Source organism: Vigna unguiculata, chromosome 3 (genome assembly GCF_037176805.1).
Source record: "Vigna unguiculata cultivar grain cowpea cultivar isolate G323 ecotype 2 chromosome 3, ASM3717680v1, whole genome shotgun sequence".
In the NCBI taxonomy this organism is placed as follows: domain Eukaryota; kingdom Viridiplantae; phylum Streptophyta; class Magnoliopsida; order Fabales; family Fabaceae; genus Vigna; species Vigna unguiculata.
This window is the reverse complement of record NC_140794.1, coordinates 52,499,124-52,571,212: the sequence shown is the minus strand read 5'-3', so window position 1 is coordinate 52,571,212 and position 72,089 is coordinate 52,499,124. Positions and strand designations below refer to the sequence as shown.

The following is a 72,089-nucleotide window of genomic DNA, read 5'->3' as shown; positions in this document are numbered from 1 at the left end:
CTTCCTATTTCTCGTTAACTTCCAAGGTACGAATACCACCCTTCTTTTCCCTTAAGTCCCCAAAATTTATCTTTCTAACTCTTCGCAATCTAATCTCTTGTTACTCGTACATAGATTCAGCTCATTTTTTGTGATTCTTTTCTCCCTGTTTTCCTCATCGTGTTTTCTCTCCGATTGGGGATTATAAAACACATCAGCACAAAGAATTGGAAATAACATTTGCATGAATGCCAAATTAACGCTTTTTTTCTCGATTTCTTTCCTTGATTCTGAGGCTTCATGACCTGCTGCAGAAATCCACTGCAATCGATCAGGTTGACTCGGTTTCAGGGTGATGATTCCAATTAAAAGAAAAAATTGTTTGCGGCGATTTTTCTTGGCAGTTTCGAAGTAACTTAATGGATAATTCCAGATGATTCAATTTATGGACTAAAAATTGCTCGTGACAATCTCAAAGTAACTTACGAGTTCAGATTACTTCGGCATATGATTAATATGATATTGAATTTTAGTGTTTCTGAGATAAATTAGTTATTCGGTTTAACATTTGATAATCAAGTTTCAATTTCATGCTGTGGCTACTTACCCCACCCTTTTTGTTCAAAATAATTGGATACGTGGTGCTAGGTATATGTTAAGTAAAGAAAAAAACTATTGTTCATGTTCTTTTCTTTGGTTTTTGCTTAGAGTGATGTGACTGAATCATTGTTTCACTTCTTGATGTGACTGAATCAACTGCTTTGCAAAACCTGTATTATGCATATAGTCTAGAGCTCTAAAAACAAAAGTAAGCGCTGTTTAATGCTTACTGGAAGAAATTCACAGGCGAAGTTTTTCTGGTTAAGATAGCTTATATCAACTGTTTCAATGTAAATAGAAAACTTTTGTGCCTCTGAAAGCTAAACTGGATAATTTTAGGAGGTTTCGTTTCTATTTTGTATATGGTGTACCCTTGTTCATAATAAGCTGCGAATTAAGATTTTTTCATATGTATATTAAAATATAAACTTGTTTTTGTATTTTTATACTTTTATTTTAGTTGAATGGGAACATGACTAAATATGGATCACTATTCGCTAATTATTATTGGTAAGGGTACCATAAGAATCTTGCAATAATTCTAAATATTAAAGTATTACAATACATGTTGGAATCTGTTCTTGCTCGTGCGAATCTGAAGAAGTAAGAGCTGTTGGATATGGTTGTAGTTGGCATATAATTTTCTTTCATTCTCCTTTTTCTGTCCCTCTTTTTGGGTAGTAAAATTTGATTGTATTTGATTCATGGACTTTATAGCCTATTTGATTCAAGACTACCGGCAACAAAGGATACCATAAAAAGAGAAAAACATATGCTTGAGTAAAAAGTAGATTCATTTTCTTGTCATAGATTGAGACCAGGCAAAAACTGAAAAGACCTAACTCAAGGAACAGCGGAGGCAAAATGTTAGTGGACCTGTGTAGTTGGATAAGAAATGTTATATTGATTACGAAGATGAAGATGCATATGTTACTGTTATGCAGGGGTGTGCATTGAATATTTTAAAATCTAATCTGTATAATTATATTGATTTAAATCTAAGTTTATATTTTAAGAAAAATAGTTTAACCTTTATTGATTCAAATCTATATAATTGGATTAGATTTTAAATTAAAATTCATATTTTCTCAAATAGTGTTATGAAATTTCTAAAAATTGAGTAATAGAAGAAAGGGGATATTCTATACTGAACCATGTTTGATCTTAGATATCGAATGTTAAGTAGGGGATACATGCCTTTTTGTTTCAGGTGGAATGTCATTCTGAGTACTAGTTGAATTCACTAGATTGATTAGATTAGAAGAACAAATTTAGTGATATTATGTCCATTGAAGAGGTTAACTGGTTAGTCATACCAATCGAATCATCACTGCTACTTTTGGAATGCTGGACTTGCAAAAGACGTTTCTCTCCTAATTTTTCCTGTACTCTTGTGGATTTTGATTCTTTTGGAAACATTTAAAGACAGGTATGGAAGTAGCTATATGCAATTCAAAATATTTTGGTGCTTTGAAAGTTTTTGTTAATTTTTAAGTGAAATCACCAACTGACCTCAAACCTTTGGGCGTGCTTGTGGTGCTGATCTTGTTTGACTGCTTGAGTTCTCTTATTGGCTCATCCTTATAAGTTATGACATTGGTGTTTTAGTTTGCTATGCTTATGAATCCACTTTACGGTGCGAAGACATTAGGTCTTCGTATTTTAAACATGGTAGAAAAATCCGGACAGCACGCCTGATCTGGTGGTTAATTTGAGGTCAAATAAACCTAACAGGTTGAATGGGTTGATCAAGTTTGACCAAAATATCTGATATCACCTGTCAAGTTTGACCTCAAACTCAGTCAAGGATCACCTGCTTTCACAACATAAATTTAAAATATCTGATATCACATCATATATTCAAAATATCTTATCCCTCGGATTGGATGAACTCTGAGAATTTTGGTTTTGAATTGTAGGAAAAAAAGAAAAGTGGTATAGTTATATGGATAACGGATCATTGACCAAGGAGTCCAAAGAGGTGGCACGTGAATCTCTTATTGCTATCTCTAACTCTCTGCCTGAAAAGACTCTGGATTCAAACTCTGTGTCTGAGAGCAAGAAGTCAGATGGGGTTGCAATGCCAAGCCGTGATAAAGATGACAAATTTAGGTCCGAGCTGATTTCGATTTCTTATGCTGAATCACCTGATCTCAAAATCTGATCAGTTTTGATGATAAACTAGCTCGTGTGTAACTCATGGATTATCGTTTTGTTGAATTTTCTGTATGACAATGTTGTGACTGAACCGATTATGTATTGTCTAAACTGTACTACTGCAACCCTATGTAAATATTGTCACCGGCCACATGCTTGGGTCGTTTGTTGTTTTTTGACTCTGGCAATTGTGTTGTCTCAGTATTATGTTACTTCATGTGCGGTTGTAAGTGTAGAACATTTTCTTATGTTAACAATACTGTTTTGACCACTTCTATGCAGTTATGGAATTTGTCATCCTCCTTTTTAAGCAAAGAAGCTTTAAAAAAATTTACATTGTCACACCCATATGAATGGTGATTCTGCTGTAGATTATGTAAGAAAAATAGATGAATGACAGCATGATTTTCGTAGGAAACAAACTGCTTCCTGTAACTCCAATGCAGTCTTGTCTTAGCATATACTTCTCCTTTGCTTGTTTCAGTTTTGAAGTGAATCATACTCATAATGCAAATAATTGAATCTTTGTGAAAATAGATAGAAAAGGATTGGATTATTGGGAGCATGACAATAATCAAGAAAAAGAACTATTCCCTTGTGTTGTGATGAAATCATATGCATTGGTTCAGGATAGACAATTGCTTTTTATTATAATTCTAATTAAGAAAGAAAATGAAATAATCTTATATTAGTTGAATATAGATTAATATAGTTTTACGAATATTTTGGTACAATTAATCTAAAGACGATGGTAGCTGAATTATTTAAAACTATATAATACGCCCTTCAATTGTCCTAATTGGTCTATAGCTGGATTGGGAATTCTTATAAACCATTTCGGCTCAATGGAATTTGTAAAAGGTAAACTGAAATTTTGAAAAAGCTTTAATTCCTAATATGTTCATTCGCAATTTTTTTTTTTATTTTACACCAAAAAACGATTCTTTTTTGATAAAATTTACTTAAAGCAACACAACCCTAAACCCTAAATTTACTATTTCAATGGAAAAGGTGTTATTGCTTGAAGACCAAAAATAAATCCGCTTTCCCTCGTCTTAAACCAAAACTTCTCTTTTTATGTAACACACGAATTGAATATGATGAAAAAGAATAAGACAACATAAGAACTCCAACTTATGCAAAGTAATCATAAGTTTATTGTTTAACATTAAGATACATTCTTTAAAAATAATTAGAAGTAATTGAAGAAATAAAATCATAAAAAAGTTAAGCACTGCAATTTCATAAACATATTTTTATGTAAGTATGAATGAGAAGTTCTCTTTATGAATAAAACTATACACATTTGAATTCAATGAACTAATAAAAAAAATATTTGTGATTCTTAAAAAAAACATTTTAAAAAACGTTTAATTCTCAATTTGGTCCTCTAATTTCTTTCAAATTTTAAAAATAATCAGTAGTTATTAATTTTTCCAATTTAGTCTTTTAATTTAGAAAAAAAAATCAGTGATTTTCTGCTTGACCATGAATGGTAGTCTAAGAAGAATAAACCTAAGAACTTAGTGGATGAAGAAAATAAAGAGCAGATTGTTGATTGAAAATTAAAGGACTAGTGAACAGTCAAAAAATCAAATTAGATGTCTTCAAAGAAAATGAAAGGATTAAATTAGAAAAACCAATAACTAAGGGTCTTTTTAAAAAAAATTAAAGGACTAAAAACCAATAAATAACTAAGGTCTTTTTAAAATTTCGAAATGAAATTAGATAATTATATTAGGAATTAACTTTGTATTTGGATGAAACATTTGAACTATACTAAGAAATTAAAATGTATTGTATATGAATTGCTTGCAATTAAATTCCCTTCATTTTTTAAATAACTTATTTCGATAAAGAAATTAAAATATCTTGTATTTCAATTTCATGTTTGGATAAACAATTGAATTTCATATGAGATAAAATTTAATTTTAACAATATTTATTTTAGACTTAATTATGTTCTGAATTTATGATAAATTTGGAAATGGGCTTGAGGACTCAGATGGTCGGACCAGGCCAACCTGATTACCCAATCGAGCTGGTCTGACCTAACGACTCAGACTGGCCAGGTCGACCGAGAAACCCCGACGAGCTGGACTAGCCCGACAATCCATACAAGCCTGACCAGTTCGACGACACATGCTAGTTGGTCATGCCCGCCAAGTTCATCAATTTGATCAGGCTTTTCGAGTCGACGGGCCAGAAAGGCATGTTAGAGTTGTTACGTCGGTTTATGCGTACCTATCTTGGTCATCCGGCCTGTCTTGGTCATCAGAACTATTTCACTCATCTTGGTCGTCAGAGCCACCCAACCTGTTTGTGTTGTGTCCAACTCGTCTTGGTCGTCGTGCTCATCTGACCTGTCTTGGTCGTCGTGCCTGCTCGGTCTGTCTTGGTCATAAGGCCTACCCAACCCATCTTGGTCTTCAGGCTTGTCTGACTTGTTTGGGTCATCGGTCTCGCCCGATCCGCTTATGTCGTCAGGCCAACCCAATATGTGTGGATCGTCAGGCCTGTCTGGCCTGTGTGGGTCGTCGGACCTGCCCGACCTGTTTCTGTCGTCAAGCCTGTCCAACTTGTCTGCGTCGTCTGGTTTGCCCAATCCATCTTGGTCGTTGGGCCCACCCGGCTCGTCTGGCTCGTCTAGTCGTCAATCCAGCTCGTTGAGTCCATCTATGGACTGGGCTAAATTGACAACTCTACCTGAAATGTCTTGAGTGTGAGATTCAATGAGGAGAAATTAAAATTCCACCTATTTTGAGGGTATTTGAATTTCTATTATTTAACTCATTGAAATATTTTAAAAAAATACTTTTGAATTTCTCTATCTAAACAAAAGATTTCATCACAAAGAAATATAAATTCTTCAAAAGAATTAAATGCTTCGTTAGGGTTTAGGGTAGTGTTGCTTTAAGTAAATTTTATAAAAAAGGAATCGTTTTTCAGTGTAAAATAAATAAAAAATTAATTGCGAATGAAGATATTTTATTTTTCTTATCTCATTGTTATTATTTCAAAAATTATTCTTTTGTTTCATACGTATGTTCTGTAAGGATGAAATTTTCTTTAATTATTTTTATTAATTTCTTAATAAAAAAATTTTGGAAAAAAAAGGAGTTTGACTTAATAATAAGTTAAATTAATTTGTATACTAATTAAAAATAGAAGTTAAAAGCGTTTCTACAAATGAACTTTTACATATTATAATTTTAATTCATATAAAAGTTAATTACATTTTTTCTTTATTTTTTCTGCAAAATTTTTATGAATAGATCACTAAAAATCATTGACAAAAATTATAATTGATAGTAATTAAAAAATATTTATATTTTTTATTTATTTTATGAAATAAAATATTGGATAGATTTCACGAATGGTACTAATCAACGTGAACTTTAGGTAGTTTTGTTTGTATTTGAATGTAAATGCAATATCATATAAGCAGAAGTACAAAAAAGTTACATTTGAATTCAGCTCTAAATTTGTGGTTCGTTGTTAATCTATTATAAATATAAATATAAGAAAAGAGTATATTAAGAATGTGATCCTATTATTCTATTTTACCGATACATCTTACAAATGTTACTTTTTTTTAGTTATTTAAATTATAATTTATTATTTTATTCATATTTATTTCGTTACCATTTATTTGTTGATAATTAATTTTCCTTTTTACTCTTTTGTTTTTTCTAGAATAATTTATTAAAAAACAAAAACATATTTCAACTTTATTATTATTATTGAATAAATAACAATAATAGATTACAAATAATATTTCAATAATATTTAAACTCTAATATAGACCACACTCTTTCTTTTAAATAAATTATCATAATTTAGAGTTATTTTTTAAAAACTTATTAATATTTTACACTTAATTCAAAACTTAATTATAAACTTAAAACTATTTATTATTTTTTTCTCAACTTTAAGATTTTTTAATATATATATATATATATATATATATATATATATTTATGGATTAAATATGTTTTTGTCCTTAACTTTAAGTGAAAATTGAAATTAGTCTCTCTCCAAAATCTTGACTCAATTTAGTCCTCCAATTTTACAAATGTTTGGATTGAGTCTTCTTAACAAAAATTTGTTAAGTTTATTTGATGTTTCAAACTTATTTCAAGACAGTTTCTTAGCTAATATTGAAACAAAAATGTGTCAAGCGGAGTAAACAACTCACATGCTCTCATGAAACGCGTTTAAAATATTAAATAAATTTTATAAAAATTGGTTAAAATGACTGAATCCAAATATTTGTAAAGTTGAAGGACTAAATTAAATCAAGGTTTTAACGAGAAACTAAATCTAATTTTAACTACTAAGAGTTAAGAGACAAAAACATATTTAACCTTTTATTTAATTATAAACATAAAAAACATACAAACCACCGTGGGTAATCACGGTTTAAATCTAGTTTAATATCTGAAACATATAAAAAATTTAAAAGTTTTTCAATAATTTCAATAATCTGTATCAGGTCAGGTAAAATTTCAATAATCTAAAAACAAAAGTGACAATAAATTTGACTGTTTAATTTAAAAGAATGATAAAATAAAATTTATTTATGAATCTCTTTGGGAATGATTTTATTAATGCGTATAAATTAGCTTTAATGGAATTAAATTGAATTTGATTCAAAAGCATTTTCTAATTAATTGGTATCGGTGATGGTAGAGTGGTACATGGTTTGATTCAGAGATGGGCATGGAGGAACAGGAGTTGGAGAAGAAGGTGGAGATCGTCCTCAAAACTATTGGTCCTGCACGCCCCTCTCGCCTCCTCCTTCCTTCCTCCATCAAGGTTTCTCTTCTAACTTCCTCTTTTCCCCTTCAATTCTCAAGTTCTGCGTTTTTCATTTTCAATTCCACCATCTCAATTCACACCGTTTTAATCCACTGTTATTGCCCCCTCTTTCTCTGGGGCGTTGGTAAAACAAAAAAAGAATCAAAATTAATACCCTTTTCGCAGATGACAATGATACTTGGCTAGGGTTAGTTGCAATCGAATCATGGACTATGCCAAGTGTGCCTTCATAGCTCAAACTGCGAACATTTTTATTTTTATTTGTTAATGTTGTGTTCTTCCAAAAAGGGTGTTGTTTGGGAAGGGGGGGTCGAGGTGATCAAGCTATGTTGATTCTGACCCTGCCTTTCTTTGGGGAAGAATGGTTATGGTTTCATTTCTTTTAATTAGTTTGTTTGACGATCCATCTTGTTAACTATAGGTGATATTTTTTCATTTCTTATGCTTCTTTTAAATCGCATATAGGTGCGTGATTTGAGGAGATTAGTTGCTGGGAATGTTAATTTACCAATTGAGAACTTGAGTCTTGTTCTGCGTGGATGTGCTTTGTGTGACATGAAAAATGGAGATGAAGTATCTGTGCAACTCAATGATGGAGGTATAGTTCTAGTCCTAGTTTGGTTATTTGATAAATGCACTATATTGACTTCTTTAAAGAAAAAGAAGAATGTTCTCTCACATTGAGTACAAAAGATGTAAAACACTCAAATTCCATACAGTAACTTGACTCTGCTTACTTAGACTTTAATTCACAATTATACTATTATACTAATTTAACTAAAACATTGCACTGGTTTAACCAAAGTGTTGTGGTCTTGAAAAAAAAATTAGGGATGACATGTGTCTCCATCATAACCATGTGATCATTGAATTTTCATGTTATTACAATATTAGTGATGACTATGGAGGTTTTTAAGAAGGTCTTTTAATGGTTATGTAATGTTTGGATGTGTTACAATTGGCATATTGGTTCAGATATGAAGTTAATCAATAATTATACTAATTTAATCAATACATTGTACTAGTTTATCCAACATGTGAAAGTGTAAAATAGGTGTATCCAAGTTGTAACCGCCTCTGTTGCACCTTCTGTAGTCTTTGATATGGTCACATCGTTCATCCGTTCAACTTTGTTATAGATTTCGGTCAAATTTCTCCTTAAGTACTTTTACGAGAGAAAAACAAGAAAAAATTAAATGAATTTCTTCCTTAGCTAAAATTAGCTCATTTGTGAGTTTATTTGTACAAGTTCTCTCATGTAACTTCTCCAAAATCTTATTTTTAACTTGTGCATGATCTAGCTTTAGCTTATAAAGAAACTCGTTTCATTTTTTTTCTTCTTATTTTTCTCTCCTGGGAGTGTTTATGAAGACACTTATCCAGATAAGCTCTTGACAAGTTTATCTTTTGAAAATAACTTTTGCTTCTGGGACTGCATCAGTGTAACCCATCAGTTGAAACCACTCTCTCCCTAACTTTATTCCTTGGTCTATTATAAAATAAAAAAATACCTGATTAGTTGTTGATTATATTTATTACTTCTCTATCTTTTTTGGGACTCTTACATTTTAAAGGTTTTTTTTTTTATGCATTTGATCAATATTCCAACATCATACAGAGATGTTATTAATTGTTTGTTGATATACTAGATAGCTTGATTGTTGCTGTTAAACCAAAGCCACCCGTGAAGGATGAATATGACAATGATGATGACGATGAAGATCTGGTAAAATCAATTCATTGCTACCTAACAAAGTGACCATAACGTCAATTTGGTATTCATTTGACTCGAATTCATCTTGATTACTTCTTCTGCAGAAGTTTCGGCTTCCTCACTCATCAAGTCGGTGGAAGAAGTGGCTGTACACTTTTCTACACGATAACTTGAAGCTTCCAGGTATGAAGCTGAATAAATGGTATTTGTTTAGGCTTTAGTAAATTACTGTTTTCATCCTTCAAATATGTAATCATTTACTGTAGAATCCATAATGTTCAAATCACCATTTCACTTTATTTCTTGAAGAATCATTCAAATATTCTTACTCCCAAATCTTCGAGTTATACCAATGTGGCCTTTGAAGCATCTGCAGTATGTATCACCATAGTCTGCTTGCTTGCAGACAATTTAAACTGGGTCATTCAGCTGGTGTATGCATTATTCCAGGCATCAATATAGATGTGTGAATCTCTCGTGGGCAATGATGATGATAATAGTTCCCTTTGACATTAACAAGCTTCTAAAAATGCTCATTCTCCATTCACAGATGTTGTTTTGATGGTAATTTTCACTCTGAGTCTGAAGGCGTGGCTTCTCATAACTTTGTGGTTTATCCTTGCTCCTGTCGCCCACAGATGGGATCTCGGACCTTTGTATGTATGTCTCTTTTCTTCCTTCCTATTATTCGGGCTTTTAGTCCACTTACTATCTGTTTTTTATGGGTTCAACTCCACTATATCTTGCCTATGAATAGCTTGGACTAGGGAGGCTGCACCATAAATTCGGTGCACAAATTTGTGTATAATAATTACTTGTGACTGATTTTGAATCTGAATTGCCCCTGAAACGATGTTTGAAAAGAAAAAGAGTCTTTTGTTGTTTGGGAGAAAAGCAATTATGAGCTGATGTTGTGTGAAAGTTCTGTGGCACATTTTACTCTTTTCTTGTCATAATGTCATGGTTAGATCTTCATTTGATATGCTGAGAATTTCCATGCACCATTATGCCCTGAACCCATAAATTCGATTTGACATTGTAGAGATTAAAATAAGATGTCTTCCAAGGGTACTTACTGGTCATTGTATACGATAAAATTTGTGTCATTATGGCGTGTTTCAACTTTCGTGTAGATACTTGCAACTGGCTTTTGTCTCATTCTCTTCAACCTTGGAAAGCGCCAAGCTGGTGACATCAGGTATGACCAGACATTATTTGCTGTGCATTACTAGTATATTGTTCACAACGTTGAACAATGGGAAAGTCAAATCTGATAATTCAAATAAGACCCCTGTATGCTAGTGTGAACTTCATTATTATCAAAACAAGACAAAATGAAGTACAGAAGGCTTAGAAGGAAGTGTGAATAAATTTTGTAACATCCTGGATTAAAAATTCGACATATCTAAGTAATAATAGCACATCAGGAGCTTAAATTATTTTCACGTGCTTTTTTGGATTTTACCTATTTTTTTCCCTTTGGAAAATTCCCAGTATGATGTATAATATTTCTACCTGCTTCATATGTTAACCTTTTCTGATTGCTCAATCCATGAGAAGGATGTCACAAGTTTAGTATTCTAGTTTTATCCATTTCGCTAATATGGAAGTAATACTAGTTTTCTCAAATGGAAAGACAAAAGGGAATATATAGACAATAAAGCTAATGATAAATTTTATGTCTCATCTCTGTCAACTTTTATATGCTTAAAATTTTCATGGTTACATGTCTATCTATAATACATTTATAGGAAGAATTCTGACCCTCTCATATCTGTATTCTTGACCAATTCTAAATGATTGTTGATACCAAATATACTTGTTGCAAACTATTTTGTGATAGTTTTGAAATGTTTTCTGCTTTACAACAAACGTTGCAGTGCATATTCTATCTTCAATGAAGACTTCAGAGAGCTTCCAGGGACGCTTAACGCAGATCGGCTTGATAGAGATATAAGAGCAGGACAGTTTTGAGGCTTGCTGCACTCTTTCCGATTTCCCCGACATTGATGTGAAGTCACATGATGTATATCTGCACAATCACAAGGAGATAATTGACTAGCCAAAGAGTTAACAAGTACAGTACCCATGAAAATGACAAAGTTTTCCATTAGACCTGTGTCCCTTCTGTGTATATATCATGTACGATGTACTGATACGATTGAGATGAACGTTTCATTGTGGATTATTGGGTCTATGTCTCTGCTACCGAGGCTCCTGTTTATGAATTTCAGAGTTCACACTTTCGGTGAAGCGGCCACCTTTGGGCCATATATGCAGAGACTTGTCAGGAATCAAAAATTGAGACTGCTATTTAAATACTGTTAAGACTATAGCTTTCAACTTTTTTTGTTAATCTACAACTTTAGTTAATCTGTAATCTTTTGCTGAAAGTAAAGTTTTGTTAAGAACCGTTGATTTTTAAAAAATCATGTTATGTTCAAAGTCAGCCACTGCCGATTGAAAATCCACAAATCTACTATTCCGAGCTAGTCACTACGCAATAATGAATTTCTGATAGATTTTCGAGAGAATACTTTTTGGTTACAAGCCCTTTTGGCATTTTTTTTATTACATGTTAATGTAAAGATTGTGCTAAGAAATACCCTCTTAGCAAATATTTCTAAAAGAAAAAATGTGTTGCTGTTGGTTCCCAAATAATGCGGATGTGGTACTATTTAATGGCTTCACTCTCTTTCCTTTGCAAAGTCAAACCACAGCCATGCTAGAGAACATTTGATGAAAGACAATCATGGACGGTTGTTAGCACGTACTTTATCTGCTTCATGTAATGTTATTTTACACATTTTGTTTCTGGAGTTATTTCAAAAGGAATATTTTTTCAGTATCCCACTTTTTTTAAAGTTCTTAATGTCCCACTTTTTTCAAAAGTTGTTAGTTTCCCACTTAAATATTTTAACGATTCAAAATTCTATTTTAGCTATTTTAAAAAATATTTGATTTTATTAATTAACTTTTTAAAAGTATACACAGTCTTTATAAGTGTTCCCATTTTAAGTTTAGTATTCTACATTCTAGTTTTTATATAATTTTTTGAAGTGATTTTATTATTAAAACAAATATAGCAGTATCTCAATGCAAGATTCTTTTATGGTGGCATAACATCAAAGATCAAATTTAATTTGTACATATTTACATGACCAGAACTTGTAATTTTTTAAAAACGTAATAAACCCGACCAAATATAAAGTATGGAGGAGTATTAATTTAAATTTTGAATTATTTTGTCATTGGATCTGGTGCATTGTAAGTCTATTTTCAAAGCTATGTCATACACCATCATTCGTTCATTCATCTTGTCTACTTTCTTTTTCGGCAAGCACGTCTTGTCTACTTTGGAACGTCACGGTGATTTGGTTTGGAGCAAAATATTGATTTATTTGAGGTTGCGTTCATACAAATAGAAAAAAAAAAACAACACTGATTTCTGCTAATACCATATTAGACAATTGTAGATATTGTCAAATTAATTCCCTTCTACACCACACAGATTCACAGTGACTTTATGCAGAAACAAATCTCAGTTTGAAATGAAATTAAATAATATGATTTAACAAATACGTTTGGGGGTTGGCGAAAAATCAGTGGTCGATAATATCATAGTTTGGAACACCAATCCTCGACGGCACGTAACCTCACATTGGGGGAACAAAGTCAAACCAGGTAATCTTCTCTTTTTTTTCAACCATGCCATGCACCTTCACATGTTCTAATTTTAATAACTTTTAACTATTTTTTTTTTTCAGTTCGGAGAAACAGTTTTTATCTTATAAATTATAAACATAGGAGACTGCATCTTCTCTTTTTGTTTCAAAACATTGTTCAAATATTTCAAACTTGTCTCAAAGACTCTTACTTTCAAGTGTTTTAAACTAGAAATGGGTTTCAGCTACAACCCTTCTGTTGGTTATTGATAAAACTTTAGAAAGATGCGTAAATGTTAAGAGTTTTTTTTTTTTTTTATTTATTGAAAGATCGTAATAGTTTATTTGGCATAAATGTAGGTACCATAGTGAGAAACAGTGGACCTACAATTCAGAGCTTCTGTCAAATGTCGTTGACTAATATATCTATATTCTATGTCAAGTCCTATTCATTTTTCATGGACCCACCTCTTACAATAACCAGCCACATTGAGTTACTTCAACAACAAAAAAACACTCTTGTACAATCTATTAATGGGGTTTGTTGAGAGATATATGTCAATTTTTGTATGATATTGTGTAGCTTTAAATGAATTAGTCTTCGACCAACAATTACGGAACCCATGAAAAATAGGATATTAACATAAAGTTAGTTAAAAAATTGTGGAAATAAGTTTACCCTATGGGTAAAGATTTATTTATTTATTTCTCATTTGTGGTCGACAATTAAGGATGTGTTTGGTTGTGTTTTTAGCTATAAACGTCAAATCTACTTGTTTATGACTGGGGTGTTTTGTTTTTTCGTTGGAAAAATTATATAATTAAGGAGGATGTACGAATGAGTGTTTTTCTATTAACATCAATGTGCTGAGTTTTTATCTTTAACTTTTGGGAATCATTTCTCTTTCATCTGTGAAGGTTCATAAATCTTTGGATTTGGGTATTATTGAATTTGTAAATCCATTGTTATCTAATTATAGGTTCTTCTTGAATTTGGATTTTTTATTGAATTTCGTTGTGCTGTTTCTTTACTGTGTGTTCATAATACATTAATTATTAGTAATTTTGACGTTTTAAAATATATTAAAAAATTATTTAAAATACTAATATAGTGTATTTTGAATGTTCAGCTGAAAATAACACTAAAAAAATCAGTAGAGAATCTGTACTGATTTCTCTCTTCTGATTTTACATCTTATAAATGTGTGTCTTCATAATACACTGATTACTAGTAATTTTGATGTTTTAAAATATATTAAAAAACTATTTAAAATACCAACACAGTGTATTTTGAATGTTTAGCTGAAAATAACACTAAAAAAATCAGTAGAGAATCTGCACTGATTTCTCTCCTCTGATTTTATATCTTATAAATGTGTTGTAAATTATTATTTGAGTTGCTTTTTGGTTGTGAATATGAGTATAAGTACACAAATTGTTGGGTAGAATTTGCTTTGTTATTTGGGTAAACTTGTATGATGTTTCTTTGATTTCATCCCTTTTAGTTTATATTTGGTAAACACTTGTTAGTTTCAAATTTTTTTTTACGATGACAGTACTTGATTAATCTTGTTTTGCATTTCTACCATTATTTGTGTGAAGAATAGTTTTTCTATGGAAAAAATGACACAACCTATATATTTTAGGGCTGAATGACAATGATTATTCCTTTTTTTTTTGTCTATTTTAAATCTTAAAATTTAATGAGACAACAAATAAATGTTATTTCTTTTATGATAGAGCAAAATGAATAAGCATAATGAAATATTGCATGAGATAACAGGCAATATAAACTTGTTTTAAAGAAGATATACTTATTTTATAAATATTAAAAACATATTTACTATTTTTAAAAGGAATGTATTTAATTTTTTGAAAAAGGCTGAAATACTGATTTGTTACTAATATTGGTTTAGTTTTCTCAATTTAATTCTATTTTTTTTAATTTGGTCATAATATTTGTTAATTTTGTTCAATTTTGTCTTTTTTGTTAATGTTGTTAAAATAATTAACGGATTGTGAACAATGACTACTAGGGATGTCAACTAGGGATGGCAACGGGGCGGGACGGGTACGGGTATCATGATCCCATCCCCATCCCCATAATAAAAATTCATCCCCATCCCCATCCCCAAATCCAACGGGTATACAACTTTTGACCCATCCCCATCCCCACCGGGTAACGGGTATTTTCTTATACCCATACCCATACCCATTTTTTTATTGTTCCATATATCAATTAAATATTTTTTATAAAAAAAATTTAAAAATCACACCAACGGAATCATGATACTATCAAAATATTCAATATTAAAATAACATACTCTTTTTGATTTTCATGATGTCAAATATTAAGAAAAATATTATAATAGTATAAATCTCAAATTAAAGTATCAAATAACAACTAAATAAAATTCAAATAATTATATAAAAGCTAAAAAATTACACATTACTAAAATTTTATAATAACCAAAATATTTATTAATTTTACAAATGATCAGTGGTTTCATTTGCATTCGATCCACCTACACATAGAAAAAAAATGAAAAATTAGATATGATATAATAATTGAAATTGAAAATTTTAATTATTAGAATATAATGTACCTTCTTCATCAGATTCATTTTCACTCATGAGAACATCTTTTCCTTTTAATTTTTTAACACCTACAAACACCAAATGTAGAATATTAGATGAGAATTCACAAAAAATACTAACAAAAAATATTAATAAATTTGAGTAACTTACCTAGATGGTTTGAGTTCCATATCCAACTTCTTGTACACATCAAAGCCTCTATAGTAATATGATGAAGTCGACTACGGTGAGAAGTTAATATCTGACCACCAGTACTAAAAGCAGATTCAGAAACTACAGTTGTTATTGGAATAGCTAAAACATCCCTTGCAATTGCTTGAAGGGTTGGAAACTTTAACCCATTTGTTTTCCACCATGATAGGATATCAAATTCTTGTGTAACCGGCAAATTATCTTCTTCCAAGTAATAATCCAACTCTGTTTTCATAACTGTAGTTCTAGATTTTTTCTTTTTTGCCATAAACTCTAAAAATTCATTCGCATCATTATCAACATCCTTTCCCAACTCCAATGATGTAGCTCTATAAGAAGAAGTTTCATTCTTTTTTGATTGATATTCCAAAACCAAATCATAGCACATTTGACGAATCCTACTAAGTTTCATATCAAAATCATTACCATACAATTTATAAAAATAATATTCTAACATGTTCATCTTGTACCTTGGATCTAAAACTGAAGCAATTGCCAATATATCATGAATAACACTCCAGTAACTTTCAAATTTCTTTAACATTTGTATTGCCATATTTTGAATGGTTATCTCAGGAGATTTAACCCAATCATTTATTGCAATCTTGATCTCACAAATCTTTGGGAAAAAGATGTTGGCAGTTGGGTATTTGGAGCCAGAAATGATTTCTGTGATGTCATTAAATAATTTTAGCCTTCGACAAACATCCTTTGCAAATTCCCACTGCATATCAGTTGGCAAAGAAGTGTATTGAGCTTCACGTTGCTTTAACCTAAAAAACACATCCTTATAACATATGGCAATATCAAGCATCTTGTAAGTAGAATTCCATCTAGTTGGGCAATCCAAACTTAACTTTTTAGTGAAAGAAATTCGCAATTGTCTAGCTGTTTCCTCAAATTTTTCCATTCTTTTAGGAGTTGCTGTCCAATATGCTACACTTTCTCGAATTTTTTCCACCCCTTCTTTTAGGACGGCTAACCCTTCTTTCACAATCAAATTAAGGATATGTGATGAACAACGCATATGAAGCAAAGACCCTTTCTTAATGAGTGTGTCCAACTTCAACTTATCCTTAATTTTTTCAATCATGTTATCATTTGTGCTGCAGTTGTCTAAAGTGATAGTAGACAATTTTGTATCAATATTCCAATCGAACAAACAATCAACTAATACATTGCAAAGTCGATCAGCTGTGTGAGGTGCGGGAACATAAATGAACCTATAAATTAAGCAATATTTTGTAAGACATATAATCTTTCTAGAGGTGCATAAAAAAAATTACTGGAAAATTTATAAATTAAAAAAGGTGTACCTCAAAATTGTATTTTGCAATGTCCAATTGTCATCAATATAGTGAGCTGTGATAGACATATACCCTTTCTTTTGATTGCTTGCAGTCCACATATCCGATGTAATTGCTATTCTTCCTTTATTTGTATCTATCAACTTCATAACAACTTGTTTTTCATGTTCATAGATGCCGAGTATCTCTTTCTTTATCGTATTTCGTGAAGGAAGTTGAAATAATGGTTGAATTGTTGTCACGAATCTAATAAAACCAATATGGTCCACTATTGACAATGGATATTCATGCAATATAATCATTGTTGCAAGTTCCCTCTTGGCATTTTCTTCATTATAAGCTCCACAAGCCAATTCCTTTTTGCCACTTGAAATCTTAGAAAAAAGTGTTTTTTGTCCCCCTTTTCCTTCAACTTTTATCTTTTCAAAGTGTTCCCACACAACACTTTTCAATTTCCCTTTCTCAGGCTCTACTTGTGTTGTTGAATGTATTTCATCATGAACTTCTGAAGGTGTTTGCGTAGATGGATTCAATGGAGATTGACTGTCATTATTGGAACTTTGAAAGGGAGTTGGTTGTTGTGAACACTGTGGTGGACTTGGTACCTGCAAATCTTGATCTCCTGTGCTCATTTTCTCTAGAAACTAACATACGTAACAAAAAAAAATCAAACAAAGTAAAAAGGTTAATTTCTTTTTTAACAAAATATAAAAGGAAAACCAATAATCAAGTTTAAAAATATTTCAAATATTTTTTATACTATTAAAAATTTATATTATACCACTTAAACGAAATAGCACAAATAACAAAATTAAATTAATAATAATTCAAATTTAAACATAGATTCTTCATCTTTTGATCTTGAATTAAATTAAGGATTTATGCAATTGAGCACTTAAAATTGAGAATTAAACATTATCATGAAACAAAAAATAAATAATAAATAAAATTATCATAAAGGAGTAAAGATAATTAAATGTGTGACCCAAATTTGAGAATATCCATTTGAACATAACATAACGGAAAAAAAAATGTATAATTAAGATTATGATAAAAGGAAAAGTACCTTGAAGATCTGCTTAAACCTTAAAGAACAAGCCAAACAATTAAAAGAGAGTAAAAAAGTGTATAACCAAAGTAACAAAAAGAAGAGCTACAAAATAAGAGTCAAACATTTTCATGAAAATAAATAAATAAATAAAGATAATCAAATGTGTAACCTAAACATTATTTCATAGAATGAAATTGAGGAACACCTATTTGAACATAACCATGTACAGAGAGTAAAAATTATGTAATAAGAAGAAGAAAAATTACCTTCAAAATTAAATCTTGAAAAACAAACCAGACAATTGAGAGAGTAAACAAAGTGTATAACAAAAAACAAAGAGAATGAGAAATATGTTATATATATATATATATATATATATATATATATATATATATATTATATTATATTATATTATATATTATATATTATATTACTATGTATATATATATTATATGTGTGGATATCTTATGTTTATATATATATATAATTATTTATATATATTATATTATATTATATATTATATTATTATTACTATGTATATATATTATATGTGTGGATATCTTATGTTTATATATATATATTTTTTATAGATATATATTTATTTTAAGTATATATTATATTATATTATATAATAATATAAATATAATAATATATATTATATTATTATGTATATATATTATATGTATATGCGTAGATATTTTATGCTTTTATATATATATATATATATATATATATATATATATATATATTTCTTTTAAATTTTTATAAATTTGTAATGTTATAAATTTGTTTATAAAAGATCTCACTAGTTAAATGATTAATTTGTTTTATACGTATATATTATATATATTATATTATATTATTATGTATATATATTATATGTATATTATATTACATGTATATGTGTAAATATATATATATATATATATATATATATATATATATATATATATATATATAAGTATATTTTATTTATATGTATATATACTATATTATATTATATTATATTATATTATATTTTATGTGTAAATATATTATTTATTTATATATATTTTTTAGATTATTTAATAAATTATAAATAGTTTAGTAATTTAAGCGGGGACGGGTATTTGGGCGGGTATATATATATCCCCATCCCCATCCCCATCCCCAGTTGAAAATTTCGGGTATTACCCATACCCATACCCATACCCAGTCAAAGCGGGGATTCCCCGTCAAAACGGGGACGGGTTCGGGTGATACCCACGGGCACGGGTTTATTTGCCATCTCTAATGTCAACGGGACGGGCAAGGTACCCTACCCGCTGGATAAATATTTGTCTCGTACCCGTACCCATATCTGTCAAGTATCTGTTATGTGGGTACTCGCATAATCTTTTAATGTCCACGGATATCCACAGGTACCCGCGAGTATTTATAAAAAAATAAAAATAAATATTTAACAACATATTTTAATCATAAATTCAAATAAAATACAATATATAACATTAATAAATTTTAAACAAAGTTCAAATAACTCATTTAAATAATGTTGAATGACAGTTTATAAATAAATGAATTATTTTTAAAACTAATTGATAAAATATTCATGTGTTAAGCCAATATCATGTCACGTGTCACAGTCAGTTTTTTAATTCAGATTTTTATTAAACTTTTTCTGTTTAGGGTTAGAGTTGGTTTAAAACTAGAATGGAAATTTTAAAAGTGGAGAATAACACTATTGGTTTAAAGATTTAAGAGGTTAAAAATCACATAAAGTATTGAAAATTACATAAACATTATTTATAACAATATATAAAGATGATTTTCTGTTTTGTGTCCACATGTCATTTTTTTAGTTTTATCCTTAATTATCTTTTTTAAAACAATTGATCTTTAATTGTTATTCTAAAACTCTTTTTTATTTTTAATAATTATTTTATTTAACAACTATTTTAAAAGTTAATTATATATCCTAAAAGTAAATATTATTGATCTTAACTCAAATTTATGTAAAAATTAAAAAATGCGAACATATAAGGCGCGATAGCACCTGTGTTTTCACTAGTATTAATAAGTTATATTACTTTATAGTATTTTTATCCTCTTAAAATTTTAAATTAATGATATTATTCCCTACATTTAAAATTTTTATTTTAATTTTAAACCAACTCTAACTCTAAATTAAAAATATTTAATAACAATGTGAACTTTAATAAGAATATCAATATAACATTTATATAAAAATTAAATTTGATTTCAAGTTTGAGAGGTACAAAATTATTTAATTTTAAACAAAATTAAGATCAAATTGAATACAAATAATCTTATACCATATTGAATATAAAAATTTGATCCTTAAAAAATTAAAAAAAATCACGAAATAACATGATAATACAATCCATTAATTATTTTAACCGTATTAGAAAAAATGACCAAATTAAATATTAAAATTAAATTAAAATAAAATATTAGAATTAAATTTTAAAAAATTAAACAAATATTAGGAGCAAATGAATATCCAAATCTTTTAAAATTAAGGTACATGAGAAGAGCTAACAACTTGGATCGATGTGTCTCTGATGATGGTCATTCGGTCCCGGCTGCATTTCCCGCCTTTCGCATTTCACTTGTTTATTAATTTCTTTTTGTCTTTTTTTAATCTCTCTTTCTTGGTCTACATGGTAAATTTTTATATCCTTAATATAAAATATGATTTAAAATAAGCTAAGAAAAAATAATTATTTTTACACAATACTTCCAACTTCTATGAAATATTGAATTTTTTTTAATTAACAATGAAAAGAAAATTTTAAAACATCAATAATAAAAATAAATATAATACCGTAATAGTATTGTTCTAAATATTCAGTAAAATACATTGACTTATTTGTTTTTATTAATATGCATATTTACGTTGAAAGTGTATTATATTAAAAAAATATAAAGTACTAATCAGTGGTTGTATTAAAAACATGAGGAAGTACTAGTACTACTGATTAAGATTTGATTAGTGTTTGAATTAATTAGTAATAATTGGTTTAAAGTGGATTATTCTTTGACCAAGTGGAAAAGCTATCCCCACGACTTTCTATAATAATTAGTAAATTATGAAGATACGTAACCAAACAAGAACAAAAGATAAGATGAAACCAAATCAAATTAAGATTCAGACAAAAAGGGTTCAGAGTCCAACTTTTGACTAATCCCTCACTCTCTCACACATCCCCATTCAATCACCGCCGTCCATTTTTCTTATCATGTCTCACCTCTTTTTATTTTAATTAATAATAATAAAAATAAATATTATTATTATTATTATTATGATAAGTTGGGGCAGTTTTCTTTTATTTTGTTTTACATAATTAGTATCGCGACTTAAAATTAATATTTCTTAACAAAATTTTATTATTATCTAATTAAAATTATTATTCCATTAACAGGATATATTCTTCATTTCAAAATAAAAGGTAATTAAATACTGATATGATAATATTTTATATTCCATTCTTGAATTTATCATGTTTATATTATTTTTAATTACTCTGTTAATCCTAATACACTTTTTGTTTATTAAGAATTTAATAATTTTTATAGTGATTAATTTAGATTTTAATTTATAAACTAAAAATTATTTGATTAGTTATTGATATAGAGACTAATTTTTTTGATAGTCAAAATTTTGACAGCTAATATTAATGATTAATTTAAAGTTTAATTAGTCATTAATTATAATTTTTTATTCAACTATTATAAAGACCAATATTAGCAATTATTCATGACAATGATTAATTATATTTTGGTTTTAAAATTAATTGTTATTTAAAAAATTTCTTGTATATGAGACAAAGTTTCATATTTTCTTATTTTTACAATTGTGTATTTAACTCTTCCTTCAGAATCTTAAGAAAAAATAACATTGTATTGATTCAAATTATTAAAAGAGTTTAACTCTAATGAATTATTGGCTAATGAGTTTTTACATTAAAAAATCATGATAAATACCATTGTGAAAATAACTATTAACGAGTTTAACTAATTCATCTTATAATAATTTGTTGTCATAACAGAAAAATTAAATAATTATATAAAATCTTCTTATAATGTTAATATAATATATATATATATATATATATATATATATATATATATATATATATATGTAAATGGTTAAAAGATGTATTATTTGTAATTATTAATCAATTTTAAAATTAAAATTGTTTATATTGAGGAAGGAAATTTATTAGAGAATGATAATTTTGGACAAGTGGGTGTTTACAATAAAAAAATGTTTAAATTTTTATTAATAGGTAGTAGTTTTACTAGGAAATTTAAGATAAGTTTAAGAATGAGTGAAGTAAGGGAGGTTCAAAGAATTGGAAAGCATGAAACAAATGTAAAAATGAAATAATTTATTTAAAATTTATTTTTTGATTTTTTTATGAAAAATTATCTATTATATTAATATAATTAATTTCATTTAACTTTCACCTTTTTCTCCCATTTCAATTCATGTTCAACTTATTTTATTAGAGATTTCATTTTTATTATTCATCAAAAGGTTAAACCTCACTTAGTTAACTTTTTTGCAATTCAATCCAAGCAAAATTTTTAGTTCTTTATTAAAATATGTGCAAAAAAACTCTTAAAATCCATAAATTGAAAAATACTGAAAAACAAAAACAGAAAAAAAAGATTCATTTCTATAATCCTAACACAAATCCAACAAATAGAATAAAAACAATATCAACACCAATATAAAGAAAAACATGAGATTGATACACATACAACATGAGATTCAAGTAATGAAATCTGACAAAATCCTCGTAAGAAAGAACTTTAGAATAGAATAAAGCAAGGAGAGACAATGAGTATATGAGAAGTCATATGGAGATAAAATAAGAAAATAAAAATAAAAATTGATTATAAAATAATAAAGATAACTAATCATTCTTTTTTTCCTAAAAAAATTATAATTTATTGAAAAAAGTTTTAACTCATTAAATATATTTTTCAATAACAATAAAAATCAACAAGCACCGATAACAATTTAATTAATTTCACATAAGATTATAAATAGTTATAAACAATTTAATAGAGGTATATTAATACTAAAAATTTTTTTAGGCCTTTCTTTCTTGAACATAATTTTATAATTAATTTTCATAGGAGAATATTAGTACTAAAAAAGATTTTTGCAGCTTTTTTTTAGGTCTAAAGCGAGTATTTTACTCGTTTTACCTTTGAGTCAATAAGTCTGACTGAGGTCAAAAGTAAGGTAATGTTTTAGTTTGTCCCCTTTCACTATTTTAAGAGTGGTATTGAGTACACTAATAAGAAAAGTTATTAGGAAGAAAAAATATATTCATATTATAAAGTACTAGTTTAAATACAGGCGCTATGATACCTGTGTGTATACATTTTTTAAATATGCATGATATTATATTGGTTGGTGATGATATTGTAATGTTATTAAATTAATATACAAAATAAAATTATAAAAAATGAGGTGAATGGAGAAAAGATGATAAAATAATTGTTGATGAATAGGGAAAAAATGAGAGAAGATAAACAATTTTATCGTTAATTTTAAAATTTTAACAAATAATTATATTATAAGGGTAAAATTAGAATTATGAAATATAAACACAAAAGGGACAATCTTTTCTATATATTATTATAGATGAGAAAGTAGAGTGAGAGATAATATATAACATTTTGCATGAAATACTACTTTTTTAAGATGTTAAGAAGGAAAACATAAAGGTAATTAAGAGCATTATGAGAAGTTTTGACTTGTGAACTTTTTCAAATGTAGTATTTGTGTTTGTGGGTTGGAAGAGACAACATTAACCACTTATGGTGATATAGTGAAATTACTGAAAATTCTCTGAAGGAATTGACAACTTAAAAATATAAGATGGTATCTTTTGGGAATTTTTTTTATTAAGTTCAGTGTTGTCATTTTTACCTCTATGTCTTTTTGTAAAATATTGAAGAAACTTGTAAAAAAGTTAAAAAGAATACAAATTATGCCTCTATGGGAAGCAATGAAATATCTTTGAGGGGAAGAAATTTGATTGGAGAGGAGTTGGATAAAAATAGTTAATATGATGGAAGGGTTTTTGGAAAGTTTATAGGGAAAAGAAAGTCTTGTAGAATGATTTAATAAGGAAATTAGTGTATGTTAACAACAAATTATTTCGAATGAGTTCAGTTCACTCTATATGGAAAGAATGTTATGAACAAATTTACTTAGATACAATATTACCAAACAATCAACAAACACATTTTTTATGATATATGGATGGTAAAAATACATTTAACATGGAAGAGTGGAACATTATGTGATGTGTAATAACACAAAATATGGAAGAAAAATATGTTTTTATTGAAAAGTTTTGATATTAAACATATTATTCTACCATGTAAATGTATTTTTTAAAGGTGATATAAAAGGGTGAAGGGAAAAATCCATGTAAAGTATTGACACCATACTTTCAACTAAAAATCTTAACACAATGAGTTTGAGTCTTCTTCTTTATATATTGTTCAACTTTCTAATATCTATTTAATGTGAGACTTAGACTCGTAATTAGTCCATACGAGCACTTGGATTCCCAACAATTAGTCAATATCATACTCATACTCGAAGTTAAACTAGATTATGTCAACACATCTTTGACTTGAGTTTGACACAAGCCAAAATTGATTCTTCCATCAAATTTATCTATGTCACATTAGATAACACTTGCAAATGTCATTGTAATTTCAACAACCAAAGATGATTCTCTAACAACAAAGATATTTTTGTGGTATATCAGAATAAGCTGCAACCACATAATATACTAAAAATTACTGAACCATAAGCTCTTATACCACTCAGATGGAAAAAAAATCACAAAGAACATTATTGTCTTTGTCCCCGAGAATTACTCTACTAATAAAAAAATAAGATAAAACAATCAACACAAAAATACATATCGGAAACTCCAAATTCGTTGAAAAAACTACAACCATTATCTAATGACAATTAAAAGAATTACACTATATGAAAATTTTTACAACACATAGACCATTCTCTCGTGCTATTTGACCTCAAGTACACCCATATTATCCAAAATAAAAATTTAAACCAAACTTCGCAACATTCTACTACAAGAGTATAAAAAAAGTCAAATACAAATTTAAAGTGTTTTTGACTTAAATGTCTCTAAACAAGTATTATCCCTTACTCCATTACGTATGCTAAATGATATAAAACTTTGGAAAATGTATTATTTTCATAAATACAACAAAAGTACGTATATTCAATGCCACTCTTTCACACAATGGTGTTATTGTGGAAGAGTTTTTGTCTTATGAGTGGTACTTACGTTCCTTTTTCATGTGTACATGTATATTATAAGAAACAACACAGAAAGTAGCATTAGAAGGGGAGTTATAATGTACTCTGAGTGGGTTAGATAAGTATTCATATGGCTCTTTAGATAAATATAAGCCAACCATCTTTTATGTTGAATGTATGTCTCTTTATTTTTATGTTCGATGAAGTGGTTATGAATGCTACTGTAGTGACTATGTATCTATATTGTATAAATTTGGTATCTCTTTGTATATATAATTTATTGTGATAAAAAATAGTTAGTTTTTCTATATAAGTTTATTAATTTTTTTATGCTACTGATTCAAACTAGAATGCAGATTTCAAAGCAAGTATTATTATAAAAATTTCCCGAGGTTTTAAGCCAAATTATTATTTTTTATAGAAATTCTCTTCAATCTCTCTCGTTTGTACCAATGTGGTTTTTAGAAAAATTGGAAGGAAAACTTGAATTCTACTAGGAGATATTTTTTGTACATAATGCTATTGTGAGATATGCACTAATTAATAAATGTTGAATGACAATTGAAAATATTTTCTGAAACCCGAGAAAATGTTCAGAAACTACTATAGTGAAACTCAAAGAAATGGATGAAGAATTCTTGAATGGACACGAAGAATTATTTTTCGTAAATATCTACTTTTAGGAGTTTTAGCAACTTTTCATTTTCACAATTCAATTCTTTAAAAATTTAGAAGGGATCTCACCACTTGTAAATACCTCTTATATTTCTCTAAAAATGAATTATACGTTCTTTTTTAAATAGAAAATTCAAATAATATTTCAATTTTTGGTTAATAATTAAAACTCATTTTTATACTATAATGGCATCTTAAATAGACATTTCTTGTAAATAAACTTTATCACCCAATCTTTCTAACGATAAAGATTTTCAAAATTACCATTTTTAATACGCTCTAATACGTTTTTTAATGTTAAATAACATCAAAGTCAGCCTCCTTCATAATTAAAAAGTATTCTTAACTTTAGAGACATAAATTGAATCTTAACATGTTCAAGTAATTCAAATATTTACCAACTATACGACTTCGGTAGTTTACTTCACGATTCCAGTATTTGATTATCCAATAAAAAATACTACGCGTCCCATCATATCTTTAAACCTTACGCGCATATAAAACAACACGCTTCAAAAATTGAAGGAGTTTACACCTTTACCAACCTCTCGCAATATAGAAAAAAATAAAAAAAAAATAAGGTTAAATTATTTAATTGGTCTTTATTTTTATAGAAATTTTTTAATTAGGTTTCTTTTTTTTATTGTGTTAACTAGATTTTTATTTTAGAAAATACGTTGTAATTAGGTTATTTTTGTTAGTAGTACACTAACAGTTTTAATCATGTGTCACATGTCAACATTTGATTCTTTTGATTTTTCTTAATTTTTTTTTTAATTTAAAAAAAAATAAAAAGTGCCATGTGTCAAGTTGATGTTGTGTCACTAACAAAAAAGACCTAATTGTAATGAATTTTTCAAAATAGGAACTTACTTGAGACAACAAAAAAAAGAAGGGGATCTACGAGATTTTCTTATGAAAATGGAGACTAATAAAATGATTTAATCAAAAAAAAAAAAACCAATTTTGCTTTGCGCCATTGTTACAGTGCATGCTACTTCCATAAATTTAATAATATACCATTTAGAGCAAAAATGTTTGGAAACCGAGTTTAAGTATGACGTTAAATAAAAATAAAAAATCGAGTATCATATAAGAATCAAGACTTCTAAATTTATTGTCTTAATGTTTTAGGTTGGAGGTAGTGTCAATTCTTATATGGGTTTAAGAATATCAGTGATGACAGAACCAATGATTAATCTTAATAATCAACTTATGCAGGTACAATATGGTTCCAGTATTGAAAATATCCCTAACATAGGGTTCAGGTCATGATGCCACTATGAGAAAACAATAATAATAACAAAAAATATATGCAAAGTATGCAACAAAAATAATTTTTTCAAATTTGCAAGAATTTATGAAGAGGAATTTCTTTTTAATCTCAAATATCCGATTTACGATTCCAAAAAAAAAAAATAATGTTGCAAAACTTCTTTTAAAGTTTCAACATAATCTAACAGATAATGAAGTAGGAATTAGAATTTTATTAACACAATTCGATGAATAAACCAACAAATTTTTTCTTTCTTTTTTCTCTTCCAAAGACTTACCTCTTAACTTAGAGGACTCCTCTCAACTTAGATTAAATAGCGAGAATCGAACTTTTTAAACACATAATTAGCAGTGCCACCAAAAAAAAAATTACACATCACATTATTTTTAATATACCTTTTTAATATCGCTTTCTTCATCAATTTCTTGGATCAAGTTTACCAATTCTAGTAGCAGCTGTTGAATTAATTATTTGGTGATTCAATTATTCAGTTTGGTCAATCTCTCGTATGGATTATAAACCTACGCAATGCAACATTTCAATTTTGAATCTTCTTGGCCTGTTGTTCAACATTTAATTTATTTTCTAATCTATAAATCCTTTGAAAGAAAATAACGACAAATGTTTAAAACAAGAGTGAGCCTTTTGTACCTACAACTATTTATACAAAAATAATCTACAAATCCGTTCATAACCGAGTCAACATAGATTTCTTCATAAATCAATTTGCATGTTGCATGTATTAATTCATCCACGACAACTTCAAAACGTGCGCCACCGTGATTAATTGCCATGTTGAAGTCATCAACGACGCAACGTATAATATTAATAACAATATAAATGAAAAAAAAAAACAAAACTAATAACAAATTTGAATTGAACTATGAATAAGGTCTGGAAACAATGTTGTAAAAACAATAAAATATGAAAATAGTCAAATTATTTTAAATTCAACACGTTAAATGACGAGAATAAATTGTTTTATATAGAATGGAGAGAAATAGTCATAATAGTGTTCAGTCTACCTTTGACATGTTTAAAAATTCAATATATAGATCAAGCAATGACTTCATCATATGTCTATATATTTTCTTTGTAAATGTTGCATTATCGCTACGGCATCGGAAATTTGTCGTTGCAATATGAAAGTGATGTATAAACACACGTATTTACACTTTCATAATCAACTCATATGGATTGAGACATTTTGAAGTCCAATTATAGATTTTTTTTTTTAATAAACTTTTTCTGTGCTGTTTTTTTTTCATGTCACACTGACAAGAATCAAATATTACACAATTATTTTCCTTAACGACTTTGTGATGCAGATATCTCATAAAATTGTTTTTTTCTGGAACTCGTGCTTCTTGGTTCCTTCAGTCTTAAACAATGCCCACATTAGGGTAAACTTTATATACAATAATATTTATGAAATTATTGCGATTATTTTTGAGTTGAAATCGACGTCTTGTTTTGATAACTGGGGTTGTTTTTAATAATTAAAATATATGGATGATGTTTGCCAAACATGAATTTAATTTAAAAATAAGACTTCATACTATTAAAAAAAAATCTGTTTTTATTTGGTCCGATTGTAACCTTTTTTACAGAGTAAATTAAACAAATGGAATTAAGAAACATTGGCACATGGTTTGAGGCACAAGAATTAGAACAATACTTCAGTTTTGAGAGCGAGCATGTGTCAGATTATTCAATTAAAATCTCACCGGTTCCAGTATTATTAATAACATGGTTATGGTTGGTTCTTTTAATAAGAGTAAATTTATACTAATTCTCTTATAAGATCAGATATATTAATTATTCCCATTTATTTATTTTATAATGTTTTAAAAGACTAATAAAAAGCTTGCTTGAACAGGTATTGAAGATTTATTTTTTGTTTTTTTGCATATTAGAAAGGTTTAGTTAACCAAACGGGAGCACCGGAAAGGAAGTGGTTTGGTTTAAAAATTGACTTAAACAGAAGCCTTGATCTGATTTGAATCTTGCCTTGAAAGTTGAAGTCCAAACGCACTTTTGTGAATGAAAAAATTCCCACCCAAACCCCAAAACTAATATATTAAAGGCACCACGCAAACACTTCATCCACCATCATCTACCGTTTCTTTTATTCACTTTTAACTTTGGTTTTAGGTGACCACTGTTACTAATAATAATATAATAATAATAATGAAATAAAACCTCACTTTTCTTAACCATCTAAATTAAAAACAAAAGCACCTCATTAGTCCTACCTTCTACATAGAGAAAATAACACCGTTTTCTAATTATAATAATGAAATAATGTATAAAAGGTTTGACTAGTATTTTTGTAGTGTCTTGAATGTTCCGTTTGAAGTGTTTAACGCTGTTTGAGAGAGACATAAATTAATTGAGTCATCTGAAACTGCTTTAAACGAAGATGAGGAAAAGAGTAAAGAAATGGGGAGAGAGATATTTTAGATTAAAAAATATAAAATGAGAAATGGTGGTAAGTGTAAGAAGAGTAATTGATGAGTAGTTACTAGTTATTGTAATAAAAATAATAATAATAAGGGCACACAGAAGACAGCGATGATGTTTATGAGACTTAACCGTCAACTCACAATGAGACCCAACCCAACAACTTGACACGCAAACAGAAACAGAAGAAAAAACATTTGAAAAAGGCGCAGAAAGGACAAAAGAGGTTTAATTTTTCTAGTGATATAAAAGCCTCCCGTCTCTCCCATTTCCAAATCAAATCTGAACCCAAAAACAAAATTGATTATTATAATAATTTTGGTCATTTGGTAAATATAATTATTATAGATTGATTGATTTGTTGGTGTTGGATTGGGGGCTGCGGAAAGAAGAAAGAGTTGAGGTGAAGAGAAGGGAAATGTGATGGGAAGTGGAGTTTCAAGTCTGTGTTGGTGCTACGGGAGGAACCAACCGGGCCACCAGGATGTTATATTCACGGCCACCGAGCCATTGGACGAAACCCTAGGACACTCCTTCTGTTACGTCAGATCCTCCGCTCGCTTCCTCTCACCAACTCACTCCGATCGCTTCCTCAGCCCCTCCACCTCCCTCCGCTTCTCCCCCACTCAGGAGCCCCGAACCCGACCCGAATCCCATGAAACCGGTTTCAAAGCCATTTCCGGAGCCTCCGTTAGCGCCAACAGCTCTCTCCCCACTACAGTCATTCACTTTGACGAAGAAACTCTCGATTGCGTCGGAGCTACCACCAAGGGCAATATCGTCAATGGCTTCGAAAGCACGGCGTCGTTTACCGCGCTCCCGCTCCAGCCCGTTCCCCGAGGCGGCGAGCCCTTCCAGGTTAGCGGCTTCTTTCTATCCGGTCCAATTGAAGCCAACGCCGTCTCCGGTCCTCTACCCGCCGCCGAAGGCGGCGGAGGCGGCGGCGATGTTCCCTTTTCTGCGCCGCTCAGCGGGCTCTATGGAAAGAAGAGCAGGAAGAAGAAGGTCATTTCGGGATTCCGGAAGGCGTTCAATCGGAACGCGACGGAGATGAAGAGGCCGTGGGTGGTGCCGGTTCCGGAGAAGAAGGAGGCGGCGGCGGCGGAGGCGAGGGGCGGGGAGGGCAATGTGCAGTGGGCGTTGGGGAAGGCTGGGGAGGATCGCGTCCACGTGGTGGTGTCCGAGGAGCAAGGGTGGTTGTATGTTGGGATTTACGACGGTTTCAATGGCCCCGACGCGCCGGAGTTTCTGATGGGGCACCTCTATCGTGCCGTTCACAGCGAGCTACAAGGCTTGTTCTGGGAGCTGGAAGACGAACAACCGTTGCCGCAAGAGAGTAATCCCGTGGTGGAAGGAACGGAGAGTAAACGGCGTAAACTGTGGGAGCTTCTCGCTGAGGACGGACTCGACCTTTCTGGTTCGGATAGGTTCGCGTTTTCCGTGGACGATGCGTTGAGCGTTAACAACGCCAATGCCGGGTCTGCTGTGAGTAGGAGGTGGCTGTTGCTGTCGAAGTTGAAGCAGGGGTTGTCGAAGCAGAAGGAGGGTGAAGGGAGGGGGTGGAATTTGGGTAATGAGGAGAAGGAAAAGGAGAAGCCCTCTGGGAGGAAGCGGAAGGTGGGTCCTGTGGATCATAGGCTTGTTTTGAATGCGTTGTCTCGGGCACTACAAGTCTCGGAGGTTGCGTATTTGGATATGACGGACAAGCTTTTGGATACGAATCCGGAGCTTGCTTTGATGGGCTCGTGTTTGTTGGTTGTGTTGATGAGGGATGAGGATGTGTATGTGATGAATGTTGGGGATAGTAGGGCTATTGTTGCACACTATGAACCCAAGGATGTTGATTCTAGTGTTGAATCGGGAAGCAAGGGAGGTGTTGAGTCTGGTGCTGAGAACATAGTTGAGGAGTCATTGGGTTTGGGTCAAAGCGCAAATGCTCAACAAATGAGGTTGGCGGCGTTGCAACTCTCTACTGACCACAGCACCAGCATTGAAGAAGTAAGTTCTAGATTTGGTAACATGCAGTATTGAGTATATGTTCACGAAGTTTGATTTTGTTGTTGTTCTTGTTGTAGTTGAACATACTAGAAGGTATACTTTTAGTAGTGGTTGCATTTATTGGCATTTCCCCCCCTTTTCTTTAGTCAGTTTGTGATATGATTAAGAGTTGACTGAAAAGTGGTGCTTGTTGTTTTGCAGGAAATCATTAGGATTAAAAACGAGCATCCTGATGATACCCAATGTATAGTCAATGACCGAGTTAAAGGTCGCCTGAAGGTCACCAGAGCATTTGGAGCTGGGTTTTTGAAACAGGTGTCTTTGAAAATGCTTTTTTTTATTTTATTAATACAATGTTTTATGTGTGCTTCTGGACCATTTTCTACTTCCACCGTGAAGAAGATAATATATGCTGTTTTTTAAAAGTTCGTGCATCATGGACGGGGTGATGTTTTACCCTGTTATTTTTTTTTATTCAAACGAAGATTTATTATTTATCTACCCTAGTAGATAATCCTTTGTTTAGTCAACGAGTGTGTTTGCGTGCTTATGAGTATCTTATGGTTCTCAATATAATATGATCAAAATTAACTCTCCTAACCAGTTATGCTTTCACTTGATACGAACGTAAGCTTTTGTTAGTACATATACACAGATAAACGAGTCTTTAAATAGATGCTTGAAGTCATGAGCATATTTGTATCCATAGCAAATTTCAAAACTTGTCATGTTAATTGAGATTTTCTTTTTCCAATTTTTTATGTAAGTTTGTGATACTTTATGAACTGTATAGGATGTAAATTATAGTGTCTAACAATATATGGTGCGTTGGAATTGATGCCATAAGAGAATTGATCGCTTTCCTTTTCTCTCAAAGCCATAGAGGTTACATTAATTATACGGGATTGTTTTTCTAAAATACCCCACACGCGTATAGACTTAAGTCTCTCAATATACTCCTATTTGATAGAATGAGAAGCCAAAGAATAAAGCCAATTGTTGGTAGACTATGCTGACACTGGTAATTCAATATTGTACTAAAGCATCTGATGAACAATGTTGGTACCAACATTAGACCATGTTGGTTTACCAAGTAACGAAGCCCACTTTTGGTAGCCAATTGTTGTAATGAAACCCACGTTTGTTGTGCTTGTGATACTGCTGCTCATGTTGATGTACATCTTCGTGCTAAGTTATAAGTCGTCTTGTTTTTCTTATTTAGGGTTGCTGCATACTTCTCATATTTGATATAAATGTAGTCTGACATGACTGTATAAATTGATTTTTTCCATAGCCGAAGTTGAATGATGCCGTACTAGAGATGTTTCGAAATGAATATATTGGCACTGCTCCGTATATTTCCTGCACTCCTTCACTACGTCACCATAGATTATGCCAGAGAGATCAGTTCCTGATCCTTTCATCTGATGGTTTATATCAATATCTAAACAATGAAGAAGTGGTTTCTCATGTTGAGAGTTTCATAGAAAAATTTCCTGAAGGAGATCCAGCCCAACATTTAATAGAAGAGGTGCTTCTCCGTGCAGCTAAGAAAGCTGGTAAATGAATCTTCTGACCTTGTATCTTTCTTGTTTTGCAGTCTTGCTCACCATGTTAAATGTGCAATTTGCTGAGTGACATAAATGTGGAATATTAATTAGTAATTATTTTTTCATATGTAAATTAAAAGCTGTTTGCCATGTCCTGTATGGTCATGCTAAATTTTAATGATTAAACTTCTGGTAACTCACCTCTCTATTTGAAGATATATTTTAACTATATTTTGTTTGAAGAACGAACTGATGACAAATTTTAAGAAGTAAAACACCAAGCCTTGCAGAGTGTAGAGTTTGAAGGATCTGAACCACTACAGATATTTGGTGTTTGAGTTAATTAATTATTATTAATTACCACTTGTTCTCAAGCTTTTCTGTTAAAATGTTATGTTCCTCAGAGAAATGTGTTGTCTTAGCAGGAGGTTGTTTATATTTTCCTTTCTTAGAACGCCTAGTCTTCTGCTTTAATAGTTCATAGCTTTTGCACAAAACCTACTTCGTAATTGTCCTTCTTTAGAAAGGTGGCAGTTCTTTGATAGTCATATATTTTACTTTCATTAAAATCCCATCACTTCTGTGGACTCTTAAATTATTTCCGCAATCTGAGTTTGATAAAGCCAATTTCAGAAAGCACTATTTTAGTGAATACCCTGCTTTATCGTTCTGCTTTATACATATGCTTATCATATGATTCCAAGAGTTAGGGCGAGGTAACAGCTTTTAATTCAGGACGGTTGTCGTGTCTATCTGCTGTTGTTTTTCTTGGCTTGTTAGATTCTTGTATTTGGATAAAACTTATTTTGAAATACGTTTGATGCTGGTGGCGTCTTTTTCTTTTTTCAACCTGCCTGGGTTGGAGATTATGCAAGAAATGTGGCTAAAACAAGAAAATAATTGATGCAAGCAATATGTTCATTTCTAGTAGAAACTTTTTTAACTTGCCAATTCTTATGCCATACACAACCCCCCATTTATAGGTTATTTTGGATTGATTTGTGGCAGGAATGGATTTTCATGAATTGCTTGATATACCACAAGGAGATCGGAGGAAGTATCACGATGATGTTACTGTCATGGTGATATCACTTGAAGGGAGAATCTGGAAATCGTCAGGAAAATATCCGTGAGACAATGAGACCTTCAACCTGTTGGCTTATACATGTGATGACATTTTTGCACCCTTGTGTGCCATGAAGCAGTGCTGAAGTTTCAAAGCAGGTCCATTTGTCATTGGTCTGGGTGTGTTTTTCGCGGATCTTGCGACATTAAAAATTATCAACTGAGGAATCTCAGATTTAACAGGCAAAAAGCTACCGCTATAGCTCTGTCCAAAATTAAGGAAAGCTAAATGCAATAGTATGAGCTAAGAACATGCATTGCAGATGGGCCTTGTGAATTCTGTTGTTGAGTTAAAAAAAGAAAAAGAAAAAGAAGCAAAGCCTATGCTTCTTTTTCCATTGGCAGCTCTATTCTCTCTCCCCGTTTTTTTGCAGCTGTAGAGATGATAAATTATAGAAATTTTGATAGCCAAGACACTTTCCGTTAGTTTTTTTTCATTTTTCTTTTCTTTACTTTCTAATAGCCGATAAAATGGGTGTATATGGGTGGGGATACAATTGTATTGATTGAACTCGACCAGTCAGTCCTTAGTCAGAAATGACGATCTGTAACGGAGAGTGGATTTCCACCGTTGCCAATTAAAATGATTATTCGGAATTAGAGGCCAATGCAGTGCATTAAACAATGCAGAATGGAAATGGCCATTCGTAAATTGATGGCGAAAAATTCGGTTGTTTCAAGGATTACTCGTTGTCTCTATTTCAGCAATGTGTACAAATTCAGAATGTAATTGTCCTTTCAAAAGCAAAAATGACGAATTCTTACATCAATTGTTAACTAGTATTTTAAAAAGTTTATTGTGTAATACATAAGTATGTTTTTTGTGCATTTAAACTTTGAATATAGGATATATAAATAAATTATGTTAAATTATTATGTTAGTGTTTTTCAATATGTAAAATATATTTTAAAAATGTTAAAATTTAATTTAAAGACAAAAATGTAAGATGAATAGAGATTAATGATTATGATTAAATATATTAACAAAGATAAGAAATAACTTGAGAGAAAGTTGTGAAGCAAATTTGTGAAATATATACATACGTAAGTGTGTGTGTATATAAGCAAAATAAATATTTTATTAAAATATCTAATTGAAAGAGTGAAAGAAGTAAATTCGTAGAGTTGATGCATTTTTTTTTTCTGTTCACCAGAACGCGTGCACATGGGGGAGGATGATAGCAGTGGAAGAAATTCAACAACTAGTTCTCTACAGACCAGCAAAAAGTCCAATAAGTATGAAGCATATATTGCTTAAGATATAAAAGAGTCAACAAACAAACGTTAGTTATATTTAGCATATTTTACCACACGAACGATAAAGTACCATGTCCAATTTTTAGAAAGTTGTTGCAGGAGTCTTCAGTAAAGAATAAGCACTAAGTATTCCTCTCTTTCCTCTCTATTTTGCTTATGAGATTCCTTGACTTCGGATCAGGATAATTTTACTCTACCAGAGGATTTCACATGAGATGGTCAAGTGAGTACATCTCAGCCATCCATAACTTTTAAAGATGAATTTATATCATTTTTTTTTATAAATAAACTAAATAATTGTAATGACTAAAATCTCGTACAACGAAAATGTCACTAGAGATTATCTCAACTTCGAATATTATATTGACTGTGATTCATGGCAGCATGCACCCGGCCTCTTCCCCAAACTTGAAAGTGATTCTACAAAATGAAGGGAAGCAAAAAAAGAATACTAAATTTCAGGATTTGTTTACATTGTAAGAAATGAACGGAAGATTATACATCTCATCTCTGCCTTCAAGACTTCATATCTTGGCCTTTCAAGTGATGATCATTGTATTATGTTTTAGCCATATCAATGTCACTTGAGCTACCATCATCTATGTAGCTGTAGCAGCTGCCGTAGAGTTTGATTGCACCCAAGAGATTAAATCCTCTCTAGTTGCACTGAAACAACCAACTTTTTCTTCACTCTGCCTAAACGGAACAGCTAGCTTCCTCAAATGAGAGGAAAAAGAAACATGGAGCCCTTGGGCAAACTTATGAGCACCAGTACCAGTTTGGGCAAGGAACAACTCTGGCAGTGTCTCCTCCCGCTTAACAATTTTGGTGAGTGTCCACATCCACTCTTCAAGTGCAGTTAGTGCTGCACCAACTGATAATGATCTAACGTCCAAGCACCATTCCTCATCAGTTTTGTTGTGCAAACTTGGGTATAATCCATACAAGGTTCCCAAGTAGAGTAGCTCATGGGCTCTCTCTAGAAGATCTTTGTTTCTACATATGTCAATCAAGCAGTTACAGAAGGGTCTTCTCACTTCAACCACTGCGCTGTTCATGATACCCTTGAACTCTTCCTTCACAGTCTCAAAACTAGTTTTTTCATCTTCAATCAATTGAATAAAGGCAACCAATTTTGGGTTAGCTTCCTGCAAACAAGCAAGGACTTTTTCCTCATCCTTGCTACCCTGAGAAAGAGACACAACAGATAGCAAGCAACCACATAGCCTATCATCTGGCTTAATTCCTCTCTCAACTGAAGAATAAAAAACTCTTACCAAACCATCAAATTCCATAGCCCTTCCCAAGCACTGAATCAAACAAGTAAACCCCATCACATTGAGTTCAACACCCGACTTGCACATCTCCTCAAACAATTTCATTGCCTTGTCCACATCTCCTTGACTCCCGTATATGTTGAGCATTGCCGTGTAACTCCAACTGTCTGGCTTGCAATGTGCAGACTGCTTCATATCCCTGAACAAAGTCTCAGCTTCCTCCACCAATCCAACATCTGCACACATGTTCAGCAATGTATTGTACAAGATAAAATCCATAGGCCAGTCATTTTCCTTCATTCGTTGCCACAACTCCAAAGCATCTCTAGACCACCTGGCCTTTCCATATATCTTAATAACCGCCGTCAGAGTCTTCTCGTTCGGCACAATCCCTGACTCAATCATTTCTTCAAACAGGCCCCTTGCGAACCCTGGCTTGCCAGCCTTTCCCATTGCCTCCAGCAAGGTGTTATACACAACCAAATTAGGCTGCACCCCAACAGACTCCATCTCCTGAAACACATATCTAATGCCGTCATAGTCCCCAGCCTCCCCAAACATCTTCCCCAGCACAGAGAATGTGATGGGATCAGGCTTCCACCCACTTGCTCTACCTCTCTCGTACAAACTTATCACCTCTTCAACCTTGCCTAACCTAGCATAAACATCTAAAATAGCAGAGTAGGTTACCTCATCAGGCATCAACCCAGTCTTGTACATCCTCTCAAACCACTGCACAGCCTTGTCATAGAGGTTACACTTCTTGGCACACGAGATGATGGTGGAGTAAGTGATGTTATCCAGCGGAACCCCAGTGTCGATCATCTGGTGTGCAAGTTCTTCTATCAGCGCAAACTGTTTCCCGAACCTCAAAGACTTCATTGTCACATTGTAGAAGATGGTTTCCATGGGAAGCAAATTCTGGGTCTTGATCCAATCCAGAAAAAGATGAGTCTTTTGCCATGGCTTCAAGGTGTTGAGTATCAACAACACGTTTTCTCTAGTAAGAGGGCGTGGAATCTCCTCCAAAGAAGGCAAGAATTCATCTTCGGACGAACCACACTGATTCAGTTTGTGAACAAAGCGTTTCAAATCTTTCAACTGTGGACTGTAGGAGTAAGTAGCGCGCTTTTGTCTCTCAGAGGACAACACAGTGCGCTTTGCTTTGGTGGGGTTGACCCAAGTAGATTTTCCCTTAGAAAACGCATAGGATTGGTCTCCTGCGACGGTGGATAGGGTTTTGTTGGCAAGGGGTGCGAGTTGGTCGGATAAGGAAGTGCTCTTCTTCTTGCTGTCTGAAGTTGGTGTGGGAGGAGCCTCTGGAGTGGAATTTGAAGTGGAGCAGTGTATGAAACATTTTCTAATGCCTTTTTGCCTACAAGGGTTGGTGACGCTCAATCTTGTTCTTTTGGTATCTGTGAAGTACACATCCACAACGGTAGACAGTGGAGCAGCCATTGGAGTTCTTTGGCTACAACCAGTTCCAAGATATTATTTCATAACCTTATCTAAATGCAAAATATATGAGGTAATACTACAAATTCTGTTTTTATTTCAGGATATTTCGACTTTCAAATTACGAAAAAACACACACATGAACTTTCTTTCAACTGGACTTGGAGATACATAAGTTGGGCCGGGTTTTCAATGAGGGTGTCTCTTCCTCCCTGTTTTTCTTCCTGCACCCCCCACAAAGTTGTACTTTCCACACCACCCCTAGTTAAAAATATATGCATGACTACAGGTCGAGGCCAACAATAATAGTGTCTATCTGTTATATAACCTACAATAAAAAAACTCACTCTTACACTTAGATACTCATTTAAAGAATATTAGTGGATTTTAAAAAACTCGTGGTATTAATGGATACATTCGAATATCTAAAAAAAAAAATTTATAAATTTTTAAAATAAAATCTAAAAAAATATACAATATAATATAATTTAAATTAAATATAAATTAAATTTTAACTTTAATTAAATTTAACCTAATAAAATATATTTTTATTTTTATTTTTAATTAAATTTAACTTAAAAAATATAAATTAAACTCTAATTTTAATTTTATGTAAGTAACATATCTTTACGAGTACAAGTGGTATGATATCCGCATTTGACAAATTTATAAATAGGTGTAAACATTTTTATTTACCCGCAGGTACTAACTATTCATTATGAGTAATTTTACTATCCCTACTCCATCTATTTATTTTTAATATTTTTAGTATTAAATGTTTCGGAAGATATTTCTAATCAAGAAAATATCTTTCAAAACACTCGATCCGAAATGTTTGATTTTTTTTTAGAATAAGTGTTCCAAAAGATATTTTGAGATCTAAAATTACTTTACAGAGTACTTGTTTTGGGAATTTATTTTATATCATGAAATACAATATAAAAAAGGGTTTATGAAATATATGTTTCGTAAGGAATTGCGAGATTTGGAAATATATTATGGAATATCCATTCCAAAATTTAATTTTTAAAATTTTGAAATTATTATTTCGGAAGGTATTTCTAGATTTGGAAACTTTTCTTCTTATTTCGAAATTTATTTTCGATTCCAAAACGTATTTTTGGATTTGAAAATTATCATTCCAAAATATAAAAAATAAATAAATAAGTTCCAAAACAATCATTCCAAAAGATATTTTTTGAATTCAAAAATGTTTTCCGAAAAACTTGTTTCACAATATAATAATGCATGATTTATACTTAATTTCATTTGACATCAACGTTTTAGTGGAGCTCACCACTAATGAAAATGAAAGAGAAATGGAGAATGAGTCCAGAGAAAAGCATTTATTTGAACAAAATGAATATGTTTTTGCATGGTGGCATCCCCAATGACTTTGCTGGGAGAAAATGTCTGAGACGTGTTGCAAAACATGATAAGTGATAAGAAGAACCAAGTGTTGAGATTCACTCTACTATTAACTCAAGGGTAGAAGGGTATTTTTAAAACTTAACGAGTGTTGGAAGAAAAAAAAATGGGTGCATGAAGTAGCAGCCCTTACAATGAGCTTAAGTATTTTCTGAAACGTGTTAAAAACGTTAATATTTTTGAAAATTACTTTCCAAATTTAGCATAATGTAAAAAACTGGTTAAAAACATAGAAAATAACAAAATAAAGTATAAAAGGCCATATTTCAGTAAAAGGGAGTATTGGCAATAAATAAAAGAAATTTTAGCTTACTTCACCTTTTGCAAGCTACACCAAGGTTAGGTATTTACTGGGTCAACAGTGTGAAAATTCTTAACTAATCCATATTCATATACTTAAAAGAGTTCATATTTAACAAACTTGCTCAAGGTCGTAGTTAGATAGACTCATTTGATAATTATATATAATTTATTTTAAAAAACTGAGTGTAAATTAAATATATCAATATTTGTATTGAAATAATTGATTATGTAATCGATTAAATGTATCATGAGTTATTTCTTCATGTTTTTATTCTTGAGGATGAGTTGCTGAGAAATCTAAAGTTTACTGGAGATTAATGTTGTTGTACATTCATTATATAAGATTCAGTTAGGTACTGTCAGGAAAAGTTTACTCTGTAAAATCAATAATCAGAGAAAAATAATTACACACATTATTCAGATAGAAATTACTACTTTTGATATATAGTATAATTTTTACAATTATTTTATAATATGTTTTAGCCTTTTTGGTAAAGAATTCAAAAAGGAAATTTTGCCAAAGATGGAATAACTTATAAATGAAGGAGATGTATGTCATTCTCTAATAGATGGTTTAGCTTATATATAGAGAATTTTATTCATAGGTTAATTAATTTCAACAATTATTAGTAGTCATGTCGTTAAAGATTTTGCCTACGAAGTCAAGGGAAAAAATGATTCTATTTTACTTTTTTGTCTTGTCGTTAAATTGCTCCACTTGGTAAAAAAGGTGAACAACACTTGTACTTAAATTTGATTCCATAACTCTCCTCCACTTGCAATGTAATGTTTGTTATGGTTGGAAAATTTGAATTCTAGGTTGGTAGTAAACTATTAGACATTTTTGTCTATCTAGTACTCATTTGACAAAAATTGAGATTAAAGCATCAAAGTATGAAGTTTCAATTTTTTTTTTCTGGTTCAAGTTGAATCTTATATATCACATATTAACTTATAGTAATGATATTGACATAATAGTAATGAAATTAGCATATATTTTTTGTAATGTGTGTCTTTAAGTTTTATAGGATGTTAGGTGATTCATCTTTTTTCATGAATTTAAAAATAAAATAAATGATTATTATGAGTGGAAAATAAATTGTCTTAAGTGAATGATTGATTATTTTAAGTAGATTTAATATATATATATATATATATATATATATATATATATAATATAATATAAACAAATGTTAAAAATCTTCTTATGCATAAAAAAATCAATTATCTAATTAGTTATGTGAATGATCATATTGATTATCTGACTTTGTTTAGTAAATTACAAATGAATTGTGTCTAAATGTTTATTTGTGAAATTAATTTAATAATCTATGAATGCTTAAAATTCATGGTGGATGATAGACTAAGTGATAGTAATGTACGAAACATCTTTGTTCATTGAATGACAAATTTATAGTTGAAGTTTGAAATTGAGATTTTGTTTTTCATCTTTTGTGCTGACAGTATCGAAAAAAAACTCTGATTTGAATAAATTTTTTTTATCATATATGAACTGAACTGACAGTATTGAAAAGAACTCTGGATAAATTTTATTTATCATATAGAACTAATACTCATATAACAAAATATCTGTTTGTTTTTACTTATGTATCAAAAGTGAGTAATGACTCATATTTAGATTTATATGTACAGTTTGTTCATGTCGAAAATTGTTATTTTAATATGATTTCTTGTTTTAGATCCTTTGCATCTCTTATAAAAAAGGTAAACATATACATTTTTTTTTTCAAATGTTAGAGTACCTCACGAGTACTCAACTATGTTTATTCATAATATTTTGATAAAAAGAAAACTTATCTTCAAATAGATTGAATTTTCAAAAGTATATTTAAAAGTGGGAACAAAAGAACTTAACATTTGAGTACCTCGTAAGGATCGAAATGTATTATAAAGTGTTTTAAAATGATAATATAGAATGCTAATATTTATACACAAATAATACTCTTTAGTAGTTATAATAATTTATAAATCATACAAATCCATTTAAGCACATGCTTGTGAATCGAAAATTTCTCTGAGAAAATTATTCTAATTGCTGTCAAGTTAGCACAACCTTTTCTTTTCATTTTTCATATTATTTTATCCCGTTTTCTATGCATTCCAATGATTTTTTTTATGCATAGTAAATACATGATTTTATATGGTTTGAATCAAACGACCTTGAGTTTTAACATTATATATTTTTTTAAATATTAATTTTAGTGATAAAAAATAATTAGTCACTATAATGACTAATTTAGATACTAATTTATAAACTAAAAATTATTGGTAACTAATACAGTTTTTATTATTAATAAAAAATTATAATAACCACTACAACAATTTATAGTTTAGACCACACTAAAATAGACAACGGCTAAATAAATGTAACCTAAACATATAATAAACAACATTTTTATAAATGATGTATAAATATCATGAAAGTCCATGATTATATAATTGTTGCTTTAAACTATGTGGGCAAAACTAGTAAAAATGTGGTCTAAAAACATAGGTAAGGTATAAAATCAACATGTAAAATTGTTGTTTATTGTGAGAATTTTAAGCAACGGTTTTAAAAATATTGTCATACTAAAAACCGTTGTCTATTACCTATAGCTACACTCACCTATACCACGCCTAAAAAATTGTGATCTAATCTTTAGACCACGGTTTTTATAATTTATATCATAATTTTATGTTGTTGTCTAAAGTGATTTTTGTTGTAGTGAACCAATTTAGAGATCAATTCCTTTAGTATTCAAAACATTGTTAGTTAATGTTAGTGATCAATTTAAATATTATTTTATAATAGAAATTATTTTAGTTACAAAGATAGAGACCAATTATTCATAATCAAAACTATTTTAGTTACCAATAATTTTTAGTTTAGAAATTCATACCTAAATTGGTCATTATACTAAATAATTACTTTTTTGTCACTAAAATTGATCATTATTTAAGGATTTCTTGTAGTGTAAGAATTGGACTATAGGTCTAACTTGATCACACAAACCTCTTAAGGTGTAGTTTGCACTCATTTATATATTATAAATCCACTTTATTTATAGTCGATGTGAGATCTCTAACACTCGCTCACATCAAGACATGTATATCTCGATTGTGAAACTAAACATTAATGAGTGGTTTGATAGCGGACAATAGAATAGATCCAAGAACAACAAATATTATTATGATAGGTTTAATATGATCAGTGGTGGCTCTAAACAAAAAATTGTGGAGGGGCCAAAGTAATATGATTCTTTGATTATTAGATTAGATCATTAGTATAATGCTTCAAAAAATTATTCCTCAATCTGATAAATTGGATAATTAGATTGGATCATTAGTATAATGCTTCAAAATATGAGAACAATTGAATAATCATATTGGATCGTTACTATAATATTTCAAAACATTGGAACAATTGGATAATTATATTGGATCATTAGTATAATGCTTCAAAATATGGGAACAATTGGATAATTATACAAGATCATTAGTATAAGGCTTCAAAATATGTGAAGTAAAATCTATCTTGTTTCATCTTTAACAATAGCTTCTCTTTTATCACTTTTAAAGAATGAATCTATTATTTTATTCTTCATCATTATACATTTCTTTTGTAAATAATATTAAAAAATAACTTATCATAATCTAATAAACAATTGAGAGACGTAATTATTAAAATAAAAATATATTATAGTCAAATCACAATTAAAAATCGATTATGTAAAAACACATAATACATTATTTCTTCTATATTCATAAAAAATGAATATACAAAGGCTCATGAGATAAAAAATAATGATAATAACTATTAAACTGATATTTCATTATCAAGTGACACAAAATAGAGTTACTTTCTTTCTTTAAGAAAGGAATAGAAAAATCACAAATGAGAGCAAAAATAATGAGTTTGTGCTGCCTAACTTCCTCTTTTATTCAAAAACAAAAAGAAAACTTAGAGTGAGAGATGAGTACAATTGTGTGAAAAAGTAAAAGGATAATGAGAATGAAAATAATAAATATCTTAATAAATATTTGGTTTAATTACTCTTTTGGTTCCTATTTTAAAAAATGTTAATTTGGTCTTTCAGATTTTTAGTCTCAATTTGATTCTGATTTTTTAGTCGTAATTTAACATTTTTGGACGAAAACAGAGACAAAAAAATAATTAAACCTAAATATTTTTATTCTTTATTATATTTGATTATTTATTAACATTAAATGTTGTACTTTTGTAAAAGAAATAAAATAACATAATTTAATTTCCATCAATTTCTAAAATTACTACCTATATTTAAAAATTTCACAAATACATATCTAATTTTTAAAAAATTCAGAAAAAATTGGGGAGGGGAGGGCTCCTTCCCGTCCCTTAAATAATTCGCCACGTGACTTTGATACTATGTGAATTTGATACCATCTAAGTGGACTTTAAGACTTTCTTAATCCTATAAAATCAACTTGTAAAGTATGATTTATACCTATTCATATACTGTAAATCTATTTTATCTTTAATTAATGTGGTATTTTATTTGTTAAGAACTAATTTCTAAGTTGAGAACTAATATGCTTGGTTTTAAAACACCAAATTCCCTAACTTGATCAAATCTTGCAAAAGTGATAGTTATTGTGTTACAAAATTTCACTAATATTTCCAAAAGCAAACAAACATTTCCACACATTTTAAGCAGTTTGAAATGTGAGAAAGAACATATATTACACAAATAATATGCAATCCCTAGTGTATAATCAACTTTGATAATTTCAAACCAAACAATTTTAAGTTAAAAAACAATTCAATAACAAATTTTCAATCCAAAAACATATATCATGCCTTAATCACTTTAACAAAAACTTCAATTTTATTTAATTTAATAAAATATTCTACAACTGACACAGTTTCTAGTTATAACAAATTTATTATTTCTGTATAATGCATCTAAGATAATTTTCTTTACCTAACATTTACTCATAGTGTAAGTAAAAGATCAACAACTTAAAACTATCAAAATCAAGTCACCTATAATTCTAACCCTAAAAACATAAATAAAAAAGAGAATTAGTCGAGAGAATAATTTTTTTAACTAATATGAAAAATGAATTGATCAAAAAAAAGATTTAAATGATAAAAAATAAATATATTATAAAAAGTAAATTTACTCTACATCAACTGATTTCTAATATGATTTGATTGTGAAAAAATACAGACAAAAAAAAATTAAAAGATGAAAGAAATAATGACAAAGAAATAGGAAGATGCTCTCAATAAAAACAAAAGGAGAAAAAAGAAAAAGAAGAAGAAGAAAGTACAATGAGAAAGATGAGGAAAAAAATAGGTCTCATCTACCCAATATATCTCACACTTATTTTTCATTTTTTGATTTTTCCTAAAAGACGAAAAAAATAAAAACAATTAATCTTTTCATACTTACGTGATATATTCTCCATTTCAAAATAATGTTTTGACCAGTTGCTAATTTTACACTTATAGAAACCCTATGACTCACATTTTCATCTGAATGAAGTTATATATCTACACGAGAGGTAATTAAGACCGAGTAAACCTTTCTTTACTTTTGGGTACAAATAAAATGAGGAGCTGATAATGCGATGCCATGTGGAACACGAGATTATGGCATTTAATTCCAAAGGCTGGATTCCATGTTTTCAATTTTCATTTCTCAGCAACTTGTGAAGAAGAAGATCTCCACTTTGTTACCGTTTTCAACGTTAAATCATGTTTAAATACTTTTCAATAATATGATATGATTAGGTCTATATAAGGTGCTCTTGTCAGAGGAAATTACGTTCACTTCCCACATCGCAAACTTAGGACAGTGTCTATGGCGGCTGCTCGTGGATGCACTATATGGAATTCATGTCACGTCCATAACTAAAAATGATTATTAAATTATTAATCAAATTTCAAATAAAACAAACATCCTAAACTGCGTCAAAGATGAAATCGAAGGTTAGAAGAAAACCATGAAATAACTGAATCTTGTTGATACGATCGTGAAGCACGAGGTGAGTTAGGGCTGATTCCTGTTCCGATAATAGCCGCTAAGTGAGACGCGTTTGTTTTGGCACTGCATGCTTAAAACTCATTTATTCATGTTTCATGTTTGACCTTTGTCTCTTCCCAATAATGCTCACATAATCACAAACTTGCATTGGATCCATCAACAAATCTCGTGCTTTGTGTTTACAAAGCTACTACAACCACATAATTAACCTTATCACCAATTCTATTACATCTTTTGACAATAAAGTAATTACCCTCATTCCGACAATTTGTCTTCCTTCAAGAGTCTACGGGTAAAGTTTATTACAATGAGTTTGGAATACAATCATAATATTATTATATTGTTTTCACCATCCAAGTTTCAACAAAAAAGATAACATGAAGGTGAACTTTAGTCCAAGTCAAACAAACATACATGTTTTACCACTTTGTAAAAGTCATAACTATATATGATAGAAAAATATGATATTAGTAAAATATTTCACTGTACTCTCACAAGGAAAATTAAAAAATAAAAATAAAAGTTTTGGATATACATTCGCCTTATGTCAAACTTGGTGGTACACTGATAAACTTTTTAGATAAATCTCCATGAAAAATATATATTTTTGGTATGGACAATTAAAGTTTATAGACGCGGAAAAAACAATATTGCTTTTATTGAAACTGTCCCATCAATTTCAACATTTGTTGAAGTTGAATAAGTTTTTAACGTATTTAGAATTGTCAACAATGAACACAAGTAGCATCATGAATTAAGAAGGGATGTGAATTGATTTGGATTTTAAGGAAATTTTGGCATCATAGCCATGTTTGGACTTATATTTGGAATGAGTAGTATTTCTCACTTTTGACAATAGCAAAAACTTTCTTTGAGTCCATAATGAACACAATTATGCATTCCATATACACTAGCAAAAAAGGTGTAGACACGTTCTCTATCAATTTCTTTTTTTGTCCACCTTGTATAACTTGAGGTTGTGTGAACAAAATTAGATAATTGACATTATCATATTTTTAACTTTTAGAATTTAGCATGGTAAATCCCTAATTTGTATTTGTTTACGGAACATTATATTTTCAACCAAATCAATCAATTTAATATTTTTGAACCATTTATCTTATCTTTTTTCCTTTCATTTACAACTTCCTTAATTAGCACAAATTTTATGGTGTAACATAAAATCTCCAATCGATGGTTTGTTAGAAATTAGGTATTTAAATATATAGAATACGATTATAATCTAAGAACAAAATCCATTTTCCTAGTCGCCTAAAAGAAAATCATCACGGTTTCAGTCCACAGAATTTCCACTCATTATAATTGCTTTTCAATCCATTAGGACTTGTTGATAATGCCACGATATTGAATTTCTTCGTTTGAACTTTTACTTTTGCTTTTGTTTTCGTTTTTTGAAGTTATCTTTCTTTATCAGAAAAATATACTAAATTAGGGAAATAATTTTTCAAATTTACCAAAGTGGATATAGATTTTAAGAAAATCAAGTCAAGAAAATATTTAGAATTGATGTTAAGAGGTGAAATGAATATTGCGTGATGATTGAAAATAAATTCATTTATTCATTCTATTACTAACTACTAAATTAATCGGTGACTTGGAAACAATATGTTAACAAATTTACTAATTATACGACAGTTTATTATTATAAATAAATACGTTTTAGATGAAAATGTGACAGTGTTATTTAGCATTAAGTAATTTAATTAAGTGTGTGTATATATAATAAACTTATTACACAATAATGTATATTATAAACTTCATTGTATATCTTTCTAAATAAATTAAAAAGTTTATTATGGTATATTTCTTCGCAAAATTTTTCAAAATATCTTAACAATTATAAAATTTATCAAAGCTTGACTTTGTTCTGGGAAGTAATGCTTGTACACACATGGTCGGGGGCAAAAATTAATCACCCTTAACGAGTATCACATCCAGAACTTTTAAGTATTTAACTATTTGTTTAAGACAAAATTGATTAAGATTGTCCATATTAATTAATTGAAACTAAGTGATCCATTCTTACATGGTAGTACTTATGACTTAATATGTACATAAGACAATAAAGAAAAGAATAAAAGAGAGAAAAATAGACACAAAAGTTTAAGATGGTTTGACGTATAATGTATATGTCTACGTCCACGACTATTCTAGGAACATATACTACTTGTATAAAAATATTTTAATTAGAATATTTTCAAGCATTAATATGACTATATTCGGTGTAAATAGAATTGAGTTGGGTAAAATAACACTTTAGTAAGTGTATAATTATTTCATTATCATGTATCAAATAAATATAATTATTTCATATATTATAAAGAATGTTAATCGGTGTCTTAATAATACTGATTAAAAAAAATAATTAACGTACATTGATTTTATATTTTTACATCCTTAATTAGTTGTCACAACAGTTAATTTGATTTATCTGTTTTTGGAAATTGCAGAATAGTGGTTGGTAACACAATGAGTCGACTATGAAAGTCAACGAAAATAAGAATATATTGTGTAGTAATTATTACTAATATTGAAAATGTGATTCCATGTAGCTGATGAGAAGATTGAAAAGAAAATGATTTTATGTAGATTATGAATGTTGAAGCAGGAGACCAAGGGACCAAAAGGAATAGACAAAAGATGATAAGGTTTATTGTCTCCTTATTTTATTCATCACATTCAACTCTTAGTTTTTCTCTCTCAGACACTCAAACCATGGGTATCGGCTTTTGTTTCGCTACAACATAAGGTCAATATATACTTTGTCTTTTTTTACTTCATAAATCAATCAGTAGACACAATTACAAAAATGCAGACATTTTCACAAATCTCGTAATAAACCAAAATTAAAGCGTAAAAAACACTAACAATGTGATAGATTTTTCATGTATCATAATAAATAGTAGAAACATTACATTGTATTTCATACTTTTTATAAAAGGAAGATTTAAAATACTTTCCTAAAATGACAAGATTCACAATTTAAAACTGAAATATATTTAAGACTTTGAATCATCATCTTCAACTCAAACAAATTTAGGTGGCCAAAACGATAACAAAAAAGTAAATTTTGGTACTGAAGGTTAAGGAGTAATATATAATAGTGAAGGTTTTACATTATTGAGTGTATATAAAATGTTTTAAGAGGAGTAATATATATACACACAAAACTAACCCTAAAAGCAAAAAATAAATGGGCTTAAAACATGGGTCTATGCTAACATTCTCTCAAACTCAGAATGTTACGACTAAATGCAATGCATTGACAGTTTGTCAAATAAAAAATAAAAGCGTAAAACAAAGTGCGACTTAATAAATATATATGTAATCTGTAGAACCAAAAGAACAAATGGTAAAGATATAATGCCAAGTTAAACATAATAACGGGTAAAATGACAATATGTTTCAATATGCTCGATTTGCTTATGAAAAATAGAGTTGCGATCAGATGCAACCTGAAAAATTGCAAAATAGACTTAGGACTTAGGGATTAGGAAAGACAAACTACTTCTCAATCATAAAATTTGCGAAAGAGACTTAAGGTTTAGGAAAGAGAACTACTGTAAGCATCTCTTCTCAATCATAGATCGTTTGAGATTTTTGATACAATATAGAAAAAGAAATATAGGAAGAAAGAGATTGTATATTATTAAGTGTATATTACAAGAGGTGTGATATATATACATACAAAGTTAACCCTATAAGTCAAAAGTAAATGGACATAAAGCATGAACCTATACTAACAAAGGTCATAAAATAGGTTGAAGAAGAAGTCAATTGACTCAAATAGATTAAAATGTAAGAAGAATAAAAGATGCAGAAGACAAAAATTTAAATTTAGTGAAAGAAACTTTGTCAATCCTTGATATGTCACGTTGGATTCATTGAGAAGAGTAATAAAATGAGTAACTTTTGGGAAGGAAATGGAAGAAAATGAAGAAATTTTACCTTATCAAGGCACTTGAAGGTTTTAAAAGAATTAGCACACGTGTATTTATTTTATAAATATTTTAATAAAATTATAAAAATTAAATACTATAATATAATTTTAATTTTAATTTTAATTTTAATTAAAAATAACTCAATGAAATATAAATTAAACATAATTGGAACTGAAAAGAAAATATTTCACCTATAATCTAATTGAACCATTAGATTATTAGTATCATGCTTCGTAATTTGTAAAAGAGTTTAATCTATTTTTTTTAATTTTATTTTTCATCAATATATCTATTTTTTTTAAGTTTAAGATAAAAAAAATAATTTATCATAATCAAATAAAAAAATTAAAATAAGTGATTACTAAAAAAAAGTTTATGATAATTAAATCACAATTAAAAATCAGTTATGAAAAAATATAACACATTATTTATTCTTTTACATTCATAAAAAATGAATATACAAAGGCTCATGAGATTAAACAGATAAAACTAACTATTAAAAATGATATTTCACTATCAAGAGAGACAAAAAAAATTACTTTTTTTTTCAAGAATGAAAATAAACAAATGAAAAATTAGAGTAAAAATATTAAGTTTGCGTCTAACTTACTTTTTTCTTCATTAACAAAAAAGAAAACATGAGAGTGAGAAATGAGTAGAGTATCTAATAAACTCAATAGACAATAAGAAAGAAAATATAAAAAATATCTTTATAAATATTTTTATTCTTTATTATACCTTATTTTAAATTAAATTTTGTGTTATAAAAGAAATAAAAAAATATCTAATTTAATTTCCATCAATTCTCAATATATATTATATATATTTTAAAAATTTAAAAAAAATTTAAAACTTTGAAATTTGGAGAGCCCTTAGCACCATAATAGGAGGACAAGGACATAAACAAGTCCAAGAGGCATCATCAATGGGACGAATAATAATAGTTTGATGTTGTTTCGACACTGAGAAGGTGGGGTGTGGGAGGCGTATGCCTAATGAGACTAGTGACAAGTGAGAAGTGGTGGTGCATCAAACAAATTTTGAGCTGATGACCACCAAACATAGCAAGCGCTCCTTAAGGTGCACTTAAACCTGACTTCACCGAAATAAATATAGTGACAATAGTGATGATGACGATAACGAATGTTAGAGACGATGAACAAATATAAATATAATTATTGATACCAACCAAGATTAATAAAGATAAATAAGATGGGAAAATAGAGTGTATTCAACTTATATAATTAGACTCTTATTTAAAGGAAAAAAAAGAGATAAAACTCTTATCTATAACTTATTAAAGTTTGGTTCACATACAAGAAAAAAAATTTACATCTTCAATAGATTGATAATTAAAAATAAAAAAGTATATATATATATATATATATATATATATATATATATATATATAAAGTGTATTAATCGGATAAAGCTAACTTTAAACTAATATTTCACTATCGCGGAAGACAAAAGAGAATTCCTTTTTTTTTCGAGAATGGAAATAAACAAATAAAAAATTAGAGTAAAGATGGTGAGTTTGTATCTAACTTATTTTTTTCTTCATAAACAAAAAAGAAAACATATGAAAGTGAGAAATGAGTAGAGTATCTAATAAACTCAATAGACAAGAAGAAAGAAAATAAAAAAAAAAATATTTATAAATATTTTTATTCTTCATTATACCTTATTTTAAATTAAATTTTGTGTTATAAAAGAAATAAAAAGATATCTAATTTAATTTCCACTAATTCTCAATATATACACTACACATATTTTAAAATTTTTAAAAACTTTAAAACTTTGAAATTTTGATAGCCCTTACCACCTATTAGATATGTATAAGCCATGAGAAGGAAAAATATTAAAGAGATGTATTTGATGAAAACAACTCAATAAGAGCTTGCTTACTGATTTATTAGAACCTTGTTCAATTATAAAGTACAATGTCCACTCGTATAAAGGGAAAAGTAAAACCTAATAAAATAGAATATTTGATAATAATAAAAGAGAATCAAATATATGATATCTCTATCATTATAAATAATAGCAGAAGATATATAATATCTTTATCACCCCTTCTCAAGGTGGGCATGAAGATTGTAAAGTCCCAACTTGAAAGTAACAACTTGGAAAGTAGAAGGATGTAATGACTTGGTAAACATATCAGGTAAACATATCAGCAAATTGACGTGTAGAAGGAACATGGAGAAAGTGAATAAGGTCATCAACAAGCTTTTGTCGAATAATATGACAACAATTTCGCTATTCGCATTGCCAAGAATCTCACTTTTCATGAGAGAACCAAGCATATAGAAGTGTTATGAAGGATAAGATTGCCCAAGACAATGGTACCCGAGAATTTAGCAATGACAGTGTTTTGGTTGGGTAATTGTATAGAAATAGGAGAAATAGGTTTGAGATTTTGAAATAAAGATTTAAAAGGAAAAATATGGTCAGTAGCACCACCATCTAAAATCCAAGAAGAAAAGAGAAAAACAAAACCTGTGGGTTTGGTACTACATTGATGAACAACAGTTGTGGGAGAAGAATCATTTTGAGATGGCTGGATCAAGGTGAGAAGAGCTTCATACTACTTTCTAGAGAAACCAAACTGAGCTTCAGCTTTGTCATCCTTCCTGGCACAAAGATTGACAGGATATAAGGTGGTATCAACCATACTAGCATAGAGCGTGGAAGAAGGAGGATGGACTTTGGTGTTTTGGTGATAGCCTTGAGGCAGGCCATGCTTAATCCAACAATTACCAGATGTGTGATTGGTTCGGTGACAATGGTCATAATACTTGGGATTGCGACCACCAGATCGAGCAAAGCGTCCCTGTCCATGATTGCCAAAGAAACCACCGCGAACATGTTGCCCATGTCCCTCGTGAAAGGCAAGATTGACAATAGACTATTGAGAAGTAGAATAAAAAGTAGCCTTAAATTCACGTTCTTGTTGAAGAATAAAAAAGAAATGTTTTGCCATGGCAGGAAATCAACAAGAAAGGACAAAATGCGGAAGGCGATTTAAATGTGATACCATATTAGAAGTCGATGTTGTAGGGTTGAGTTAGGCTTAAAACCCACTTCTAACACCACCAGAATAGGAGGACAAGGACACAAACAAGTCTAGGAGGCATCATTAATGAGACGAATAACAATAGTTTGATGTTATTTTGACACCGAGAAGGTGGGGTGTTGGAGGTGCACGCATGATGAGATGGCAAGTGAGAGTGGTGGCACATCAAACCAATTTTGAGCTAATGATCACCGAATATGGCAGGTCCTCCTCAAGGTACACCTAAACCTGACTTCACCGAAATAAATATAGCGACACTAGTGATGATGACGTTAACAATGACAATGAATGTTAGAGACGATGAACAAATATGACTAAAATTATTGATACCAACCAAGATTAATAAAGATAAATAAGATGGGAAAATAGAGTGTATTCAACTTATATTGTTAGACTCTTATTTAAAGGAAAAAAAAGAGAGACAAAACTCTTATCTATAACTTAAACCTTATAGTTTGGTTCACATACAAGAAAAGAAAATACATCTTCAATAGATAGATAATTAAAAAATTCAAAAAAAAATATATAAAGTGCATTAATAGAAACTAAAAAACTAAAAATAGTTGGACAATTGCCCCGCAATATTGAACGTGTATTTGTCTCTAATGTACATTATTTTTATTTAGCGGTAAAGTAAAACTATATGGGTTAGTTAATATTTTCAAGGCTTAAATATACATTTAGTTCCTATTTTTGTTGATTTTATTCAATTTGGTCCCTATTTTCGTTTTATGTTCAATTAGGTCCTCATTTTCATCAAATTGTGGTCAATTTGGTCCTTTTCACTAATGGTGTTTAAATAGTTAACGTTTTTGAACAGTATATGCCACGTGTCAGCTCCTGGTTTTTTTTATTTTTTTTTAAATCTTTTTAATTTCAAAAAAATGGTCCACGTGTCAAGTCACAATTGTGCCACGTGTCAATGTTGGTGCCACGTGTCAGTTTGTGGTAGTATTATTTTTTTTGTTCAATTTAGTCGCTATATTCGTTATTTTTGTTCAATTTAGTCCTAATTTTTAATAAAATAAATCAATTTTGTCCTTTTCAAATTGACACTAAATTTAATATCTTTTATACAAATTATATTAATATCTTTTCTAAAATTAACCTTTGAATTTATTATTTTTTAAATTCAATTATAAATTATTAAATTTAATTATAAATTGAATAAATTCTTATATTTAATTGCTAAATAGAATATAATTATTTAAAATATTATAAGAATATAATTATTAATTTTTTTTCTAATATTTATATTCTAAAATATTTTTAAAATTGATATATAAAAATATTTTAAATATTCAAAATATTTTAGAAAAATAAACTAATATTTGTAAAATTAACATTTACATATAAAATATTTTAGATTTTAATATCTAAAATGCAATAAAAATATTAAATATTTTAATTTTAAATACGAATTTTACAAATTTTAATATATATTTTTAAAATTTTAATAATATTTAAATAATTATATTCTATTTAACAATTGAATCTAAGAATTATATTCAATTAATAATTAAATATTATAATTTATAATTAAATTTAAAAAATAACTAATAATAATGTCAATTTTAAAAATTAAATGGTTCTATTTTAACACAATTTGGGACTAAATTAAACAAAAATAACGAATATAGGGACTGAATTGAACAAAAATAACTAATATAGGGACTGAATTGAACAAAAAATAATAATACTACCACAAACTGACACGTGACACAATTGTGACTTGACACGTGGACACTTTTTTTGAAATTAAAAAAATTTAAAAAAATTAAAAAATTTAAAAAAAAAAAAAGGAGCTGACACGTGACATGTACTGTTCAAAAATGTTAACTATTTAACACCGTTAGTAAAATGAACAAATTGACCCTAATTTGACGAAAATGAGGACCTAATTGAACATAAAACGAAAATAGGGACCAAATTGAATAAAATTAACAAAAATAGGGACCAAATGTATATTTAAGCCTATTTTCAATAGCATAATTAGATACCATGAATGATTTAATTATTTAATTATATTAACAATTTTTTAAGAAGTTAGTTTATAAATAAACAATTTAATTAAGTTTCAAATTTTTACGAATTTGAATAAATTTTGACTAAGTTTGAATCTTCAAAATTTATATATTTTTTTAATTAAGTATACGTGACTTAATCTCGTCATCTTTATGCTTTAAGAAATTATTGATACATAGACGGAGAACAAGCTCTAGCGACCATGAAAGTTAAAAGTCATAATTAGAATCATAGAATGATCTTATTGGATTTGTAAACTTGGTTTGTAAGGGAGATAAATCCAAAAAAGACGTCAAAGAACCATGCATCTGATACTAAAATGTCACCTGGTGAGGTATGCAAGTACATTCATTAAGATTTTGGATATAATTTCAACTCAATAAATTTTTTCATTCTTCTTCCACTTTTGTTCAGATTCACGCATATACACACACACACGTGTATTATATATTCCATTTATAATTTCACAAACCTAACCTAATAGATTAACAATTGAATGTGTAATATTGTAGTGATGTAATTGAGAGTAGAAAAAAGAAGAAGATAAGGTTGAGGATAAATGGAATATGATACACGAGGCAAGAAATAACGTTGTTTGAGGCTTTTGATTTTGTTTTCTCCCACCCAGTATGTGAACGCAGAACTCTTAAAGGTCAATAAATTATAGCTATGTCCTACACACCCAAAATAGTGAACATCACTCTCCAAATACAAACAACTCCGCGTAACAAAAGTAGTTTAATCATACCCAGTGTTGTTTATTCTGACAGGTAAAAATGTGACAAATGACTAGGTTGTGGGATCCATCAAACCAGAGTATACTTCTTTTTTCCTTTTCATTCTAACATTGATGTAAAGTTTTAATCAACTTTCGCTTCAATGAAAGATTTATGCTATCTCTGGGGAAATTCCTTTTCCAATGACGTTTTTTGATACACAAAATGTCAAATTAAGATTTAAATTCACACTGACTCGTGCCAAAGGCACGTCGATAAGCCATATTATAGTGTAAAAACTCGTAAGCTCTGCTTAATTATTGGGGTTATTTCTCTTTTGCGTTTTTCACATCTAAAAAGATTGTGCAAGGTACTTCTAAGCCATGCTCTCTTGTTTTCGCTTTTTCTAATCTTCCCCTCAACCACAAACGGAGAAAAAAAAGAGAAAACCAAACAAATCAATATTAATGAGGAAATATCTGGTAAGAATCAGAAATGACAAAAATATCTTGTATTTGTAACTATTTGCAAATAAAACTAGAGACAAATAATAAGTATTTGTAAATATTTATTACTCACGGTAATAAATAACAAATATTTTGATATTTGTTTATAAATGAATTGAATAAGATATCATATTATCGGTATTCATGGATATTTGCTACTCTTATATTTTATTAAATTAAATTTAATTAAAATTAAAATTTAATTTATATTTTATTAGATTAAATTTAATTAAAATAAAATAAAATAAAATTTAATTTTATAGTTTTTGAAAATTTATTTAAATTTAATTTTAAAACTTATCATTTTTTTTTAATTTTTACTTGTATTCATGAGTACTTGTTAGTTTTAAAAATTCGTGAATATTTTTTAAATAAGTATCTAATAAATAATTGATGAATTTTTTATTACGGATTGAGCGGTAAATAAATATTATCTATTTCTGATCCGACGTATTCCAATCCCTAATAAGAACCCTTAAGTTGTTTCTCTTTCATTCTGGTCCAGCTTTAGAAAAAACAAAAGCTTTGGAAATATGACTTCGTTTGTGATTATACAAAACAATGGAGATCATTTATGCCTTGTAAATATACTAACTTTCAGGTTTTTTTCTCTCCACACAGAAAGACATATACTATATATGGCAATGGATTCAATTCAATGTAATCACACAAATGCTAACTTACGCTATCATAAAAGACATACCAGAGTGTAGTATAGTCATAATACTGTGATATATAATTTAGCACAGAAAAACCTGGTCACTGTGATTACAACGTAACTTAAAACTTGGAAATGACTATAAAAAGGTTAGGGATGACAATTAGGGTCTGGCTCGCGAGCCCGGCCCGCAGAAAAAATGCGGGGCAGGTCAGGGTAGTGAGCCTACAGGCCCGCGCGGGTCTGGCCTGCATAGGTCCGCAGCCCGCGGTCCATGCGGACCGGTCCACAAGCTCGCATAAAAAAAAAACTTGCACTTGTGTATATTAATTACTTCTTTTATGGTCTCTTGCATTAACGTTTCAAATTTTTGTATAACTAGAAAAGACAAGTATTATGTAATTTTTAATGTGCTAAAATTTAAAGCATACATTGTGTATGCGTATGAATATGATGAAAATGTTGAATTATCAATTTATCATCTAATTCCCCAAAGTCTTTACTTAATTTTGTGAACTTCTTAAAGTTTCCCAATTTTTAAACATTGAAAGTTTTATCATAAAAAAAATTAAAACAAAAATATGCAGGACGAACCAGTGTTTTCAGCCCGCATAAAATATGCGGGGGCGGGACGGGCCAGCCCGCGTTATACGGGTCTTATGCGGGCCTGGCCTAAACGGACCGGCCCGGCCCATATTGCCACCTTAAAAAAGGTCATTGATTAAAGGATGTTGTTGGCACAACATTTTTTTTCTTTTGGAAAATACATGTGAGAGGAAATAAAAAAAATAATGGGAAGGAACACGTAAGTTTGTCCTTGAGAAGATAAAAAAGGTAGTGATCATCCCCAACTACCCATATGAGAATCCAATATTGGCAGTGGTTAGAGTAAAAGTTATAGATGTGCCATACTTAAGCCTAAGTTTTAATTTGTTCTTTCTCTGATAAGTATGCAAGATATCCCACTAAATATTTTCCAAGATTTTGCTTCACCACAAAACAGTGTAAGATGGTCCCACCAAAAAGAGTTGAGAGGGAGTTTGGTTAAAGCGTTTTACATTACATAGGTACATGTGAATTCACAAAAGAATAAAGATCAAAAACTGATTAACCACTTTTTGGGAATTTTCTTTTTCCAAGCCTCGGTCCCACATGATGACACAATCACTTCAATTTTAAATGTAAAAAGCCATGTCGTCCCATTCAGAGTGACGTGGCAGAAACTTGACGGTAGCGCCAGCACCGTGGAATCTCTCTGACCCCACTTCACTCTCTTATTTTCCTCGCTTTTGCTCCATTCATACCACTTCTGTAATCTTTAAACCTTTTTCTTAACATTTTTTAAGATCAAAATCTTAGATTCTCTTCAATGTTATAAGTGTTTACGAAAAACCAATAGAGAATCTTCTTTTAGACGACAGTTTATTATTGCATGGTGGTGTAAAAAAAATACCATTCTATCTGTGTTACAGTCTGTGGTGTAAAAAATATGCAACAACTAGGGCTTTCAAATTTATTCAGATAAAATGCGAGCCATGCCACTGTTGTTGTTGTTGATAGTATGTGTTCCTTTGATTTAGATATTGTTTTGGTTAGGGATCCTAAATTTTAGCCTTTCTTTATCAATTTGCATTAAAGGTTCCAATGAGGTTAAAGATAGAAAAAGCTCCCATCAAATCAATTGTGTGTATTCCTGTCTCGTGCACTTGAAAATCGAAAGCTATGGTACCAAATACAATTTTTTTATTCTTTTAATTTTAATGTTTCAAATTTTGATGTAATTTATTTTTTAAATTTTAAAAATAAATAAATATGATTTTTTTTTAATTTAATTATGTGAGTGATTTCTTGTTGTGTCCATCATGTTAGATTGACGTTTGAGTTGTTTATATTATTTTGACATTTTGACACATTTTAATTTAAATGACAATTTAAAATATAATTTAACAAACACAGCAAAATTAAAATTATTAAGTTAAAAGGACTATATAATTAATTTTTTAAATTTTAGGACCAAAATACATTAATATTTAAAATAAAAATGAATTAAAATCTCATATTAAAATTTAGGAAGTAAAAACATATTTATTCCTTTAGAATTTAATGAAAATGGATAGGTAAAATATATTTTACATTACTCTTATTAAATTATTCACTGTGATAAAAGATACTTATTACTTTTATAATATTTGTTTTAAAAATTATATTTAAAATCACTTGTAATTAATTAATGGGCTTTATGCTTATAGTCTATCAAAATTAAGCTCTTCAATTTACTAAAATTTATCCTGTGTTTCTCCTGTACGTAAGTGACGAAATACACAGAAAAAGGGAAAGAAAGAAGCAAGAAAAAAAAAAGGTACTATATTGAGTTAATTTCTCGGTATTTTGATAACGCAACAACGTGAAATTATAGTAAGTACCAATATCACAAAATTACATTTTGTACTTTTAATGAAATGCACATATTTTAATGCAACTCTTCTATAAACTTTTTTAAAATCAATTTTATTCAACTTTACTTCAATGGAAATTCAAATATGGCAATAAGCTTCACAATGCTGTCGCTTTAATACAGGTGATTGCTTTTAACCTTTTTGATTTGCTTTCAAAACGTAACAAATTACGGGTTATATGTTTTCAGCATCACAATGAACATACTTTTCTATGTGTTCTTTGAAGAAGAAAAAAAGCAGGGATTCAAACAGAGAAAGAATGGTTGTAAGTCCCAAAAAGAGAGGGAGAAATTCTACCGAGAGTGGCTTTTAAGACTCTAGGATAATAATTTTGTACTTTCAACATTTTCTTATACGGTCAATGTTGAATATACTCACTCATGAATATACTTTGAAAACTGAAACGTACTTTGATGAAATTGGAGGCACAACACTCTGCTTTTACTATAGATTTAAGCCAAGCTAAATCATTACCTTACATGGTTTTATAATCCATTTTTCAACTAAGAAGCAAATTAAGGAATAAGCCCTTGGGAAGAACCCCAAACGCATGAAATGGAAAACATAAAATAACGGTAAATTAATTGAATTGGCATGAAGTAAACTATAGTTTGTGGGTGTGAATGTGAACTGGTTGGAGTGGTGGGCCACTTTACTTTGGAATTTTTGGTGCACTTGAGACAAATAATTTCATTCTCAAACTTTCGGTGTGCTAAATTTTGGACTTTTGGTTCCCTTATCAAATGCTATAAATAGCACACCATCAGTGACTCATGCTTTTACTCTACATTCTCTCATCTTCCTCATCTCAAACAACTCACGCATCCATCACCACTTTGTCTTAGTGGGTCGCATCTCACTCAATTTCAGTGTTATTCTGAATTTGTTCATTCAGATTTTGGGCTTTGATTAGCTTATCCTTTTGGAAACTTGTGACGAAGTTCCCATTTTTGCTTTTCAAACTTAATTGGGTATAAACTAGTTGAGTCAGTTATTTTAACTTCTTGGTACTACTCAGTTAATTTCATTCGTTTTGTTCCAGCTTTCAGGGTTTTGAAACTAAAGGGTGGTGGTGGGGTTGGAGGGGAATTGGTGCCATAAGAGATTTCTAATTTCTTCAAGACGATGATCCTTGCATTTAATGGATGCACTCTGTGGAAGTGTCACTTGACATTTGATAAAAAATCTGTTGTAGACAAAAGCTTCTATTTCTGGATCTTCCAAATCTTTAATAGATATAGTCTTGGCACCTAGCAATAATTATGTCCTAATCCTTCCAAAAGATCCTGGAAACTACTCTTTTTTTTCTTTTTTTTTAATTCTCTTGCTATATAGCTTTGGTTACTTTTTCTTCATCAGCTTCACAATTTTGTGACTCTTTCTTTCAATATGGGAGGGGCAACACTGCCACCAGGATTTCGTTTCCATCCAACTGATGAGGAACTAGTGGGATACTACCTTAAAAGAAAAGTAGAGGGGCTTGAAATTGAGCTTGAAGTTATCCCTGTGATCGATTTTTACAAATTCGATCCCTGGGAATTGCCGGGTAATCTTCAATTTCACATTTTGATAATTTTATCAGCACCCTTACTATGCAGACACGTAAAAAAGAAACCTTTCTGATGCAAGTTTAGCATAGTAAATGGACCAGACCAGTGTGAAACGGAACTTTATGAACACGAGAAAGAAAGCGAGTGACTGTGTTGTCTGTTTTTCTTTTCTGCACTTTTTCTTTAGCGGTTAATCATTCTGAGCTGTAAAACTAAAAGTTGTTCGATAGGATTTCTTCAGTAAATGTGAGAAGGCTAACTCGTGTGAGGTGTGTAATGCAGAGAAGTCTTTCCTTCCAAAACGGGATATGGAATGGTTTTTCTTTTGTCCACGGGATCGCAAGTACCCAAATGGATCAAGAACAAATAGAGCTACTAAAGCTGGGTATTGGAAAGCCACTGGAAAAGACAGAAAGGTGGTGTGCCAGTCTAATCCATCCAATGTTACAGGGTACCGCAAGACCTTGGTTTTCTATGCTGGGAGGGCCCCTTTAGGAGATAGAACTGATTGGGTCATGCATGAGTATCGCCTCTGTGATGATCTTGGCCAACCCACACCATCTTTCCAGGTACAATCACATTCATGCCATATTTTGGATAAATTTCTGCTTTAACATGTACTTCAACTTTTATGAAGCTCTTGCCTCCGAATAAAAATTGAGGTGTACAAGTTAATTTTGATTCTTCTTTGTTCTTTATTACCTTCTACAAATGGTTGCCTTAAATTTGAAGGTAATACTGAAAGACTTCAGCTGGTTTGTTTTTGTAGGGTGGTTTTGCCTTGTGCCGGGTTATTAAGAAGAATGAGAAAGCAAGTGCTACGAAGGGAGAAAACAAGGGCAAAAGGGCTGGAAGCAGTTCCATTAATGGGAGTGACACCTCAGTGAGATTCTCTGGTGAGCCATTCAGCAACTCTGGTGATTCTTCCTCTCATGCAAGCCAACTGAATAATGAGAGTCGTTATTCAAGCCCAATTACTTCTCCATACAATGTGGCTCCAATGGGAGAGATTAACCAAGCTTCTCTGGAAACCAATCCTTCAAACTTCTGGATCTCCCCTGACATGATTCTTGATTCTTCAAAGGTATATATCTAAGTAGGAACAGAGAAAGAAAGTTGAGATTGAATAAGTAGTTTTTGGAGAAGTTATTGACTTTTTCCTTCACTAACTGCAGGACTATCCTCAATTACAGCATGCCGTGGCTGAATATTTTCCACGGTATGACTTACCAAGTATGGGGACACAATGGCAATCAGTGGAACATTCAGAAACTCCATCTGGTTTCTCCTACTCAAATGTCAATGGAGAAGTTGAATTTGCTGATACTCTCAGTCAAATTGGCGGCATGTCACCTTACTCAAGAGAATGGAATTCCATGGACTTCTATGGAAATGGTGGAGATGTCCCTTATGAAGATTATGATCAAATTAACTCAATCTCGTATCCGTGATCCTTTTAAAATCTAAAAGCAACAGGAAGACCATTCTCTCACTTTTCTTGCAACGCACGGTGCCAAATTGTGGTCAAGGACCAATTTAAAGGCCAACAAGTGGAGATAAGAACTGTTGATCTGAATTTGCAGGAAGGCAATTTAAGGGTTGTCATAATTCCTTGTGGGGACTAGTTAGCTGTAGTTTTACCTGGTGTGGCATTATAAGGAATCTGAGACAACGCTTTTTAATGTATGTCTTGGAGTGATAAATAATGAGTAGAATCACCTTGGTGTGTAGCAAGCAGAAATTATTTTCTGCTTGAAGTGGTATTGATTATGTTTATCATTTTACACTGTTATGTAGGCTCCCCAGGCAACATCACTTTTATCCATATTGCCGGAGTATGTGTGGTTCTATAAAATAAAAATATATAATGGGAAAACTTCATGTCAAAACTCAAACTCCTCTCCTCCTATCATCTAGTGCTTATGATTGTCTTCACTCAAGGCTTCCTCGCCTGTTGATATTTTCATGTATGTTCAACAAGTTATAAGAATACTGAGGGATGGATTCTATTTGTCACATTGCTCTACTATGTCAAAGTTTCTATACAGTAAGATTACAGTTTTAAAATAGTTTGTGTCCCAGATAAACAATGATGCAGACCCTTAATTTTGAAAAACTGAAAGTAGAAGACAACGCTAAAAGAAACTAGATTATGCATGTGAATAACAGGACTCTTTGGTTTAGCTTTCAGTCAACTCAGCCGCCACATATGGTGGTCATTTCATTTTTGTTTTTTCCTATAAAAACAAAGGTAAAATGAAATTCTACATTTAGAATTGTTTTGACATGACATATCACCGTACAGTTGTTTTGATTAGCATCCAAGATACGGCTGGCTTGTCCTTTTTGCCTTAGTGGGGGATGATAGGTGTTAATACCTTTTAATGGATTCTATGTCAATAAATCAGCAGCTTTAACTAAAGAATATTTTATTGGAATACTTTGTGAAGTAAGGAAGAACTATGTCAACCCATTATTTGGTGGTAATTGAGAAATTCTAGCATCCTTACCACTTAAGCAGTGGGTTGTGTTAAGGATTTGCTTTTAGGTTCTGCAATCCACCACTTAAATGTTGTGTTAATTGTGATGACTGTTCAGTGCAGCTTTTGGCTTTTTCTCCACTCAATCAGAAGCCACCGCCTCTGTAAAGACACATGCTATCCAAACAGTCCAAATAACTATTCACCAATATCATATTCACTTCAATAATTCAACTATAAGAAGAGTTGTAGAGCAATGAGTAGAGTTACTATCATTATTTTCAATCATTCATACCTTCCCAAATATCACTTAACATAATTTTTAAAATCTTAAACAACTGACCACCACTAAAATTTCTAGCTAATGATGCGGGGGAAAAGTTTGTGCTAAAGAAGAGTCAAGCATAATTGGTTTACTGAACGGTGGTCCAAATTGCAGTCATTCCTAATATCTTTAGTTGGAAGTTTTTCAGGGTTTATTGTTTTAATTGTAGTCTTGAAAACAATGGTTTAGTCTAAGGTTAATCAGAAGTATGATCTAAACAAAGAGTTTATTGAATACTCGTTGTTCACAAAGAGTTTCCTAAGTATAAAAAAATACCATGGTGATTACACTGTCATGTTTCCAATACATCTTTTCTGGCACAGACGGAACCATAACAAAGGATACTTTATGAGAACATAACTCATAACATTTCTTTTTAGTGCTTTTAGTTATGTTCTATCACTACTAAAATTTTATTAGCCCCATGATAAAGCTTGTTCACCAAACCCCTCCCTCCATTTGTCAATAACAACACAGTTGTAACAATTTCGAGAATGATAAGATTAGGCTGGGATCTTGACCTGAGGAACACTTGCTAATTCTAAAATATTATAAATTATCTTATGGTTATCCTTTACCATTATAAATACTTTTTTATTCTTTCTACCAAGTAAATGTAAAACTATTTAAAATAACGATTAAAATGTTAAATATTAATCTTATAAATTAACAGATAAAATGACTAATATTTTGGGGAAGTACAAAAGTAAACATTGATTGACACACATCTATGCATTCTTCTGAAGTAAGTATATTGTTCCCTCAGCATCTTCTCATTCTCAAGCGAAAATGCATGTCAGCAATGCAAGATTTTCAGCAACACTTTCATAAAGGTGCAACAATTCCAGAACTCTTCAAACACAAAACGACCTATAATCTGATAGAGATTGTGACAGATGCAGGCCACCAACATACAGTTCACTCTTAAAGTACTAATGTGGCTTTTTCATCGCTAAGCAATGCTTTAATGTGGTTATTTAGGAAATAAATAATCCTTCAACCATTATTCTCCACTGGAGGAGTTGAAAACGAAAGGAGTGAAAAGCATCCTCAGTGGAAGTTAATTTATACAGCAGGTATTGGTACTTTATAAATTTCTTGGTGAATCCTTGTAGTGGAAGATGAGATCAAAGACACAAGTGGTTACATATTCATTCATGCACAAAAAATATTACAATACATAGACATTGACTCATTATAGACGTGGACAGCACAAAATATAGTATTATAGTATAGTGTTACTTACCCTCTTTGTGAAGTTCTAGTATAAGCTTGCAATTTGAGGACTACAAAAGACTTCCACTTCTTGAAGGGTTGCCCTTGACTCATCACCAAATATAGACTCCTTCCCATCCTCTCTTTTGGCATAAGACAATCCCAATCTAGACTTTGCTTGTCTCAAGTCACCAATGCCAGAATTGGTATCAGGCCCAGCAAAGCCCCCCATAACTGGGGCCAACGGGGGCCCTATGAGAAGCCCATCCGCCCCAAATTGTGGGCCCCCACGTGCATAATCGAACAGGGCTGCACCATTTCCACCAACCTTGGGCAAAATAATGGGCTTAGTTTCATTGTCTACCCAGTAAAATAGGAAGGCATCAAATGTATCATAGTAGTCATCTGTGCTTCTATACCCTTCAGGGTTAAATGCACCAAACTTGAAAGACTTGTTTGTGTAGCCGATTATCACGCATGGCCCCTTGAAGTCACAGCATTCGTGGAAATTGGTTGCACTGAACCCATCAATTGAAGCCCTATAGCAGCATTTTAGCTCCTTCCCTGATAAAAATTATGTCAAATATATATATGTATATTTCGAGTTCATGGATCATAGTAACAGTAAATAGAAATAGTAATATGATTATGTTTTGTTCAGTAATTTGGCAGATAGAATTAGGGATCGTGGTAATACCTCTCAAAAATGTTTTGTCCACCAGAGAAGTTGAGAAAGTGAGATCAATATCATGGTATTTAATCTGAGGTTTGTCATCAACATTCTTCTTGCCTATGTTCCAACCAAACAAGCCATTTGTGCTCGTCTTCCAACCCTGGAGTGATGGTGAGTTTGGAATGCAATATGCCATCCACAATCACCAACTAAGCACGATCTCTTCACTCTTCCTCTTGTGAACCACAATTCAACATCTTATCCATATTTCCTCACAAAATATCTTCCACCCCTTTTTTTTTTCCTATATTTTTGGGATAAAATCACTCACCGGCTCTAATTCGCATGGACCCATTTCTACACAAAACTTATTGTGTCTAATTGTTTTGTTTCAGATTAAAATTAATTTTGGAAATTTATTAATTTAGAGATAATTAATTCTTCATGTCATCAGTGACCTTTTTTAGGTCTTTTATCTTGGGTACGTTTATGTCGTGACCAAAGGCTTTAATCAATATACAAATTATAAAGATATATGTGTTTGAATTCAAGTAAAACGGAGAGGAATGGATGATCTTTGGGATTGGCTTGGCTTGACTAAAAAACTAAAAAACACCAACAAAAAGCAACGGGCGGCTTCGGGAATCTGTTTTCAGTGATTGTCTTTCTCTTTTTCCACAAATTCAAATCACGTTCACAGAATATTTTTGACGATCCAAGTCACAAATGAAGAAGCGAAGATGGATTGTTACGTTGCCAGTTATTTTCAAAAACACACCAAAGTCTTGAAAAATAGTCTGCATGTCAAAGTCTGGGTTAAGTACTGTTTTCCCTCCCTCAGATCATTTTCTCACCTCCATTTTCATCTTTCACTCTACTACCTAACACCGCGTGCTCATAATATTAATCCTTAATCCTTAAATACTATCAGAATTATTTTATTTTTATTATATAATATCATCTCATTATATAAGTAATAATAATTCATACATATCATTGGACGAATCAATATATGACTAACATATACATTCACACAAACTAAAAAAAATAAATTAAATAAGGGCACTAAACAACATCATCCCTACTTAAGCACATATGCCTCTACTTAAATGAGGGTATCAAGCAATTCACATGATTATAGACTTAGCCTCTACCAGTTATTGAGATGCAAAAGTTTTCATTTTTTAATGCAACCGAAGAATTTTGAATTAAATGCAACCGATGTTCTTCAACTCTAATTAACAAGTAATTGGAGAACATTGGACGCAGTTATAACTAATGTTCATTAGTTTCGCATGTTACTAAAGAAAATTATATTGTAAATACATAAATATATATTATAAAAGTGGATGTAGTTTTTGTGATATCTCAATTTAATATAATACTTCAAATAAATAAAATATCGCGTGATTATAATGTAAAATAGAACACCAATAGAAAGTACATGAGATTCATTGATATACAGATATCCCAAAATATATCGGAAAGAAAAAATTACTGGTACAGAATAATGTCATAAAACATAACTTAAAAGGGCAACAATTTAGCAAGAGATTACTCACAAAGCAATGAATTACAAAATATAACAGTTCAACAAGAGATGCTCAAAAGAGCATTATTGATCCACCTACACTAGACAGCAGCATCACCATCATCACTATGATCTTCATAAATCTCCACATCTACTCACACCAAAATTTGGTGATCATCGCAAAAAGAAAAGTCAAACAGGAAACATACATAGGGAGAAGGGTAAGCTAGAAAAAATAATTTGTTTAACATACAAGTTAGCAAGCAATTTATTAGACCGACTAAAAATAGGCAAATCACTGAACACCCAAAGCATGTGATAGCAAACAAAAAGATCCTCTAACTCAATTATCCGGATACATGTAAAGAGATTGGATTCGCTAGATGTATGCACTTGTGCTAGTCTCTACTACTCTACAGAGCCATTGTCAATGAATTTCACCCTACCACACACAATTTTAGTCCATGATCATCTAGGGCTATTATCCTGCCAAAGACTAAAACCTCCTACTACTCTAACCACTTGAACCAGTCTACTCTACGTGAATTTGACTGATTCTTTAGTGTCAAGATGCAACCTTGCTTGAATCCTTATCTAATTACATACACTACAACACCACTAAAGTCTCTCTAAGAGACCCATGGAATTAAGTCTAACTCATACCATATACATATTCTCACCCATTCATTTTCATTCATACCAATCACAGCAATCTCAATTCAAAATATCACATAATACATACATAGTCACAAGTTCATACTTCTAAGAGTAATTCAATCAATTCACAAGTGAAATCACAAAATTTGAAGCAAATCTGCCTCATTCTCATTCAAGTTAAGAGGTCTCGCTTAGGCAACCGGGTCCCCTCACTTAAGCTAGACTCTTCTCGCCTGGACGAGAACTCGAACAGAGAGTATAGTCCATCACTGCGAGTTCTCGCTTAAACTAGACCTTCTCGCTTAGGCGGGATTGTTCTCGCTTGGCGAGAATTCTCGCTACGCAAAGACAAAGTAGAGTTCTCTGCTACTCTCGCTTAGGCTAGAGGATTCTCGCCTAGGCGAGAATAGCAGTTTCTCTCCTACTCTTGCATGCAACATCAGAAATCCATTCAGAAAAATACATACATCATATTATCACACCATCACAAACATCTTCCAAGCATTTAAACACGAAAACAGAACTAAAAACAAGTAATATACTTTTAAAACATAAAAAGTCCTAGCTTCCCTTACCTCAAAACTGAAAGCGGACTTAAAATGAAGAAAACCCTTAGTGGGAGGAGCACCAGGACTAGGAATAGGTTAGGGAGCTGAAAACAGAAGGACGTACATGCAAAACTGAGACCACACAGAGATTTACGTGGAATCAAACTAGAGCTTCCAAACAGAAAATAAATGAAAAGAGCTGGGGGTTTGAGTTCTACTTACGCGAAGAAAGGACATTCAGTAAGCTCGAAGGAGGTCGTAACTCAAATCCTAGTAGAACTCCTGTTTCAGAATGAAGGATAAGGTAAATGAACTATGTTGGTTTCCAGAGAGAGAATGAAAATAGTGAATAGCTGGAAGGGAGTCTTGGGGATAACAAGTAAACTGACACTAGATCCTCTAATAAAACCAAACCCAAAACTTTTAAGACACAAAGTGAGTCTTTATATTTTAGAAAATAAATATGCATCGAAATAAAATAAAAAAATAATTGAAAAGTTTTATTTCACGAAATAAAGTTGATAAAAAAAATTGAATGCTAATTTATAATACTAAGTACAAATATATACTCTGATTTATTTTTAAATTTGCGAAAGAAAAATTATGTGTATATAATTTCAATAAGCACTGAAATCGATACTTATTTTTTTATATGTTTATATAAATATATTAAAAAAACATATCTATTAACATTTTTTTTTGATAAAATTAAAATAGAAGATACGGATAAATTTAAAATTGTAAACAAATAATTTATATATTTTAAAAATATACAAATAAATAAAAATACTAATGAGATGTATTTCCCGTGAAAACATATTAAATAGACGGGTTGAATTATATATTTAGACTTTTTAAAAAATTTCCACAAAGTTTTATTTGATTGAGGTGAACAAACGAAATTAAAAGTCCTTAGATTGAAACTCCAAAATGATAGACATGTTCTTTCCAATACTTTTTAGAGACCATTTTCGTAATCTCTCATTCTCATATTAGTTGTAGATTAATAACAACATGCTACTTAAAAGATGAAGGTCAATAGAGTTTTACATAATATATATATATATATATTAAACTATCCTTAATTCTGAATCAACGTAATAAGGTTTTTCTAATGCAAACCCACACTACAAAGATATAAATTTATTTGGACTCAATCATTTTGACTAAATTACAAGTATTATTAGAACATAGTAACATTTGACTAAATTACAAGTATTCAATTACTCTTGGTTAAACATAAATATTGTTGTGAAACATAATTAAGTAAACATAAATATTATTTGGAATATAATCATTATTGACTAGACACGAGTATTATTTGTACGTAACCACCATTTGCTAAACATGTGTATTTGTTGGAATATAATCACTCTTAAAAAATATATATATATATTCTTTGGACCCAACTATTCTCAACTAAATATAAGTATCTTTTATAACACAATCACTATTCCTTAAATACGAGTATTTTATACAAAACCACGATTGAATAACCACTTTATTTACACATAGGCTATCTAAATAATTATAAGTTTCTCTCATTAAGAGGGAGTTTACGGCTAAAGTGAATATAAGATTAAGAACACCTTTCTTTATGAGTAAATATTGGTAAATATTGATATCGTTGTCTTTAACCTTTCTTTTTGGAAAATGTTCTTTTATATAGTAAAAAATAACAAATTCATGGATTTTTTTGGGAACCATTGTAAGACAAACAAATTCCTTCTTCAATTATCTATTCAAGTCTAAGCTTTGAAACACATGAAATGTTCTTGATGTGACATTAACTGTGCATCTCTTTGTTAATTAACACTTTGGTACACTATATTGTTTACATAACCATGTTAGATAACATTCTCCTAAAATGGAGAAAAGCAAATACCATACATGGTCGAAAATCTTTTCGAAGTAGACGTCTTATACATAAGAAGGCTTGCTGGCACGGGTCAACCTTAAACACATTCTTTATAAAATCTTGGTACTGACACTTTGAAACGATATCCTCTTAAAGAAAAAAAAAAACAAATATTCTCTATATACATAAAATAAACATTAAAATATTTAAAATATAATATATTATGAATGCATGATCATCAATCCAAACTTTTTTCTTATGATAAGAAGTTATATGACCACCAGGTACTTAAAATATAATATATTGTTTGCATATGTTATGTTGAAAAGATTAAATACTTGATCTAATAGTTTATGAAGACACATGTTACATTTTACAGTAAGCATTTAATGAAACATTTGGGTATATTAGATTTTGTTTTAGCACTTATATATATATATATATATATATATATATATATAGATATATATATATATATATATATATATATATATATATCTATATATATATATATATATATATATATATATATATATAAAAGACAGATCATAATCTTATGTTCTTGAAGTCGTTGGAATTAGATATCGTTTCACTATCCCATACCCATTTCCATCAAAAAAATTCATCCCCATCCCCATACCCAAACCCAACGGGTATCAAACTTTTGTCCCATTTCCATCCCCACTGGGTACCGGGTGTAATCTCATACCTAGAGATGACAAATAAACCCGTGCCCGTGGGTATCACCCGAACCCGTCCCCGTTTTGACGGGGAATCCCCGCTTTGACTGGGTATGGGTATGGGTATGGGTAATACCCGAAATTTTCAACTGGGGATGGGGATGGGGATGGGGATATATATATACCCGCCCAAATACCCGTCCCCGCTTAAATTACTAAACTATTTATAATTTATTAAATAATCTAAAAAATATATATAAATAAATAATATATTTACACATAAAATATAATATAATATAATATAATATAATATAATATAGTATATATACATATAAATAAAATATACTTTTATATATATATATATATATATATATATTTACACATATACATGTAATATAATATAATATAATATAATATAATATAATAAACATATAATATATATATACATAATAATATAATATAATATATATAATATATACGTATAAAACAAATTAATCATTTAACTAGTGAGATCTTTTATAAACAAATTTATAACATTACAAATTTATAAAAATTTAAAAGAAATATATATATATATATAAAAGCATAAAATATCTACGCATATACATATAATATATATACATAATAATATAATATATATTATTATATAATATAATATAATATAATATATACTTAAAATAAATATATATCTATAAAAATAAATATATATATATATATATATATATATATATATATATAAACATAAGATATCCACACATATAATATATATACATAGTAATAATAATATAATATATAATATAATATAACATATATAAATAATTATATATATATATAAACATAAGATATCCACACATATAATATATATATACATAGTAATATAATATATAATATAATATAATATATATATATATATATAT

General features: G+C 30.1%; 5 protein-coding genes and 1 long non-coding RNA gene across 8 annotated transcripts in view; 4 read left to right on the top strand and 2 right to left on the bottom strand.

Moving 5' to 3' along the window:
* LOC114179560 (uncharacterized) overlaps positions 1–3,007 on the top strand; it is a 3,267-nt gene extending 260 nt beyond the window's left edge. Inside the window, exons 1-2 of the long non-coding RNA XR_003603482.2 lie at positions 1–26; positions 2,499–3,007. The exon at positions 1–26 is cut by the window's left edge and continues 260 nt beyond it. This is a non-coding gene — a long non-coding RNA (uncharacterized LOC114179560). The remainder of the gene's footprint in view (positions 27–2,498) is intronic.
* Positions 3,008–7,374: 4,367 nt separating this feature from the next.
* LOC114175776 (ubiquitin family protein) lies at positions 7,375–11,627 on the top strand. 2 transcript variants are annotated; one of them, XM_028060570.2, is made up of 7 exons: positions 7,375–7,554; positions 8,023–8,155; positions 9,207–9,283; positions 9,376–9,454; positions 9,822–9,927; positions 10,405–10,469; positions 11,152–11,627. In XM_028060570.2, exons 1-7 carry the CDS (start codon positions 7,453–7,455, stop codon positions 11,226–11,228), a joined length of 639 nt encoding a protein of 212 aa, XP_027916371.1. In that variant the 5' UTR covers positions 7,375–7,452; the 3' UTR covers positions 11,229–11,627. The 2 variants fall into 2 exon arrangements, with proteins under 2 accessions (XP_027916371.1, XP_027916370.1); XM_028060569.2 differs by having other exon boundaries at positions 9,822–9,931.
* Positions 11,628–30,095: 18,468 nt separating this feature from the next.
* Positions 30,096–35,106, top strand: PLL1 (poltergeist like 1). The gene is made up of 4 exons (XM_028063035.2): positions 30,096–31,823; positions 32,025–32,138; positions 33,118–33,382; positions 34,382–35,106. The coding sequence occupies exons 1-4, from the start codon at positions 30,249–30,251 to the stop codon at positions 34,504–34,506; spliced, it is 2,079 nt and encodes a 692-aa protein (XP_027918836.1). The 5' UTR covers positions 30,096–30,248; the 3' UTR covers positions 34,507–35,106.
* A 989-nt stretch (positions 35,107–36,095) lies between these two features.
* LOC114178570 (pentatricopeptide (PPR) repeat-containing protein) lies at positions 36,096–38,553 on the bottom strand. Its single transcript, XM_028064564.2, has one exon. The coding sequence runs from the start codon at positions 38,488–38,490 to the stop codon at positions 36,355–36,357; it is 2,136 nt and encodes a 711-aa protein (XP_027920365.1). The 5' UTR covers positions 38,491–38,553; the 3' UTR covers positions 36,096–36,354.
* Positions 38,554–60,421: 21,868 nt separating this feature from the next.
* NAC011 (NAC domain containing protein 11) lies at positions 60,422–63,221 on the top strand. Its single transcript, XM_028064577.2, has 4 exons — positions 60,422–61,201; positions 61,488–61,774; positions 61,975–62,289; positions 62,381–63,221. The coding sequence occupies exons 1-4, from the start codon at positions 61,045–61,047 to the stop codon at positions 62,654–62,656; spliced, it is 1,035 nt and encodes a 344-aa protein (XP_027920378.1). The 5' UTR covers positions 60,422–61,044; the 3' UTR covers positions 62,657–63,221.
* A 1,427-nt stretch (positions 63,222–64,648) lies between these two features.
* Positions 64,649–66,221, bottom strand: LOC114178579 (TLDc domain protein). 2 transcript variants are annotated; one of them, XM_028064579.2, is made up of 3 exons: positions 65,923–66,221; positions 65,257–65,789; positions 64,649–65,118 (listed from the first exon to the last, which is right to left on the bottom strand). In XM_028064579.2, exons 1-2 carry the CDS (start codon positions 66,092–66,094, stop codon positions 65,272–65,274), a joined length of 690 nt encoding a protein of 229 aa, XP_027920380.1. In that variant the 5' UTR covers positions 66,095–66,221; the 3' UTR covers positions 64,649–65,118; positions 65,257–65,271. The 2 variants fall into 2 exon arrangements, with proteins under 2 accessions (XP_027920380.1, XP_027920379.1); XM_028064578.2 differs by having other exon boundaries at positions 65,046–65,789; positions 65,923–66,218.
* Between the last annotated feature and the right edge of the window lie 5,868 nt (positions 66,222–72,089).

Bases quoted from the DNA above. Each gene is read 5' to 3' on its own strand.
- LOC114175776 (XM_028060569.2), top strand. From the start codon at position 7,453: ATGGGCATGGAGGAACAGGAGTTGGAGAAGAAGGTGGAGATCGTCCTC. The intron at 7,555-8,022 runs GTTTCTCTTCTA...AATCGCATATAG, and splicing joins TCCTTCCTTCCTCCATCAAG to GTGCGTGATTTGAGGAGATT. The intron at 8,156-9,206 runs GTATAGTTCTAG...TTGATATACTAG, and splicing joins TGTGCAACTCAATGATGGAG to ATAGCTTGATTGTTGCTGTT.
- NAC011 (XM_028064577.2), top strand. From the start codon at position 61,045: ATGGGAGGGGCAACACTGCCACCAGGATTTCGTTTCCATCCAACTGAT. The intron at 61,202-61,487 runs GTAATCTTCAAT...TGTGTAATGCAG, and splicing joins CGATCCCTGGGAATTGCCGG to AGAAGTCTTTCCTTCCAAAA. The intron at 62,290-62,380 runs GTATATATCTAA...CACTAACTGCAG, and splicing joins TGATTCTTGATTCTTCAAAG to GACTATCCTCAATTACAGCA.
- LOC114178570 (XM_028064564.2), bottom strand. From the start codon at position 38,490: ATGGCTGCTCCACTGTCTACCGTTGTGGATGTGTACTTCACAGATACC.
- PLL1 (XM_028063035.2), top strand. From the start codon at position 30,249: ATGGGAAGTGGAGTTTCAAGTCTGTGTTGGTGCTACGGGAGGAACCAA. The intron at 32,139-33,117 runs GTGTCTTTGAAA...TTTTTTCCATAG, and splicing joins GAGCTGGGTTTTTGAAACAG to CCGAAGTTGAATGATGCCGT. The intron at 33,383-34,381 runs GTAAATGAATCT...GATTTGTGGCAG, and splicing joins CCGTGCAGCTAAGAAAGCTG to GAATGGATTTTCATGAATTG.
- LOC114178579 (XM_028064579.2), bottom strand. From the start codon at position 66,094: ATGGCATATTGCATTCCAAACTCACCATCACTCCAGGGTTGGAAGACG. The intron at 65,790-65,922 runs GTATTACCACGA...AATTTTTATCAG, and splicing joins GGACAAAACATTTTTGAGAG to GGAAGGAGCTAAAATGCTGC.